The sequence below is a fragment of the Motacilla alba genome, chromosome 1, assembly GCF_015832195.1.
Source record: "Motacilla alba alba isolate MOTALB_02 chromosome 1, Motacilla_alba_V1.0_pri, whole genome shotgun sequence".
NCBI lineage: Eukaryota > Metazoa > Chordata > Aves > Passeriformes > Motacillidae > Motacilla > Motacilla alba.
The window spans coordinates 52,102,831-52,173,027 of record NC_052016.1 but is presented as its reverse complement, the minus strand read 5'-3'; the positions used below and the strand labels follow the sequence as shown (position 1 = coordinate 52,173,027).

General features: G+C 41.3%; 1 protein-coding gene across 3 annotated transcripts; it reads right to left on the bottom strand.

Annotated features, from left to right (window-relative positions):
* Window positions 1–16,192: 16,192 nt before the first annotated feature.
* ZC3H12C (zinc finger CCCH-type containing 12C) lies at window positions 16,193–58,470 on the bottom strand. 3 transcript variants are annotated; one of them, XM_038137257.1, is made up of 6 exons: window positions 58,344–58,470; window positions 37,427–38,193; window positions 25,932–26,071; window positions 22,943–23,177; window positions 21,960–22,066; window positions 16,194–21,203 (listed from the first exon to the last, which is right to left on the bottom strand). In XM_038137257.1, exons 2-6 carry the CDS (start codon window positions 38,119–38,121, stop codon window positions 19,807–19,809), a joined length of 2,574 nt encoding a protein of 857 aa, XP_037993185.1. In that variant the 5' UTR covers window positions 38,122–38,193; window positions 58,344–58,470; the 3' UTR covers window positions 16,194–19,806. The 3 variants fall into 3 exon arrangements, with proteins under 3 accessions (XP_037993196.1, XP_037993185.1, XP_037993177.1); XM_038137249.1 differs by lacking the exon at window positions 58,344–58,470 and adding an exon at window positions 57,490–57,837; XM_038137268.1 differs by lacking the exons at window positions 37,427–38,193; window positions 58,344–58,470 and adding an exon at window positions 57,490–57,841 and having other exon boundaries at window positions 16,193–21,203.
* Between the last annotated feature and the right edge of the window lie 11,727 nt (window positions 58,471–70,197).

Here is a 70,197-nt window from a genome sequence, read left to right as displayed (position 1 = left end):
GGCAGGGGAGTTCTGCCTGGCTGCTCCTTTTCCCAGTTTGGGCACCCAGTCAGCAGCAAGGGGCAACTGGAAGCTGAAGGGTTGGTGTGATGGTAGAGGGCTCAGAGAGGGGAGAAAACCCCAAATGCAAATGTACACTAGATTCCCTTACTGGCTCATTTATTTACTTGTGTGGAGGACTCCTTTTCAGTATGGTCCTGTGGCAGGTGTGTGACCAATAATCTGCTTAGCAAATTTAGCAGCCAGCATTCTGGAGCAAGTTGTACTTTTCATTTCACTGAGCTGAGTCTTGATCCATAGGCATAGGCCAGTTGCCTGGTTTTGTTTTGATTCATGGAGTTTGTCATTTGTGTTCGCTTTACTGTCTGAATTGATAAACTGCCAGTTTGGAGTGCTGTTAAAGAAGCTTTGCTTTGCTTTGCTTTTTTTTTTTTTTTTTGTTTTTTCCTTCCTTCCACCCAAGAGATCGCTGCCATATCAAATGTATATGTTTTGTTCAATGTGAATGAATGGACTCACCAAGCCCAAAAGAGTTTCTCACCAAGCTATCAAATTTCTTCAGAAGGTACCACGATACTTGCAGCAGTGCCTCTGGAAGAGACAGATTATGCCCACATAGCTCATACTTTAGGGAACCACAAAGTTAGCAGGAGGAAACAGAGCATTTTGAATTGCTGGTATTCCATGAGGTATTTATATTGGCTTTTGTAAATAATATGTCAAGAGTGTTTCTGTTCACAGCAGTAGGCTTTAGGCAGCAGAAGAAACAAGGGGAGATGGAAATGCACATCAAAGGAGGCGGCCTGCTTGGTGCAAATGTTCCTAATGCACGTGTGCATAAGAGTTAATGTTTCCTGTGCTCTGGATAAGTGGATCAGGTGAAAAGAAATCAAGCTCAGAGGTAGGACGATTGCACTGCTTTTTGTGCTTATTTGTTTTTCTTTTTTTTTTCTTTTTTTTTTTTTGTTTGTTTCTTGGTGTGCTTTTAAGGTACCTTATTTACAGAAGAGGAGTTGCCACTATTTGAAGGCTTTTAGAAAACCTGCTACCCAGCACCAAAAGGTCTTGGAGTTCTTAAGGCCATGTGCTCCCAGCCTGGCCTCTGTGTTATAACTATAACTTCCTCTGCAGTGTGGTAATTTTGCCTCAGCACATTTCTGCAGGGCCAGGAGCACATGCAGGGTTCTGCTGCCCCACTGCTTGTTCCAGCAACATGAAACCCACGTGTGGCCCTGTGAAACAGTAATCGCTCCACAGCCCTGCAGCTGCCTACGCTCGGCTCAGTGGGATCTTGTATCCACAGCTCCCTACAGCCTTAGCTTTCACACCTCTTATTCACCCTGGATTTCTTCTTTAAACTTGATACAGTATTTAACTTCTTAATCTGTGGCTTCAGTAACATTCTGCTAAACTAAGCTTATGGTGAATGGTTGACTACTGTGTCAAATGCTTTCTTAAAATATATCAATGAGCCACACTTTTATTCAAATAGCACTTCTGATTATTAATTAATCTCTGTGAATATGGTAATTGCAGTTGTTTTGCCAGAAGGCGATTCATTTGCATTGAGACCAAGGCGCAAAACATTTCTGCCAAGTGCATTTCAGTCTTCAGTGAAGTTGAGAAATAACATCCAGAACACACAGATGAGTGGGTCCTGATCCAAACTGCCTGTATTGCTGGGAACAAATTAATTTACATCCAAGTGAGCAGATTCAGTGTTTGAGAATCAGGTAACCTTGTTCACACATCAGAAAAAACTCTAAAAATTTTAAGAAATCTTCCCACCATTAGTCAGCACTCCACTGTTTGTTTCATGTCCTTGATAGCGTTTCTTCAGTTCAATTCACTTTTTGAGTTCTTGGATCTCTTCTCTTGTGAACAGTGTTTTGGGCATCTGTCTCACTGCTCAGTGCCAGTTGTACTTTTCCGCAGCATTTGGAAACACAGCTCTTTCTTCTCTTGCATTTGGGATCTTAGTCTTATTTTCGGCAAAGCCAATGAACTCATCATCTTCAAATTTAGAACTGTTACTGCTGCTTCTCAAAATAGTCTTTGGATTAATTTTGTGCGCATGTTCTCTTACCAGACATGCATGGTACATGCCACCTTATAGCATAAATAATTGTATTGACTAGTTAATAATTACTGGTAGCTTTCTGGAGAAAATTTCAGAAAACAAATATGTTAATGTAGAATCTGAATCATGGTGTTTATACTCATGAGGTTCAGCTTTGAGCCTATCTCTGCTCACATGCACAAGGGAGTATGTGGGAGAGAGAGAAATTCGGTTCTTTCATTGTGTAGCTCATCTGGCTGTCTGGACTAGGCAGGAGAAAGCACTGGAGCAGGATGGTTATTCCTGCTCAGACAGCAGAGTTGTCAGGCACAACTGCATGGTGCTGCAGCTTTGCTTTTCTGCACAACAGGTGTCCTGGATGTAAAAATAAAAATTAAAAAAAAAAACCAAAACAAACAAAAAAACCAACCAACCAAAAAAAAAAAAAACAACACCAAAAACCAGCCATGAAATAGTTGGCTTTTCCTGTGGAGTCCTAAATAAGGCTTATTTGTTGTTATATTCCTGTCTGGCTTGAACCTTCTCTGCAGGTCACTCTTGTAAAAGCTGAACTCCTCTATAGCATAAGCACAGATACCTGAGAGCAGGAGTCAGGTATCCCATGGTTCTTCAGCCTGCCCTGTTGTCCTGATTTAGGGCAAATTTGGGAGAAAACCTCCACAGGCGTTCCTCTAGAAAGCAAATTCAAGTGGCCCCTCCCCCAGCTGGTTTGGGAAAATTCCTTAGAGAAAAGTGGAAAAAACTGTTTATTTAACAGGCAACGCATTCACCAGCACAAAAAAAAATGAAGAGTATTAAACAATAAAACCTCTTGCCACTCCAAAGAGATGACAAACTCAGAAAGTCAGAAAGTCCCCTTCGTGGGCTGTAGCTCACTAGCTAAAACTAACTAAATAGCAAAGGGAGAGCTCTGTCCCTCTGTCTGTCCATCCATCCACAAACAACCCAGTCCAGGAACAGGAATGTGGAGTGAGTGCAGCTTCTGGAAACAAACTGCACACTTCTTCTCTCCCCCTGCTTTGCTCTCAGAACCAGTCTTAAAGGGGCACAACTTATTTCTGGGCTAAACAGACAAATGGGGATATGAGCATCATAAAGTCACCCCAGGACACCTGTCTGTAAAAACAGTGGCAGGTGTGGAGGAAAAATACCTGTCTCTGTTCCTTGTGATATGGGGCCATGAAAATAAATTCTGGAATTCTGCCTCTTTCTAGCAGTGGCTTCTGTATGTTTTGGGATGGTCCTTTCATATGTGCTTCTCCCAGTCTTCTTTGAACTGGTTCTTGCATCTCACTTCTCTTTGCTGCTTTACGGCTTGGTTTTGGTTTGGGCTTGTCTTTGTTTTGTTGTTTTCTTTTTTTTTTTTTTTTTTCTTCTTGCTAATGTGTCATGCCTTTTATTTCATCTGAAGAACAGATTTCAGTTTACATCACTGACAGTTTCAATGCAATTAAATAACTTTGTTTCAATATGAGAATGCAAATGAAGACAGGGAAGGAAGATGTTGCATAATTATTGGTTTAAAAACGTTGTGAGGGTAAGTTTAAGCCTGCAGTCCTAGAAAAAAAATATGGTGCACTTAGGTAATTAATTAGACCTTAGACTCAAGGTGAAAAATGGAGGCAGACAGCTAGGTATGACAAGGTGGTCTTCTCAGACTAAATTCATGATAGAAAAGTACTTTGGCAAAACTCACGTGGGTTTTTATTTATTTGCACTTGCTGGATTATTTTGAGAGCACTGGAGAAGAAAATATTGAATCATTCTTCAGTCATATTTCCCTTAATTACTTCAGTTGTGTCTTATTCCACCAATTTAAGAGTAAAAATGAGGGTTTTTTCCCTCTCCATCAATTTTGTAAAATTATGTTTTGCTTATGATGCTGAAATTATCTTTGCAATCTGGAGCTTAATGGAAGAAACTATTTTCTGAGGGAGAGGTATTATGATTTGTTTTGTGTTTAACTGAGCTTGATAGTTTATATGTATGTATATATTTGCACATATATATTAAAAATATATAGATAGCATGGTTAAACTGGAGATTTCTAATACAGCATGTGGCATCAGGCCTTGTAATGGCTTTATTAAAGTGGAATGTAGAAGTTGCTACTCATAGGAACTTCAGTCTTGAATAGTTTTAGAAATGAGACTTTTTAAAACTGTGTTTAAAATACAATTTAAAAATATCACAGCAGACAAAGTGAATATGGTTCAGTTTTGTTCTTGATGTCAGAATCAAATCTATTTATCTGCACGTTTGATTTTAGCCACCTGTGAAGGCCAGCTGTTCCTCGGGATCTCAGTACCAGGAAACATTCCACTGGTTTCAGTGGTGCCTTTCCAGCCTACGGTTTCACTCACTGACAGAAACCTGTTTCTTCTCCACGCCCATGTCCAGGAATTGCTGTCAGACTTTTAAAACACGAGTCTTAACCACATGCCTTATTTTCTTATGGTCAAGCCCTGGAAGTTCTTGCTGACTTTCTGTGCCAGAAAATGATCTGTGAGGGAAACAGGCTGTGGTATAAAATTTTGATGTTCCTACACATTACCGGCTGTTCCTGCATTCATAAATGAAAAAAAAAAAAAGCAATTGAAGGCTATTCATTTTGAATAGATGCTTATTCCCCATGCTTACTAATATCAAAGAGAATTTGGTTATTTACTGTTTTTCCTGATTAATTTTGAAGAGTATTATGATATATTGCTCCTTACAACTGAACTGTTTTTTTCTCCAAAAACAATTAGAATGAGGTGTTCACAACAAAGGAAGGTTCACATAGGAAGATTGAATATAAAATACTGGTTATTCTTTGCCTATTCATAATATATTTAAGGGAATCATTCTCTGAAAGGAAAACAATTTTCAAGCCACTTCAACAATGTTTTTCTCTACATGGAAAATACAAATTTTTAAAATGTATCTCCACTCAAGTAAATTTTGACTCATTGTAAAGATTTCCACCAGAGAGCTTTGAACTTTAGGAGAGAAATAAATTTGAGAGAGATTCTTCATGCTGTCCTCACCTTTTTCTCCAAAAGGCTCATGCAAAGGAAGAAACGGAATAAACCAAACGCCAGAGCTTACACAGAAAACAGCATGTGTGCTGTGCTAAAACAAAAATATGTCTGAAATCGTGCTGGCTGTGATTGAATGTTCTACAAATATGACCTATATGTGGTGTATTTGTGCACAAGGCATTTTATTTCAGCCATCTTTGGGAGCAGTTTTAACACAATCTGTGTTGCACTCACATTGTGTTGTTTGTGTTACCTGCAAGAGCAGATTGCTCCTTTAAAACTACCCCATGGGTGGATTTTCAGTTAGGTTCTTTGTAAAGCTAAAGTTTGATACCAAAACTGAACTGCTATATGCAAAAATTAGGCATAGAAGAGTACATAGGGAGTTGGACCTGCTCTTCAAGCTGAAAGCCTGTGAAGATTCTGGGTGTCTCTGGGTGCCTTGGCCACAAGAATCTTGTGTTTCTGAAATCACTGTGTTTCTGATGCTCCCTCGTTCTGCTGATACCTTGGGAAAAAAGTTTAGTCAGAAGTTAAATGTGGAATAGCTGCAGGAAGTGAAGAATGGCTCATATGATGTTGCTGCATATTTCTATCTCTTGTTTAGTATCCTTTTGCTAAATCTGTTTGATCTTTCTGTGTCTTTCTGTGCAGGTTACAAAAGTACGATCTCTTGCAACCCTTAGGATAGGAGCAAGGTAAAGATCTGCAGAAGACCTGGGGTCTGCCAAGGCCTGCTATTGCACTTCTGTAAATCTGGACAGTGTACAGTGCTTTAACTTAGGTGCCTGGTCTGTGAAGAGTTTTTGGAAGGACCAGGAAGTGCTGTTACAACATTTCATTAGTGTTTGATTCTCTCATGGTCTCTAAATCTTTCCTTTGTTGTCTCTTCCCAGGAGAAAATTAGCTATTTGAAGTATTTAAGCTGTTGTTCTTTCCAAGAAAACAGGAAATAATAATAATGTGTTAATCTTTAACTTGTAATGGGATGTGCTAGAGTAATGTGACCCTCCAGAGTGCTTGGGGCATCCTGTAGGCTTTGTCCACAAGTGATGTAGTGTGGGAAGCCTGACATATATCCAGCCTGGGTAAAGTGAAATGACAGTAGATACTTTCCAAGTTTTATTGGTTTTCTACACGATTTCTAATAGCCTTGATGATACCTGAACAGTGTCAGATAATTTTCTAATGTAAAAATCCCAGTTTAATATGTCTGTATATACATTCCCAGTGTAAGCACCCCATTGCTCCTTGCCTTTTTGTATGCTGTCAGGATGTGCATACTGTGTATACGTAATTGCTGGACTGTGCACCCTGCACAAAAACCTGAATAAATGGGTTTTAACATTCATCCAAGGAATCACTATTCATTTGATGATCAGTGGTGCTAATGGATTTTCTTTCACTTCTCTGAGAAGGTTTAATTCATTTTGTAGCACCAATCCAAAGTGGAGTTTCCAGGTAAATATCTTGGTGCTACGACCAGGTAAGCCAGTGAGAGACTTTACAAAGAATGGATTACTCTTGAAGGAAAAGACAGCTGGTAATAAGGAAGCTGTTAACTGAGTAGATAGACACCCAAATTATTCTCAAATCCAGCTAGCAGCCCCAGGAATACACCAAACTTTGGCATATTCCTCAGAGTGAACTTTGTGTTCCTTGCAGTGCCTTCTTGCGCAATGGCCTCCTGCATTGGGAACTGTGCACAATGGCCTCCTGCATTGGGAACTGTGCCAATAGGTCCCTTAGAGGACTTGGATCTGAAGCAGCAGCTGACAAAGCCTCCAGCATGTGCCCAAAATCATTGGGTGACAACTGCCCAAGGAGGAAGCTGTGCCGGGGCTCTGCAAGCATCCCATGGACCTGGGAGCTGCCTTGGAGCTGCTGCTGTGCCTCCTGTAGGCAGTGCCTCTGGCAGCAGCCCTCCAGCTTGGCTGAGGGAGGAGGGGCTGTGTACCCTGGACTCTCCATCCTGGCAGGGGTGGGAGCCACATCCCCCACACCTCCAGGCTGCAGGTGGGTAGGGTGAACAGTGGGTCGTGGCCAGGCTCCTGCTGAAACCCTTGCAGAGACAGAGGCTGTCGAGAAGGAAGCCTCCCCTGCCTCTGACGGGCACACCAGCACACCACCACCTGAAGCAAGGCCCTGGCTCAGCCCTTGGAAGACAAAGTTTGGGTTTAGGATGCCAAGAGGAACATAAATTCCAAAGCTGTGGAGTTTCAGGGTCTGATTTGCACACATAGGCCAGCACTGGGGTCTTGGGACTGGCTTGCTCACCACGTGAGTGATTATTTAAAATTGTTTCTGCAGCCTCCCTCTCCCTGCATGACCCCTCTCCCTGTGGGACCCATGTGGGGGCTTAGAGATGTTCCTGCTGCTCAAGGGACCAAGGCATAGTGGCCTCCATGAGTTTTATGTCTAGCAAGTGTTTCTGCAATAGCTGCTGCTTGGAGCAGCCTTCATATTAGGACTGTGCTTGCTTCAGGTACCAACAGTTAAAGGTAGTAAAACCCTTTTGTGCAAATATTTAGTATTCCCATGAAATGTTCCTGAGGATTTTGTCTAGTGCTGCCCTGGCTGCCTAGGATGCTTGTTAGCTTCTCTAGTCAGTGTTGAAGTTCTCTGGTGGATGTCCTGCGGAGGGGGAACTGGGCAAGATGAAGTGTACCTTAGCAGCCAGGTTTAAAACCAGAAGCATGAAAATAGAGTTTCTGATACGAGGAAAGCTCTGGGCTCTCTCTCACTGACGATTGTAGCGTTGCTCAAGCTGGCCTGGTCGGGCTCTGACAGGTCGGATTGGCAGCTCATTAGCTGGAACACGCAGGTTCGTGCCTGTTGCTAGTAGCCAGCAGGAGCTGCTCTGGGAAGGAGTGGCAGCTCGTGGCAGCAGCTCTCCCCTGGCAGCGGCTGGAGGACCCAGCCTGGGAACAGAGCTTGCCCTGCTGCGGCAGCTGCTTTGGATGAGCCTGAATGGCCAGAAATGGCCGCAGTCTGCCCTGCGAGGGGAGGGGATGGGGGCGCGGTCCTGCCTCTGGTCAGACGCTGGAGCTTTCTCAGTCACCTCCGTGGCAGTCGGGATTTTGCCCTGGTGAGGATGTTGTTGGAATTGCAGATTGGTATTTACCTGTAGGTAAAAGTGTGTCTGAAATGTTGTAGCAGAGTTGTACGATGAAAAATGCTATCCAGCAGGGCAGGAGAGAGTGAATTCAATCGTGCCTGTGAATGGCTGGCATCAAAGAGCAGTGCCTGGTCTGTAAGGCAGGAAGCAACTTGATTACCACTTGAAACAGTGGTGTCCTTCCTTGTCCCTCTCTCCTCTGTGCTATTTCCACACTTGATGGCTGGCCAGCAGCTTTGCCTCTCCTTGTAGTTCATCTTGGGTCTTTTCTCTAAATTCACCAGTGGTCTTTGCATCTGTGCCTGCTAGCAGGGAAGCAGCCGAGCTGCAGGTGGCCCTGGCCAGGTGGGCAAGCAATCGATGGAGTGCAGACACCCTGAGTCTCACGGCTCAGCCACCTCACTGCCCTGACTGCAGAGGGCAATGTTGTAAACCTGCAGCCATGTGGGGGTTTCTTCCCAGTTTTTGTCGTGGTCTGACTGAAGTTCTGCTGCCGCCTGGCTTTCCGTAGTTGATGTGCACTGAGTTAGAGAGTGGAAGCCTGCCTGCCTCCTACGGCAGCGCTTGCTGGCCCTCAGCTGGGGGTGGGTATTCCATTCAATTTGTTTTAAATGGTAAAAGGTGGAGTGAACAAGTTGACTGTCGTTAAAAGTCTGATCCAGGTTTAGAATAGGGTAGCAACCCCATTTCCTGGCAGCACATGGCACACTAACACTTTCCATTTTTATCATGCTGACGTTTTCCTTTTTCCGAAATCATTCTATAGATGTAGCCCATGCCAACCGTGAGCAGCTTTGCCGCATCCCATGTGCGCAGTTTCAGCATTAATTAAATCACTTTGTCGCAGAGGAACCATTTAATACCTCATTTAATCAGGTATTGAATAAACGAACAAACAAACATAACATCATCCCTCTCTGCAGTCCCTGGAGCATCTCGCCATCATGACCATGATGAGACCAGGGCAGAACACGGGGGGCAGCTCAGTACTGAGGATCACATGGTCTGCATCTCCCAAAAAACCCAAAATGATTAACTGGATTTGAGGCCCAGCAGCTCTGTGCTTATAGGCGCTCTGCAAACATGTGACTCATGCTAGAGTCCCCAACAACTGCTGGAGGTGGCTGCAGTGGGAGAGCAGATAGCAAAACACTGCCTGAGACAGGTAGTTCTGTCACTGAATTCAGTTCACTTTTTTTTCCCCCACTAGGGAAAATAGACTTTCTATTCCTGATATTGGTAAAACATAAGTTAAAACCCAGGTTTGTGCATGCCTGAAAGTTTTGTAGAGCTGGATGAAACCCAAAAATTCCTTCTCCCAGGCACCCTGGCCAGACCCCAATGCAATTTTCCCCCTTTCAGGCCACTTCCCAAGGGTTGCAATGTTGGCCATCCAAACCACCGCTGCAACTCTGCTTCCAGGGTGCAGTTGGGGATCTCTGTAAGGTGAGCCTGGCTGGCGTAAGGAACCTGCCTGGAGAACACTGCCAGCTCCTTATCCCCCACACTTCTCTTGCTTACGCTTCACCCAGCTCATGTAAATTAATAGCAGCGTTGAATTTCTGTCATATCTACCTGCTGCTCCTGGCAGTATAGCTGGGAAAGAAAAAGCCTGACTGTTGCTATAGAGACCATCAGATGGAGTGGCACCAGAACATCTTCTGCACCACTGCCACCGAGTGCTCACCTGTGTCCCAGCACCCGACTGGTGGCCATGCTGGGAGTGGGACATCCCTGCTCCTCGAGCCACCCCTGTCCTTTCCTGCAGAATCCCAGGGAGGACTGACCTCCTGAGTCTCCTACAAGCTGGATTTATGCCGGTCTTCCTCAGCCTGAAGCTTCTCCCAAGCTCTCCTTGAACAGGCTTGTGGGTTGGACATGTCCCCAGGGATAGGCAGGGAAATGCAGGGCAGCAGCTCCTTCCTGGTCCTGGTTGTAGGACTGTGGGAGCCTTCTGGGAAGGCTGAGGGAAACAGGGTGTGTGACAAAGCTGGTTGGGGTTGGTGGAGGCAACTTCAAGCACTTCCAACACTCGTGCTGCTGGCTCTGCCACATCAGGTGTCCCAGGAGTGGGTGCTGAGGTTACTGAGCACAGGTCCTCTGCTGTGACACTGAGGAGCAGGAGCATGGTGGTGTTTAGTGCATGTGCTCATAATGGGCCCAGTTCTGTGCCAGCTTTTTCTTTACAGTTACAGCAAAGGGGGCACTTCATGCACCGGGACACCCAATCTCTAAATGTCCCTTCCATTTCTTCAGCACAGAATGAGCTCAAAGATCCTGTGAGTCTGGAGGATGCTGCCCAGAGCAGCCCAAGTGGCACTTTGTCCTGCTTGCAAGTGGTCTCACAAGGAGCATCCCTGTGTGTTTGTACAGCAGCCTCTCCCTAGCTTCTCCAGACAAGGTCATGCAGGCTGTCAAGTTCAGGTTTCAGCTCCAGGATGAGTGACAGAGCCCTTTCATCTCCAGTGTCACAACATTTCAACCTGCATCAGGGGCTGCTGTGATGCCTGCCAGGCTCACAGGCATTTTCTTAAAGCTTTTGCAAGAGAAATTGGTAAAGTGTTGTGAGGGTCTCTAGGCCTGCCCTGCAGGTGATACAGGCAGATCTCATGGGATTTAGAGAATTGACTGAATTGGGGAAACTCATGGTCCTTGATCAGCCCAAGGGAGAAAGCAGAGCTACAGAGAAGCCTCAGGTGGTGGTAGGAGGACGATCCGAAGAGACCAAACCAGACTATACAAACACCAGCAGCTTGATGTTTTGAGGAGGAAAAAAAAAAAAAAAAGAAAAAGAAAAGGCTGTATTTGGCATTCTTGAAGCAATCTGAAAAACTGAATTCCAACCTGTGCCAGCAAATCACCTATGAAGAAACCAGCATGTTTAGGGACACGGCAAATCACAATGGTGGCTTTGTAACTCTTAATTATCCAGCACACCAATTTCTTCCAAAATGAGAAATGAGTGTAAGTGTGGTAGTGGCTGTGAAGTCTCACTGAAGGCAAGAGTTACAGCTGGAATACGGATGTTTAAAACAGTTCATCGGTCAGCCGCAGATCAGCCGCAGCACTTCTACTGCCCTTCCCTCAGGGTTTAACACTGCTGCTGCTGCTGCTGCTGCTGCTGCTGCTGAGCACCCTGTGTGGAACAGAGTGGTGGATCTTTACAACCACTTGTGGCTGGAAGCTGGGCTCTGGGGGTGCTTGGCCCCCTTGCAGGAGAGAGAAGCTTGATGGTCAGACAGCATCCCACAGCTCAAGAGCTGGAGCCTCCTACAGCTGAGAGTCAGGGAAGTGAGCAGCTCTTTTTTAGAAAATAACTTCAGTGTGCCAAACAACTTAGTAACAGAGAATATAACATCAGATGATAATCTGTTAATTCCATTTTGTACTGGTTTTAGAGTCCAGTCTTACTCTGGACATGCCCCCGGCCCTGCTACCTCTCACTCTTTGCAGGGACAATGAGCTGATGGCTGTTGTTGGTTATCCACCCAACCCCACCATCTGCTCCTGAGCTCTCAGGAGTTACAGCTCTGAGCTTTGGCACAGCACAGTGTCAGCAGCACTGTCAGTTTCTTCTGCATCTGAAACTGATGATGTGGTCTTTCCTTTTCTTTCGCCCTAAGCAATGCCTTTGAGAGAATAGGGACTTGCAAGGAAAGCAACACATCTTCTTAACTTGCTGGAGTGGAGGCTGCAGAGCAAGTGGAGCAGGACAGAGCATCATGAGACATGTAGGGCCCTGGGACAGCTCTGCTCAGCCTGGAAATGCAGCAGAAGTGATTCGTAGCCCTGAGCCCATAAAGTGAACCCTTCCTTTACTTGTGCTTTGAAGGATTTTTGCCCTCTGAAATTGCATTTTCTTGCCACGTGATTAATATGACTTTAAAAATAATAAAGAAAAGTACACAGGAGACATTATTTGATTTTCTCATCTACTGCAAATAGGTTTCTGGATCCATCATGCAGAGACACCACAAAAATACTTTGGAGACTTTAAGCACCTGGCCAAAGGAACCAGCAGCTCTGGGCTGTGCAGATCATCAGCCAAGGAAACCTCACCTTGGACCATTGATCCATCTCTTTCCACCAGAGATGTGATCATCCACTCAGATTCCTCTCTGCTGAAGCTCCAAGCACTGATTTAATGCAAAGTAGCTAGGACAGTTCAAACAGTGTAATTCAGAAAAAATTATGTATTTCCATGTGGATAATGCAAGGGCTCAGCTGAACTGGAGGCAATGGGAGCACCTGGGCCAGCACTGCCCCAGCCTGAATTCTAACAAGAAGGCAACAGAGGTACTCAGTGTCCAGCAGCAGATCAGAAAAATGCAATTTTTGCACTCACTAGAATACTTCTTAACCATTCTATTCTAAATTCTATTCTGTTCTATTTACCCCTGCAGTATCCAGAGCAAGGCCACACTAACAATTATGCAATGGAAGACAAATAAATATGGAGGAGTACCTAAGAGGAGACTAGGTCCACTGGCACAATGTCTAAGTCCAAAATTTGCTACTATAAATGAGTGATGTGTCTTAACCCCAGAGCCTTTTTTCTTGGTAAGCAAAAGGAAGGGAAAGAGCCTAGTAAGTACAAATTACTACATTAAAAACAAACTGATAATCTATAATCATACATGTTTATGTATGGTCCCACATGACACCCTTCTCTCTCAATTGGAGAGATGTGTATTTGATGGCTGGTCTGTTCAGGGGACAAGGAATTGGCTGGATTGGTGCAGCCAGAGGTTTGTGGTCAGTGCCTAATGTCCAGGTGGAGGCTGGTGGTGGGTGATGTCCCTGACAGCTCTGTCCTGGGACTGGTGCTCTTTAACATCTTGACAGCACCCTCAGCAAGTTGGCATGTTGCACCATGCTGGGTGGTTCAGCTGACATACCTGGAGGATAGCAGGCCATCCAGAGAGAAGTTCAACAAGTCCAGGTGCAAGGTAGGTCACAGCAATCTTAGACATGAGTACAGACCAGGAGAACTTATTGAAAGAAGCCCTAGGGAGATCTGGGGTTTCTTGTGGTTGAAAAGCTGGACACCAGTCAACAACGCGGCCTCATGGCCCAGAAAGCCACTTGTATCCTGCCTGTGGCCAGCAGGGCGAGGGAGGGGATCCTGCCCTTGTGAGACCCCCACCTGCAATGCTGCTGCATCCAGCTCAGGGCTCCTCAGCTCGAGAAAGATGTTGACCTGTATGAGCAGGTCCAGTGGGTCACAGAGATGATCAGAGGGCTGGAGCACCTCCCCTGTGAAGACAGCCTGAGAGAGTTGGGTTTGTTCAGCCTGGAGAAGAGAGGCTCCCAGGAGGCCTTACAGCACCTTCTAGGATCTTGGGGATTACAGAAAGGAGGGAATTGGACTCTTTGTATGGGCAGAAAGGACAAGGGGCAGTGTTTTGAACTAAAAGAAAATAGGTTTAGATTAGATGTTAGGAAGAAATTCTTCACTGTGACAGTGTGAGGCACCAGAACAGGTTGCCCAGGGAAGCTGTGGATACCCCATTCCTGGTGATGTCCAAGGCCAGGCTGACCAGGTCCCGTGAAAGGTGTCTCTGCCCATGGCACAGATGGGACTGGATGATCTCTGAGGTCCCTTCTAAACCAAACCTTTCTATGATTCTATTTTTGAACCTGTTCCAGTTTACTCAAAGTGAGCAGTTTTGTTGCAGGTTTTGTGCAGGTAGGAACACAAAGCTGTCTATAACTCACTACTAACTGCTCTAGAGATTTTTTTTTTATGAAACAAAACCAGCCCATCAATGAGGAAAATGAATCTTTATTTTTTTTTCTCTAAAAGCAGAATCCATGTACACGTGTTTTTTGTATGGTTTAGAGGTGGTTTTAAGATGTGAATTGTCACATCACAGAAACAATACAGAATAACCAGTGATGGAATGAAGAGCCAGTTTGACAATTGCTTTATCAAGTAGCCCAAACATTATTTTTAGTTAATGGTTTTGCCACAGTGGACTTCAGGACAATATTAAAATCTCACCTACTCAACACAAATACAGAGATAATGACTGGGAAAAGAGCTACAAAATAAAATTATTGCTGCTGTATCTGCATTGTTTCCTTGCAGAATACTCTACTGTATGCTGGGAAAGCAGTTCTTAAATTTCAGTTTCATTAAGAATGTCATTTAGATAAATAAAAAGTAATGAACCAGCCAATCTCACATGGTTAATTTATCTGAGACCAAAAGAAAATGGGTTGTTCTACAAAAAAAAAAGCAGAGAGGTTTTGTTTTATAAGGCAAAGAGTAGATTGTTATACTTTGAAAAAGAGAGGATGGATGTGCTTAAACATCTAAGTAAATTTGGTTTGTAGGTGTTCCCAAAGCCTGCAAAGGGCAATCCTGGCCGAATGACCTGTCAGCACCAGTGAGATCTCCCCTGTGCTTGGGAGGAGGCAGCTCTCCAGCTGCGCTCCTCAAGGTCCAGCCCAGCTGCTCTTACACACACGCCAGTCCGACTCAGGTCTTCTCTCACACCACTAAACCAGCCCACACCTCTGCTTCTGCTGAAGTCAGGTGTAGGTGTGGTGTTTGGGCCCTCCCATGGCTATTGAGTGTGAGAGGCAACGAGAACTATTGCAATCATTTGGCTTAAAGGGTAGACAGAGCCATAAACACTCAAGTTATGACAACCCTTTAAGACCTGAAAATGGAAGGTGGAAAATTATTTCAAGCACACTGATAACTATGAACCACACATGGTATTTGGTAGTGCCTCTATAAACATCTGTGAGAGACTCGATGTGCACCAGCACGTTTCCCTGTACTGCAGGGCAAGGAAAACCCAGCACTCTGCAGGATGCTTCCCATGCAAATGTACATTTCCCGTGTGATTGGGTGCCTAGGTCAGCAGCTTCTGATGAAACCTTGAGAAATGTATTCTAGAACATCTGAAGATGAAATTTGAACATCTCTCGTGTTACCAAGCAAAAGGTTAGCTGGAAAAACCATTTAATACAGGTGATTGTAGGTTCAGTTACATGATTAGTCTAAACAATGTGCCCAAACATATTTAATTTGAACAAAATTCTTAAACTATGCCTCTCTAAAATTTACAAAGTATATAAAACATGTGATTTGACATTTATAAAACCTCAGCCCTTTTACAGAAAACAAAACAAGGCCATAGAATTTTAAGTTTAAATCTATTGGTTTTTCTTCTCAGCAGTTTTAGTTCCTATGATAAAAAAACTTCAACAAACAGCATTCCACCATGGCCTTATAATGCAAGGAATAAATTAGCAAGTCACACTGTAAATAAAAATAAATAATTTCTAGGGTTTTTTTTTAATGGTCTTTTTAATTGCACAGTATTTTTAATTTTCAGTAGCAATAAAAAGTCAGTTGGGTATTTTTCTAAATGCTCCAGAGAGCAGGAAAGCATTGTGTCTCATTTTTCAAGCTCCACCCTTTGAAAATACCTTGGTCAAAGCATCAACTGATAAAGCTGGTAAATGTTTTGGTAGTCGCTTACTGTGGCAAGATGCTGCAGTATCTCTCCCCCAAGGCATTCAGTCCTCCAGCACGCACCCTGCTGGGGCAAACGCCCCCAGTGTCCCCTTCCAAGTGAGGTACTCTGGTTTACACTGGCAGCTTTGATGTTTTTGGGAAGGTGTTCACCATTAGCTACAATTTTCACAGCAGAAGTTCATCAACATCTCGGCTACAGTCCGCACCCGCTGAGGCTGCAGGAGTCTCCTTCGAGGGCTTCCCCAGCCCGGCACGCCTTCTCTTTTTGGGGCGTCACACGAACACATCAGGCTTTTGGCTCTCCCCAGAGCTACTCTGCAATGGAGGACCAAGCTACAATTCAGACATACCAAAGAAAATGGGACACCTGGAAAGGTATGATCTTACCTCAGACCATTAGCAGTATCTTAAACCCACTTGCCAAATATATGTGTGTATATATACAGATATATATATATATATACAGATATATATATATATATATATATTACACATATTTGAAAAAGTAAAAAACAACAAAGTGATTAATACTGTCATAGCCTGGGTATATTTAGCTCAAAGTTAGTTATCTACAGGACATACTTAAAAACTCTTAAATATTTGCAACATGTTGTTGTATTGAAAACAGTTGTGGGGAGATGCCTAATGTATGTGCATTAAAAATACTGTGTATCTATATACTGTTACTGATGCAGTTATAACAGCTTGGGATTTTATCTAAAAATACAGAGTTTCCGCTTAGTATAAAAACAACTCTCAAGTACTGAAGACAAAGGGAAGTTTTGCCCTCTTCTTAGCTGAGGGACAGCTCTAACTTGAGGGTACTAAATCCTTCATTGCATGTCTGGCACTCAGCTGGGGCCAAGACAGTATCACTGAATTACCTCTGCTGTTTAAGGATCATGGGAGGTTACAGCTCAGTTATTTGCATCAATGCAATTACACAGACAAAGGTAGTATTTGAACAGTATCACTGCATCCATGTTTGTTACTGGTGTACTCTGTAGAAGTTATTAAATGTACAGACTGATCTCATCGTGGAGATGTTCACACACAATTCCTCCATCTGTTACCACAGCAAAACAAAAGGAAGTATCAAGGCAAACATTTTGTCCACAGCAAATTTCCTTTACCCAACATAAGCGAGTCTAAGGGGAACTAGCACATCATTGCACAACGTTAAAATCCACCAAATTACTCCCGCTCTTGTATTTTTAAAGCATTTTCAGTGCTTGGGTGCAAAGCACAGAACCTATCACAAGAACTCCCTAGCGATCACCACCCTTTGAGGATTCAATTCTGCCCTGGCTGTGTGCAGAGGCAATGGACACTGATAACTCAGGCCTGGGCCGTGCAGCTCCTCACACAGATATCCCAGTGGCTAAGCCTGCTGAGCCCCTGCTCTAGGCCAGACTGTGACATGCGCGTGGCAGGAGCATCCTGGTGCCCACACCACAGGAAAAAACACAAAACACTTCTATTACATATGCACATTTCAGTTCAGGCTTAAAGGAATTGAACTTTTGGCAGAAGTCAATACCTACATAAAAAATAAACATAGAAACCCATTAAAACCACAAACACAATAACTGCATTATTAAAACAGCTGCACCTACACTATGGTGTAGTACTTCAGTGTAATTCAGTTTAACCAAATCTTAGCATACAACTAAGATGAGACCCATTTCCCAGTCCAAACCTCAGCGTCAGTGCTGCATCAATCTCTACATTAAAACATGCTCTACGGATGGCGACCAACCAAATCCAGGGAAAAACTGTTGCCACAGGTGAAGAGGTCTTCTCCCTGAACAGACAACGCAGGACAGATGGTGTAGATCCCCTCTGGCCTTGCCACGGGGACAGGCAATGGCAGAACCTGCAGCGCTCCAGCAGTGGAAGCTGCAGGAGCACCACGTCCTGAATTGGTTTGCTGAACATGGTTCAGATTATTGGATATGTCTATAGCACAATGCTCTTTAGAAGCATTTACTGTATACCCAAACCCTACTTGCTGCAACACATGGTGTCACACAAGTAGTGAAAATGTCTTCGTATTCAAAGGTGCTTGGACATCATTTTCAGGCAGCATTTTACCTTTATTTTAGTGAGTTCCCACTACAAAGATTTTAGAAGGAAGAAGATGCCAATAGTCTATTTTTTTTATTTTAGTATGTGAAATTGAGACAGACACCTAAATAAATACCTACTTTTACTTGCCTAGATCTATTCTATGTCTGAAATCTCTAATTTTTAAATAAGGGATAAAATGTTGCCCAAAACACTAGTTATAATTTTACATTTGTATTTCTAATCTACAAATCAAAATAGTTCTCAGTTAAAAAGATACAATTTGTATCAACAGTAAAAGGTACTTTCTGGTTCTTCAGGGCCTTACTTAAAACTCCAGCAAGTGTACCAAAATTATCAGCTGTAATAGTGTAAACGAGTGACATTTTTTTAACACTGAACATCATTGCAATGGATGGAAACCTAAAACTGTCGGCAACTGATCATGTCATGGAAGTACATCTGACATCAATTGCAAAAACTATTTCTATTTTTCATATATATATATATATATATATATATATATATATATATATATATATATATATATATATATATATAAAAGCTTAAGAGGTGCTAGTAAAACCCATGACTTTAAACCAGAAATGTCCCTTACTAATGCTAAAACAGACTTGGCTCGTCTAAGTCTGTTTCTAAAACTACACTATTTGTGGCAAGAATCAGGCCTACACAATGCAAAAAGCGAAAAACTAACTCCAGGAACACATATGGTATCTTCTCTCCCCATACCCCTCCCCTCTCCAGCCAAAAAAGAAAAAAAAAAAGTTTAAGTTATTATTTTGAGCTACAATATCATTACCATAGTGCAGATAATAAATGTTGCATATCCTGAACACACAAAACCTTTTCAGGCCAGCCTTGATAAATAGCAAGAAAAATCAAACAGTATCTTAAATACAAAACTTGCATTGAGATAATTAAATTCATTTAAAAACAGGTAAATACTTTATGAAAAGCATATTTTATCCAGTACAGTTGTGCAGCAATACAAAGGAAAAACATATAAAACAACTAAACAGGGCCCTGTGATTTCAGGTCCCCATCTACTGACCAGAGATACACAGAGCAGGGCAACAACACACGGGAACTGAAACAGGGCGGCCTGGCTTGGGGTGGCTCTGAGCATTTGCAGTTTCCCTTAGCTTCCAAGGGGGCTGCAAATTCTCAGTACCTCTGAAAATCAGGCAATAAGGCTTTTAACATATCCATAAATAAGTACAAAAAAAAAAATCTTTTCCTCCTCTGTTTGCATCTGATCTTACTAATTGACTTCATCAACAAAAATGTGTAACTATTTAAGCAAAACAAAGAAAGCAACGAAAAGTGCCATACTATAAATTACCAATATATTGTTACCCATTTCACTGTTAACTGGTAACTTAATTATTTGTTTCAAAAAATGAAGTCAGTGCTGTAGGAAATCTTTGTTTTCTACAAACAGGTGATTACAGCACAAAAAAGCTCACAAAAACAAACAAACATACAAGAGACATACTCGTGGCGGTTTAAAAAGTTCAGAAACTTGGCTTGAAAATTGGCTTGAAAATTGCCTGCCAGAAGTAGCAAAATCCTCATTCTGCAGGTTAATATCTCACAGCCCAAGGATAAGCATCCAGCAAGTTAAAAAACGAAACCAAAAATCCCAACAAAATGTAACAATGATAAGAAAGTGCTGCATATAAACCCCTGATGCACCAAAGATTATAACCAGAGACCACAGATTTTTTTTAATATATATATATATATATATTAATTTAAACTGGAACATCCTCCAGATGTGAAAATAGTCATTTAAAAAATTTCAAACTAGAACACAAAACTTATCTGGTACTTCCAATGCATGGGGCTATACATACAGACTCCATGATACAGTATTTCACACAAACGGATTACTATATAACCTCCCTGCTGAGAAGGAGATCCCAAATGCTATTGTAGCAAACCTCCCTCAGCCTTAGAGCTGAGCTGAAAACTACGAGACACCACAAAGATGCGTCATCTCTCAATAACCTAGCTGAGATTTCTCCACTAAGATGGCAGCAGCGAGCTGCTGAGCGTCCATCACGTGAGGGTTCTTCTTCATCACCATCCTCACGAGATCGGGGGGGAAGATGTTGCAGAGATTAATGTAAACCTTCTCCCGGGTGTCTTGGAGCCTTGGGGGGTCTTGCGGGATTCCACAGTAAGGTACGCGCCAGGGCTGGTCCTGCTGCTCGGGAAGGCTTTGGAAGGCGAACTGCTCGTAGCACGGCTGCGTGGGGTTGCTGGGCAGGGAGTAGGTCTGGCGGTAGCCGTAGGCATCCATCCCGTAACTCTGCCTATCCCAACCTCCCAGCCCTTCCTGGCCAGAGTAAGGCTTCCTGTGTCTTAACGGCGAGTTTTCGTACAAGCGCGAGTCTGAAACGCTGTCTATTCTCGTGGACACCAGGGCTCTCCCCAGATGCAGTGCCTTCGAATGAGACGAGCTCTGAGGTGCGGAGTAGTCGTTCGGACAACTGGAACGAGCACCGACTGCTGGATGCTGCAGATGCACAGCCATATACGGAATGGGAGATTTGTGGTGATGCTTTGGTTCTTCGTGACTATAGCTCTGCACTCGAGGGAGGGGCTCGTGGTAGCTCTGCAGGAAGGGCTGAGCGTTAAGGCGGCCGTGGGGGTGCATGTGCTGGCACTTCAAGTTCTCCTCCAGCTGTGGGTCAGGCGAACTCATGTAAGAGCGGTCGCTGTAACCCACGTAGGAGTCGCTGCTGCCACAGCTGACGCTCCCCTCGCTGCTGCAGTCGGAAGCTACAGAGCTTATCCGATAATCTGTGTCCAAGGAGAAGCGCCTCTCAGGACTACGCGGTCCAGATATGCTGAGATTTGAATACGCACTCAGCATAGAGTAATACCCTACATCCACCGGAGACTCACATTTTGGATACTGGTCATAAGGCATTGGTGTTCCAAGATTTTTGGTTGCCATCATCACTGTAGGATACTGTCCCTGTGGTCTTTGATCCTGAGGTGGGAAGTGAACTCCGGATGGAAGGCCGTTAGTTAAAGGTGCAGTACTTTGGGGTTTTCCAGCAGAGGAACTTGGTATGCTAACTAAAGAAGGTACAGACCTGGTTTCCAATTTGTTTTTGGTGGGAAGCTTTTCCTCCAAGTCTTGATAGACTTGAGTCCTTATACTAGGATCCGATTGCCTCTTTGGAGCAGCACGCTTCAGTTCTGAAGTGCCATCGCTTTTAGTGCTACAGGGAACGCTATTGCTTTTTACCAGTCCTCCTTCACTTGTAGTTTTGGCAGCTGTGCTTCTAGACATGGCACGAAGCTCATCAGCTACGGATCGCTGAGGCTGATTTCCTCTTTCTGGATGATAGTATTTGCATTTGTGTCCATAGGTACATTTCTTCCCTATTAATACAAATAGGGATTTATCAGATTTAACAAACTTCAAACAAAATCTGTTAGCCATCAGATAACAGAAATGCCCCTCATTTGAAGTTTTACTGTTGATTTGAAAGATCTTGCAAACAAGATTGGTTTCGTGCAACACAGGGTGTACTCTAAGAGCTCCTCTCCTGTTTTGTGGAGAAAAAAGAGGCAGTGGTAGAGCCCTGCAGCTGGTGCTCTGGGAATGCAGACCAACACTACCAGCCACATTTTGAGCTGGATGTGGCACTGCCAGGGAGGCTGTACACACCTGCTGTGTTGAGCCAAGGCAATATACAGGGAGAAAACTTAATTGGGAACTCCCACAGCCATAAGGCCAGCAGGTTTCAGCTCAGTCAAGATGCCTGTAGGAATGCTCAGTAGCTAAGCTTCAGATAGCTCAATTAATTCTCTGGAAGAAAGCCTCAATATCTCATGACATTAGAAAAGGGCTTCTGAAACCTGCAGAATTTAAGTGTTGATTTGGATTTATTCTAATGAATGATTAATTAGGTTGCTCCTTTAGTTCAACTAGTAGACAGAAATGTTTTTTAATTAGCACATGAAAAGATTGCTTTAGTTCCTGCCATCAGCTCAGCATTTCAAACCATCTCAGGCTAAGAAACAATGTTAAAACCAATGTTAAAGAGTTTTAAACAGTTTTGGCAGCGTTAAAAGAAAGCAGGATCTTGGTCCCCAGTCCCAGTACATAAAAATTGATGGGTTAAATCAAATTACCATATGGACAGGGTTGCTTCTTATGTTCCGGCACAATAGGCTTCTTCCTAAGAAAATTGTCCAGACTTGGACCATGGCGGCCAAGAGGATCATCAGGAGGCATAAATCTACAAAGAAAGAACAAAGTATTATGGAAGCAAACAAGCCCTTCATACTTGTCATGCAATGACCAAGAATCTCCTAACTATGCTACACCATAACCTGCCATCCAGTAGTTTTTAAATCCCGGAACCAGAAGAGCAGTTTTGGAAGGCCATCTTTCTGCAACAGGTACTGCCTTAGAGGTAGGTCACAGGAGCAGACTGTGTGGACACCTCTAGACTGCTACAGACACCTGTGGTCCAGCTCAGCTGATGTTTTGTGGCAAAGCAGGGCTGCAAATAACACATCCCAAATTCAATAGTAAGGGTGCAATACAGGCCATTCTTAAAACACCACTACTAGCTTTGCAAAACTGTGTTGATGGCCGAGGATTCTTGCATCAGCATTCAGGCACCTCAACACAAGTGCCTGCTTAGGGGAGCACGGAGTCCCTCCCACTACAGCACCAGCAGTAACTGCAGTGGATCTGTAGGGGTACAGTTACTATAGATGGATCTAATCAGACAGCTGAACTACAGACCCCCTGAAGTTCATTCCAGTTTGGGTTCTTCTATGACTCTAGGACTTAGGAGTCTAACCACAGGCACTCAGAAATGTTTGTTCAGTATATCAACAGAGCTGGAATATTACACCATAGCATATATCAAATATACACTGGCATGCACCAAAGAGGAAAAAATAGCATAAAAAGACATAAAAATATTGCTACAAAAACAGTTTCAAGTACTTCTAATCAGAAAACCAAATTTATGCTTGACTATTCCTCCTGTTTTCTTACATACACCTAATGATTTGGGTGTAAGATGAAAAATTTGTACAAATCTTCAAACTGTCCTTTCCTCAATTATTTCAGTGGCACATGTAAAGACAGAATGACTTACTTGTCATTAACAAAAGAATACATTAACAAGCGTTCATCTATGAACTTCTTCCATTCTGGCTTTTCATTAGCTAGATCCCTGTAGTTATCGTTAGAGACAATGATGCCATCTGACTCGAAGGCCAACTTCACTATAAATCGGTCATCGTAGCACACCACCCTTCTCCCTTGCACGCGCCGGGACGGTGTGAACACAAGAATCTTCTCCTTCTCTAATTTACGTAAGATTTCTTGATCTACAAGGAATAAGAATCAAAAGCCAAACAAGAAAGAAAAGAAAAAAGTTTGTTTAACCTCTAAAGATATCAGACTCGAGGAAGAAAATACAAGCATTTAGGACTAAAAATGTCTTATATGTTATAGTCCACATATGACACCTGAACTTATAGTCAGAAGTCAGCTGCCAATACTTTCAAAAAACCCTAAAAACAAATCAAAGCCTCCTGCTCCACACCATTTCTCTAAGACTAACACAGGGGACCTTATTCATTTTCCTGTGGCTCAAAAGAAGAACCATTTTATCAAAATGCCTGTGCAAAACTCCTCTGGCTGAAGGGGTAATTTTAAACACCACTGAATACGAAGGCTATACCCAAGTACAGCCACGATTTTCCCGTAACTGAGATCCTTGGTAGAACCCAGCAGGAAACATCTTTTGAAAGAATTCCAGTAGCTCATATTAATGGGACTGTCTCATCAAAGGCTCTGCCCATCAACAGAAGGGGTACCCACCACAAGGACTAGAAAACCCACATTCTGTCCTCAGGTTCTCCACAAGTATTAATGGCATTCCCCAGAAAGGCATCTGATGTAATTTTGTAACCAACAGCAAAAATGGTGGGGGTTTGTTTTGGTTTAGTTTTTTTGTTAACACTAGTAATAGTTTAGATTGTATCTTTCCTTGAACAGTTTACACATGTATATTTAAGTTCTTATCAAAGCCAGACAGATTTCTCTTCAATCCTTCTAAATAAGCATATTTAGCATTTTATGTAGTTCCTTCTTGTTCTACACAATCTGTCACTCGCATATCCTAAAAGTATTTTATTTTCCCTTTTTTTCTGTGTAGAACCTGGAGTTCCCCAGGAGCTTTGAAAGATGGACCTCAGGCTACAAAGGAAGTTGTATCTAATACTGGGGGACCTATCCCTTATATTGATTCTCCTACCTATCACTCTCCTTGGAGCAGACAAGCTATGAAAGAAAGAGACATGAATTAACTAGGCAACATCTAAAACAGCAGAAGATGTTTGCATAGTGAATATGAGTCACGGCTATTAGCAATGGTTAAGATCTCAACTCAACTGTTTTGTAGCATAAGAAACTTGACAGGGGACATGTTCCATCTGGGAAAAAAAAGATTCCAACATGGAGAAATACAGCATTAATATTACATATAAGCAATATATTTGATACAAGCATTTATTTGCTTAGTAGAAAAAGCAAAAGATTTTAAATGAAATACAACCTTTTTGAGTTCAAACCCCCCGCCCTCAATGAGTGAGAGTGAGATGGAAGGTGATTTTTTTTTTTCCCCTGCTAAGAAAGAATAAAAAAAAAAATCTGCCATGTGATTACTGGTGGGCTCTGGCAAGAAAGATGAGGCTGTTGTTTAGTCCAAGAGGCTTCTCATGAATGCTGACAATCTAGAACCATCCCCATGCTAGTCATCTAGGGCTTTTTCAAAACTCCAGCTGGCCATGTATTTCAGGTGCGTATCTCAGGAAACAGTGTCAGCACCAGGTATTTTACACGCCTGGTAGCACACAGGCTTCCTGCATCCTTAGAGGAAAACAGGAGATGCAATATTTTACAGAAGATACAATAACCTGCTCTGATCTTCCTCCCATTTTCAGGGTCTATGATGACACATGGAAAACTGATTTCTCAGTGCTAGACAATTGACCACTGCTAGACAATTGACCATTGCTAGGTCAATTCTAGCCTTGCTGCTTTCTTGAAACACCTTTTGGGGCATTTAGCCCTACACACACTTCAAGCAGATGTCACAATTAGAAGTGGTCAATTTTTCATTACTTAGCCAATGCTCTTCTCACACCCTAAACAACAGCACAGCAAAAGAGAATGGCTTCAAGAGGAAGGCTCCACACTGCCAGTGCCGACAGGGTAACAGCAGCTTTCCAAATGTTTCCTTGTGTTAACATGCTATATTCTAGTAGCAATCAAGCAAATGGAATGAAGTGTTGAGAGGATCTTTCCAGTTATTTGAAAATGCACATGGCAATCAAAACATGCTTCTTTATTCTTGTAGAAGCTACAGCTTTTAGTCTCAAAAGCTTCCCCTCCTTTAATGGTAGCTGTGCTCTCCTCCCTCCCCCACTGCCAAAAAATTAACAAACCCTTCCTCCTGTCTAAATTCTACGTTTTTTTTTAAACCCCCAATTCCTTTCCATTTCAACTTTTAAGGCAGCTGGAGGATGTCTTTCCAGTCTTCACAAAAAAAGCTATTAGTTTGATGAAGGAATAAATCTTCTACATCAATTTTTTTTTTCTAGATAAACACATTCAAAATTAAAATTTTCAAAAGTTGTCTATTTGCTGATAGTAATGACAAAGAGGGGAACCACTCCCTTTCTGTCTGGATAATTCCCACAACCCAAAGCATGGGCAGTGACAGGCCAGCCTGGCAGAATCTGCTCACCACAAGAAATAATACCCAGCAAATGACTACTTCAAACCTCTTTGCTACTAATGCTGCATGATTTAAAAAAAGGCAATTTACATTCGTCAAGAAGTAAGTAGCAATGGTATGGAAACTTAAGCAGACGATCAGAACAGAACAGGAGGACTTGATGAGAGCATTGCTTTGTCTTTTTCCTGCCTATAGACCACAATGAAATTACTGCACCAAAGATATTTTCTGTTACAGCCTTTCATTGCTGAAGGTTTGCTCATTTGAGCAGTAGCACTCCTGCCAGGCAAAGCACTGAACAAACAAGCAAAGATGGAGCAGCAAAGATGGAGCTTACCTGTTATAAGAGCATCTGGTCTCGACTGTTCTTTCCTCCATGCTGGCACAAACACAGTAACATCCTTGTGGCCTCTTTCCAAAAACCAATCTACTGCCAATTTGATTCCTCGACAAGAAAATACTTCTTTGTTCCCATGGCTGAAACACACACATTAAAATTCTTTATTAGATGACTTTTTCTATTACCATAAATGGAGCTCAGTAAAATGCAGATGTCATAGCTATGCTCTTCACGTGCTCCATGGTTTCTAAAGGCAGCTGGGAGTCTGTCTGAACCTTGCCCAAACACAGCCATCATTTCCAAAACGGTGTGAGAGGGCTGCTAAATCTTCCAAACATATTTATTACCTGTACACAGATTTGACAAGCAAAGAAAAACATAAGTAGGGTTTTTTAAAAATCCTCATAGCGCAACCAAAAGTATGGGGTGTAAGAGGCAGCTCAAAGACTTGGTGAGGGAAAGCAGGAGGTCCAAAATACCAACATGAGAGTGCACTGTGCTTAGGAAATGGTAGCAGAAGAGCATAGGTGTGCACAGCAGCAGGGGAAGGGACAGCAAAGCCAGCTGCTGCAGGAGCTCCACAAGGTCCTGTGTGAACAGGGAATGAGAGAGGAGAAGGCCTCCAAGCCCAAGGGGATGGCAGGCACTCAACAGGACAAATTAGGCAAACTGGAGAGACTGTCCAAAATCAACATGGCAAAACTAAGAATGTGCTTAGTATGTACTTCAGAAGGAGAAATTAACGTGTATTTAAAATGCTGCCTAGAGACAATTAATAGTGATCAGACAAAAGCAAAACAAAATATGTGTCTGTTGTGCAATAACTGTCTGGGGTAAGGCAAGAGACGCAATGATGTCATTTTCTAAAGGCAGACAAGTCCTTGCCCTACTTCCACATCCAGTTTCAGGCATGACATTATAAAAGACATAGATGAAATGGAAAGGATTCAAAAGAAAGTAAAAGGAGACCTATGGGGAAAGGCTGAAGGAAGCACATTTAGCTAATCTGGAAAAAAAAAGCAGCTTCTGGAAGAACAAACCAGTCTTCCATGTATAGGAAGTAACTGAAATGGAAGACAGCAATCAACCAATGGGTGTCCACAGAAAGGTTCTAGGAGCAGGGAGCTGCAGGGTGGTTGCTGTGAGAAAAATTTGGGATTGCCCCATGATGAGAACACCCAGCTCTAGCCAGCTCCACAGTGCAGTAGATGGGAATCAGGGAACACTATGGCATGAGGATGAGGAGCTGCTTCATAAGGAGCAGGTACACCCCCAGAGGGACTTGCACACTAGAGAACAGGAAAAGTGCAAGAAGGAAGGAGCAGCAGAGAAAAACCGTGACATTCTGACCCCAGTCCCCTGCACTGCTCACAGCTACCCTGAAAGGACTGACTGCCACCTGCAGCTGTGACAAGGTGTAAGAGTGATGCTGTGGTGAGGTAGTGAGGAGGACACATATTTGGAGTGAAACAAGACTGAAAAAGGGGAGACAGTCTTTCTCCTAAATATTCTAATGTTTGTCTTTTTTGTCTCCCAACACCTGATTTGGAATTAAATATTTATATTAACTAGCTATAAATTAAATTGAATTCCCCAAGCTGAGTCTGCCTGACATAAAAAATTACATGATGAGTGATCTCCCTGTCATTATTTTGAGCCATGGGTTTTCTTGCTTCTGCTCCTCCTGTTTTCTCTTCCATTCTTTTGGGAGGTGAGCCACAGCCAGCCCACTACAGTCCCACTGGATACGGACAGAAAAGTCCTTAACTAGAGCTAGGAATAGTTAGGTACTATGTTAGCAAAAGCTTTCTCCCTGATCTGTGGGACAGTCTGGCCATGGATTTTGGGATCTCCTCATTGGACACTTTGCAGAACAAGGTAGACAGCTCCTCTGAGGCCCGTCTAAGTTCTCCGTGCACAAGAGACAAGCAACTTTTGCGACATCCCTCCCAACCCTGCAGCTCTGTCTAGCAGGAGAAACACAAGGGCATGGAAAGAAGCCATCACCTTTCACTTGGCTGGCTTGTCATGTACAGCAGGGATGCCACAATCTGCTTTCCAGAAGGGTAAAAGACAATTCTTTGTCTGTGATTAGTGAAGGGGACAATACCATGACATATAGGCATAGGAATTTTAGAAGTCCCTTCCTTCTTGCATGTTTTGGGGTAAATAAAACACCAGAAAGTTATTTAAAAACTTTTTCTCCCTCAGTAGGAAAGTAAGTACCTACTTTTTCCACTTTTCTAAAACATAGCACTGCTGTGTCTTTCTTGACACTGTGGGACCTTGAGCAATTGTGCAATAGACAAAGTGCCAAAGAAAAAGTGAGAAAACTTTTGAAAAAATGTTCTGATTTCAGAAGCCTGTGAAGGAGGTGGCGTACACTTGCACCTGAGTCAAGAGAGAATGAGTCATGGCTAACACTTCTTACAAAGCATCATTCTCAGCAAAGGCTGGGTTGAACGTCACAGATCCCAAACAAAAAGAGAAAAAAAAAAAAGAAAAGGAAAAAGGAAAAGAAGAGCCCACTACCATTAACTGGATTTAAGTGTGTCCTACTTCCTCTTGTAATGAAACTGGAGACAATACCTGCAAACACGAGCACATACTCTGATATTGCAATTGTTGCCAGCCATAATGATCCAAGCTTGTAGATTTTAGCTGCCATGGGGTACTCAAAGGATAGTTTCAACCTATCTTCTGTGCCTTTAGAGCTACACTAGGAACACTGTCAGGAACAATATATCTATGTACCTCAATATCCTATTCAGCTATAGTTATAGGCCTCTGCAGTAATGCATTCCCTGTTTTCTATTATCATATCACACAATATTGTATTACATCGTAACACTGTAATAATAAAACACAGACCAGTATTTTTTTCTAAGCACTGTTTTATACTATACAACTATTCTCGTGCTTGTTTGGCTGCAAGAGTGGTATCTCTGTGTATTTCAAAACTTACCAGGAATTAGAAACCAAACCTCACACAGATGTCACACACTTAAACTGCACATGCACACAATGTGTAGCAAAAATGGCCAATAGTATTTAATCCATGGTCTCATTCCATCTTCCCTTGACAACACAAGACTGGGACACTTGGTGCACATTCAGTGCCCAGGGGGCAGCCATAAGGCCACCTTTGCAAAGCCTGAGACAAGAGGTTGCTGCTCATGCTATCAGCAGGCTGGGTGAAATCATAAACATATTGTAATCCATTTTAAAACAGTCAGGAAGATCTTGTTCCAGTTATTAAATTCCACTGGAATCACTGTACTGTGATTACTCTAAACAATCTCCATGGTTTCAAGTGGATAAACCCACTTTTTACCCCTGATAATGAAAAAGTGGTGTGTTGGACTACATTTTAGCAGCACTATGTTTCTTTCTGCAAATATGAGAAATAATTTCAGGAAAAAAATCCTGGACTCTTGGAAAACAAAGGACGTTCTTGCCTATTGCTTTCCATCAGGTTGTAGTTCAGGCCATGCTTTTAAAGGCAAAGGGAGGACCAGGCAGTTCAGCTCCTTAGTTTTCTATTGCATAGTGCAGACTATTAAAGTTCTTTCATCCAGAATAGAAATTTTAAATATCCTTAAACTGTATGAAACAGAAGTGGAGAATGCATTACAATGCGTATCAGCTATTCTGCACTGCTAAGCAAGTGAATTTATAACTTGTATAAATCTTCTCTCTTTTTTCTGCTCCTTTTCAGACATATGCTTAAGCTCGGATCTGAGTGGATACAAATTCCAAGGAATTGAAATCATTAGTGAGAAAGTCTGTGAAAGAGATGTGCAATTAAAATTTGTTCTTTTGTTTTGTTGTTAGGCAGATTTGATGCTCTTCATTTTGTGATCTTTGTGCTTCATCAGCTTTATGACACGTCATATGGTGAAAAGACTGAAATCATGCTGCTGCTTCTGATTTCTTTTTCTTCTTAGTTGTGAAAAAGATGAGAAATGTTTGTACTTCTTTGTCAAGAAATTTCCTTTTAAAAATCTCTTTCCAATCATTAGGAATATGAGAAAGCTCAGACCAGTCAGGTTGAAAGCTGTAGCCCTGGGTGAGACACTGGTTTATAGAACTTTGGTTCTGTTTGATGACTATGTTGCATCTACTACTCTCAGTTGCAAGATAAAGTATAGTCCTTTAGAAGTACCTATTTCTTTTTCATATCATGTGTGAACGATTCTTATTACCATCATGTTTATATTTGGTCTGCTGATAGTTGTAATTTTATTTTTAAATGAAAGAAAATAAAGTAGCATGTCTCCTGAGGGGAAAAAAAATCAATCAAGCATTTTCTAAGCTAGGAGAAGTAGTAAAAAGTTTAAAACTTCTGATGAGAACACTTCACTTTCATTTTCTCTGTTACCTTCCTAGACCCCAAATTAGATTTCCTAATGACTGTCATGGAAAGACTTGTGGTATACACACTTAAAAGACAATTTAGAATACTTGCAAACCTTCTGGAGTCCTCCAATACAACACCCAAACCAAAACTCAGGTTCTGAAAGCTACAGAAAACACGCACATTGAAGACAAGAGGCGAGGTCTACAATAACATCTGCTGCATACAGGTTTTTATACAACTGAAATCTGGACACATCCACACACCTACCATGTAAAAGCAGATTGACTAAATGCAAGAACAAAACTAAAACACATACGTGCCCATTACAGGTTATTACAGAGTTACCAAACTATTCTCTTCTATCAGATCATGGGAGGAAGAGTGTTCAGTCCATAGCACAGACAGAGAAGAATTTCCATCCTGTATCATATCGGTGACTCACAACCCTGGCAGCCTGGTTTTGTAACTAGCCTCATCCCCTTTTAATTACTTTTTTTTTTAAGCTCTACTAATTCCCTAATCACATGAATCATTTGTCCCAAACCATTTCTCATTAACCTGAGCCTTCTATCAGTCCTGCATTTGTTCCCTCTATATATGTATATTTTGGTGCTGACATGAAGCAGAACAGGTGCCAAATGTTGTTTCTTTTTGCATTAGCTCAAATTACTTTGAGGTGTTTTAAAGAAAAAAGCCTTGGAAGCTGTCACGTATTTCAAGATACCTTTTGCCTGTAGCACTTCCAATGCTGGAGCACTCTCTGAGAGCAGCAGGCACTGTCTCCAGCCAGAACTGCACGTGGGTCTCTGTCGGAGCACGAGCCACACACTCAGCACTCGAGGTCAAAACAGGCAAAGAGAAGCTACACTCAAAGCTGCCAGTGACAAGCTCCTATCCATGTGATTGTTACTTGCTGGAAAAATATTTTTATCTATTCTTTATAGTGACTTCTCAAAATAAACCAAAAAAAATAGATAGATAATGGTACTGAAAGATGAATGTCTGAATCAAGGTACCAAGATACAACCACATCAATCAAACTCAGCAACACAATCTGAGAAGAAGCAAATGCAGCTACACTGTTAGTTTGTTAAAATAAATTAGCAATTAAATGGTCCCATGAAAACTCCATGTGGCATAGATAAGACAACGGAGCCATCATCCTGACACAAAGGATGCAGTTGTGGAGAACCTTCTGTGTCAGTAGGGTATCAGTGAACCTTTTACTACAACCTCAGGGTTAACACCCAGGACCAAGGCTCAGTTGTCTGAACAGAGATGTCTAACACTGGTTAGACACCCCAGTGACACTTTCTCCAGTTGAATGCCACTCCTGAACGGCATTGAGGCTCTGCCCTTGACTGTCAGGCCTGGGTGTATGTTTCTGGTGCCACCAAGCACCTACAACATCCACAGCTGGCAGGATGGCTGGGCATGAAAGCTAGAAGAAAATCGTAAAATATCTGTCTTAATCCTGGGAATGTATTTACTAAAAACCAACTCCTAAATCAGTATTTTCCTCTTCCCAACAAAACAAAAATTAGTACACTATTTATCTCACGCTGTGTTTTCCCTTGCGCATTGATGCACAATGAAGGACCACTTAAATACACAGGCCAAGGTTTTCCAGAAAGGGAAGCTGAAGTGCATCACCTCCATGGCCTGAGAATCCCAAGGGTAAAGTTTTCAGAGGAATCTAATTGACCAAAACAAGATCAATTGATTTCAATCTGCAAATCAAAACAACATGATCAAAATACTTTGATTCATTTGCCCATAAACTTCTAAAGTTTTTGTCTAAAACTAATAATAAAGCAAGTAATCAAATAATTTTACATCAGTGTTATCTTCATGTTGCACTCTCTGTAGGCAAAGCAAACTTATTTTCTGCCAATAAGTTTTCAGCATAAATTTTTATATGTATTTGAAACATTCTTTTCATAGTCAGAAAAGAAAGTCAGAAGGCACCCAGGAGACCCAGTGAAAACTATCAAGGTCCACAATAGCTATAGGGGATTATCTAATTTGTTGTTCAGCTCTGATTTTAAGTTTAGATACACAGAAAAATCAGTCTCATCTATAAGAGCCTTCTAACAAAAAACCTTGATGTTTAAGGCTTGCTTAAACTGTGGGTATCTTTCCTCTTCTGAAAAAAAGATTAAGTCAACACCAAGAAAGGTAGAACAACAAAACAAGACCAGACTTGAAATATCCTATAGGAAGCTAAATAGCAATTCTTCAAGTCATAGCTTGCAAAAGCCTCCTTTCTGCTATTCAGTTGAAAGAGGGTGTTTTCTTTGTTTTTAAAACTTCAACCAATTCATATTATTTAGACCATATTGTAGCGTTAAACTTGATATACACAAGATGCATTTGATGACTCATTTACAGTTTAATGCACAAATGACAAGCAGTGTCATATGAAAGTTTAAGGAAAGCTTTCCAAATGTTTCCAAAAGGCAGAAAAAAAAGACTGTTGGTTTTTCTGAATCTACAGTTTGCTAAAACAGCTTGTCTGTAATAGGAGTAGTCACCAGACGACTGGCATACATGCAGGCTCTGGCTTGCCAGAATAAGTTGTTCTGACCCAAGCCTTTTTCTGTGCTGCTCAAAAGGAATTCATGAATCCATCAGTTCATTAGATGCAACCAGTTCCATAAATATGAACATCCAGTCACATAATCAGACATATCCTTCCTCCTTTGTGTCAGATCAAGTTGTTCTCCCAATGACAAAAACATTGGGTTATGTTAACATGTCTAATGGAAAAATAATCCTTTCTGATTCCCCCTGCTCTCCGAATTAGGAAGGTGAATCAACTCATTTTGCAGCCACCGAGTCACTAGATGAGATGCAGATATGAAAGCATCCCTGGCAGTGGGACAGAGGCAAGCCTAAAAGTAAATCACTCTGTGTCACTCACCGGACGTTTTGTGAAACTACAGCCTTAATTAGTCATGGAATGGAGGCACCAGGTAGCACAGTGTTTGATCCTTCCAGAAGAGGACAGCTGTCTCATCCTACTTGAATTATTGGACATCAGTCACCTCAACTTCTCTGTAAAACTTTCCCTTCCCGTCAAATACATCCTTTAAATGAAAATTAGTAGCTCTTATCTAGAATAATTCTAATAGTAAGTGTTATCATCAAGTATGTGCATTACAACAATATGGGAGTAAGAACACAGATCACAGTTTAACCATTCCTGTGAAAATGTGTGAGAAAGTCTTTTGAGAGGTGTTCTTGGAAGCTATCTACAGTCTTGCTTATGGCACACACCCATTTCCCTTTAGCAATTCCAGAGTGAACTCATTGGCCACAGCTTGGAAGAGTAAAGACAGAACTGTGACAATTTATAGCTACACATAACAGGACCCTGGACATTCACATACAGAAATCTGAAGATGACTGAACTACAAGTGAACTCCTGTCTCTCCTGCATGTAAAAGCTGAAATCTTTCCAGTGTTTGAAGTGCTTAGTTACTAGTACCTATTTTCTTGAAGGGGAAAGGACAGATCCTGTGGGCAAACAACTGGTTGCACAAGTGGCATCAGCAGCTTAGACTCATCTTTTACATACATGAGACTGGCTTTCCTAATCAAGGACTGATTTCTAGAAAAAGGTGGGATGCACTGGACCAACCGGCCAGTTGGCAAAGACGCTTTTGTTCTGACCAACACAGCAAGGCATCAGTAATCCAGGAAGTTTCTGGAGTGCTTTTGTGGTAACTTCTTAACATGGGTGACTGAGTACCTAACAAGTGCACCAGCTGGGCCTCATACCTAGAAACAAGGGAGAAGGAGACTGAGATGGGAAGGTGAGGGGCAGTCTTTGCTGCAGTGACCATGAGAGGCAGATCCTGTAAAGAAAGAGCAAGGCAAAAAGCAGGATTATGAGATCAGAATTCTGGAGAGCAGATTTGGGCCTACTGAGGAGAATCCTATGCAGAGAAGAGTGCACAGGAGAGATGGTGGATTTTTCAAGGATCACGCATCCAAGCTCAAGACTGGCCCACAGCAATGTGCAGGAAGCTGGGCAAAAGGAACAGGACAAGGCTTTCCCACAGCTGACTTTTGGGAACACTGAAATGGCATATTGCCAGGCTGCTGCACCCTGGCTGATGGGTGTTAAGGGAGCTGGCTAATGACATTGTATGGCCTCTCTTGGCAATTTTTCAAAGGTTGTGGTGATTTGGGATAATCCTAATGTGTAGAAAAGGGCAAATATCCCTTTCATTTTAAAGGGGGGAAAGAAGGGTAATTCAGGGACCTGCAAAGCTGGTCAACCTCACCCTGATCCTTGCAAAGGTGATGGAGCAAATTGTCCTGCAAACCATTTCTGTGTGTAGATTGGATGAAGGTGACTGAGAACAGTCAGCATGGATTTATGAAGAAGAAATATCCTTAAGCAGCCTCACAGCCTTTTATGGTGAGGTGACTTGTTCAGTGGATGAGGAGAGCAGTGGACACACTGTTTATTGTGACTTTAACAAAGCACACAATAATCAGGTAAATAATAAACTGGTCTTGTAGCAGCCTTCTCTCACCACAGCCTCACTGACAAATTAGGGAAGTAGGGGCAAGGTTAGAAGGCAGAGATGGACTGAAATTTGACTGAACTGCTGCACTCAAAGGTGATTAGTGGCATAAAGTCCAGTTGAATCAGTATCTGTGTACTCCAGGGACTGACACAGGGGAATGCATTGCTTAACATCTTCATAATGACCTAGATAATAGAGCAGTGTCCACCCTCAGAAAGTTTGCAGAGGATTTTCAGCTGGGAGGAGAACACCAGATGGGTGTACTCATTCAGAGGGACCCTGGTCAGGGTAGAGCAACAGGCCAACATGTACCTCAGCAAATCCAACTGAGGGAAATGTCAGTCCTCCAGATGCGGAGGTCTAACATTAATCATCACTACAGGCTGGGGGCTGATCACCTGGAAAGCAACTCTGAAGTGAAGGACATTGGGGTTCTGGTGAACGCCAAGCTGATCATGAGGAACCAATGTGGATTTCCAGCACAGAAGGCCAACAGCATCATGGGCTGCATTAGGAAAAGCACTGCCAGCAGGTCGAGGGAGGGGATCCTTCTCCACTCATGCATATGGAATGCTGGGCTCCCCCATACAAGACAGACATAGACAACACTGGAGAAAGGCCAGTGAAGCACAACAAAATTAATCAAGGGACTGGAGCACCTTTCATACAAGGAGGAGGGGCTGAGAGACTAGGACTGTGTAGCCTAGAGAGGAGAGGGCTTGGGAAGATCTTATCGATGTGTCTAAACACCTATGCGAACAAATAAAAGGAACAGAAACTGATTTCTCACTGGTGTCCTGTGGCAGAACAAGAGGCAATGGACACAAAATAGAATACAAGAAATGTTGCTTTAACATAAAATAAGGAAACTTTCTTACAATAAGGGCATTCAAACACTGGCCCAGAGAACACATCGAGTCTCCATCTCCTTAGAGACATTTAAAACCCAACTGGACATGGCCTTGAAATGACACAGCTCTGTGTATGGATCTCCAAAGGCCCTTTCAAATAGAATGATTCTGTGATTACATTTGGTAGAAAAGAAGTAAAGACCTGTTAATTTGATTCTTGGATACAGAACAACCATTCTATGAATAGAGTTAATCTATTTATTAAGATCCTGCAGCATGCATCACATACATTCATAGTTGATTCATTTGATGCAGGAGATCAAGAAAGTAAATTGAACATATGAAGGCAGATCCTAAATATTTATGCTAATAGCTGAATAAACAAAAAGGAAAAATTACAGATTTGGAGCTAATTCTGGAATGCGTTCAGTACAGTTTGTAGGAGAAGTTGAACGTAAGTTGAACCATGGCTCACCCACCAAGTCTGAGCCATGCTAACTAGCTAACACACAACCATTTTGGATTTATGTGAAGTACAATAAAAACCCATTTTAGAGGTCACTGGAAACCTTCCTGTTTGAGTGCCACAATCCTGTTTGTTAAACTGGACTTGCCTCCTCTACAGCTCAAGTTGAATCAAGAGATAAAGGAATGACATGTCCAGCAAAAAGAACTCACAAGAATATACCATATTAAAATAGTAATATCCTTGCCTTATGTGCTAACTCCTCTACTTAAAAAAACCAAAACCCATTGTATTGGCATAAATAAATGGTATATTTTAATTTCATTTTAAAAAGCTTCACTTAAAGGGAATTTACTTGATTAAAAGCTAAAAATAAGTCCCATGGAAATGCCACGGGTTTGCTTTAGCCCCGGAAAGTCTTGTATTAACTTTTATTTATTTATAAGGTAATGAAAACCACATCAAGTCACCAGAAAACCAAAACTGACTTCCTCAACCTTGCTGTTAGTAATCAGATAATCCTTACGATTTACTGAAACAGTTATGAATCAATTTATCATTTAATCATTTATATTGCCATAAAAACCTAATCTCTCAGCATGTCTCTCTGTCATTTCCTTCTCCCTTTAATCACCAATGAAGCATGAACCTCTTGCCTTCACAAGCAAGTTTGTTCTTATGCACCCAGATGCCTGTGTCAGTATCAGTGAACACTGCAGGTAAACGTGCTATCCGTGGGCATGTAAGCGAAAGTCATCTTTCACACACTAATCTCAACAATTAATGGCAATAAAACCTAACTCCAAGACTGACAACCAAGACCAATGTTATGGGCAGATAAATTCTCACAGATTAGCCGACTAAGAAGTATCCCTTAAGCTGCTTAATTCTACATAATTATTTTATAATCTTAAGGAATCTTACATTTGCTGTAACTTTCTGTACATAACTCCATCCAGCAATTGCCTGTAGCAATGGTGACTACCAAAAAATAAGGACTAGAGTGGTAGTGAGAAGGAGAGATTTGCTGTCTGCCTACAAAGGGACAATGGCATAAACCTCTGGTTGTTCTAACAGTGAGCAGTACACTACTGAAGTCCTACAGACCTGTAGCCTGATTACAGTATCAGCACACTGCGTGGTTGTCAAAGACACTTAAAGTAGACCCTGCATACAGTTTAAGGCAGTCACACCAAACATCAGCACTTGAACTGATGGGCAAGAATCTTCTGTTTCCATTTAAATAGAAAAGCAAAACCTTCATGGTCACATACCTCATTGCAACATTGCTGCCATCAATAACTATTGGCCTCAGGTTGTCTCCATCCTCTGTCACATCCTCCTGCAGTGGAGACTCTGACCTCTGAGACTCTATGGAAGACGCTTCACGCATTACACTAGTGTTAGCATTAGTTACAGTCTGATCAGTCTCAGTTTTATTCCCAAGTTTGACAAGTTCTCCCAAAATATCATTTATTAAAGCATCAGTACCAAGTTTATTTAGTACAAGCTGAACCTGCTCTTCAGAGTAACCCAACTTAAGTGCAAACTCCAGTTTGGTTTGATATTCTTTCACCACATCAGGAGGCTTTTTGACTTCCTTAGGTACTATCTGAGCCTCTTCTATCCTAAGGTCTTGCAAGATTTCATTTCTTTTTAGTATATGAGGCTCTAAGCAAGGAGATCGGCACAGCTGTCGATGAGTCTTAGGCAATAAATGTGACTCCGATGCAGAATTATTCAGTCTCTCTGAATCATTATCAGAATTTGTGCTTTCTTCGGAGTCACAGCTGGAGCTTCCAGAAGTCTCTTCAGATGTCTCCTTTTCTCTGTCTTCTTTCCTAGAATTAACCTTATCCATCGTTGGCTTCTCCGCCATCGACCAAGGTACAATTGCATTTATTTGTGTGCCAGTGCTCCCCACATAAAGGTGGCCTAAGTCATGCCCCAGATGATCCTTCAAGCCCATGAAGCTGCTGCATGCACTTGACTCCACTTTGCTGTTTTTCTTGTATTCCTGAATATAAAGTGTTCCGTATTCCTAAAGAGAAAACAAAAATGTTGCAACTGGTTACATGCATTACTTTTTTCTATTTTCTTGCTGCTTCCTCAGAACTGCATTTATTCTCTTGCAGCTGAGAAATAGAACTTCTTTCTTTTTTTAAACATGGAAGGCTTTTTGTGGAAAAAATTCTTCCTAAGGAATATCTATAGCTAAGTGGATAAATAACTAACCACCTGTCTTCTGAATGTATCAAATGTTTTTACTTATACATTTCTAGAAATGGATTTATGAAAGAATATGAAACCAAAGATTCCAAGTTTACCTACTGTAATGTAGAGACAGGAGTAAAGTAACTAAAAACAATGAGATACTGCTTCTAGCAAAAGACTATGCTGTAACAACAACAACAAAAAAACCCTATAAAATACACTAGAAAAGGTTTTCAAATGAAATACCTTACAGTATGTTGAACAGAAAGAAATTAGCACAGTGCTAGATTCTCTGGCTTATTAGTAACAGAAAACATGATTAAATAAAAACTTACTGGCCCTGAAAGACATTATCAGCTCAACTGAATATACTCAAACTATTTCTGAATTCCCTTACAAAGTGATAATTAAGTCAGGAAAGACTAATTGCTCTCAACAGTGTTGTACTACTAACGCATACAGCATTTAGGGACGTGGATTGATCTAATGGCCAATAAAGCCAATGGAAGTCTTTGCACTAATTCCAACAGACCATTCATCAAGCCAACAAGGCAACAAAATTAAAGCTGTTTTCAGCTCCTGTGTTAGATTTTTGCAAGCCTTTTGATAAATCAAAACTATACATTTATAGATATGAGTCATTTAGGAAGAATGGAAGAAAGAAGTTGCAGTTTTCTGGACTTCTTATACTCTCCATATCAGATTTTCTTGAGGAATTTTGCATAGCAGTACTTTTACAGAAGTTAGTTACCCATTTCATCACAAACATTACTTCAACAACCTACATTTAAAGGCAGATTGCTACCTCTTTCCCTTACTTTGTTCTTTGAAACAGCAATCTTTGCTAACTGCTTCAATAAAGAAAATAAAACATAAATTATTTCTCATAAATAAAAATGGACCATATGGACCAATTGTACTGCAAGGTTACCATGAAAAAGAAGAATTTAAATTAAGGAAAGACTATGAAACAAAGAGTTCTTTCACACTACCATCTTGTAAGGCAGAATATAAAGCAAGATATAGAGACAAAGGACTTAACTTGAACTTAAAATTTCTGTCAGCAAGTATACTAACTCTCCCATCTCCTGACAGGTGAGCATTTAATATTGACACAGTATTTTTAATATACAGTGTACTTCCCCCTTCTTGTGATAAAGATATGAGAGTGTGCACCAGAAAAATTAATCCAGGTTTAAGATTAGAGAGAATCAAACAAACAGTCCAATCCATGGCTCAGTAAAAATAGATTCTACATGCAGGGAGTGCCAAGACATCACCACTGTGGTAGAGGGTTCTGGTTATGGGGCACAAAAATCTCACTTTATCTGAACATTTCTAGTTAACATAAATAAATCCTATCTGTCATCAGTGCTTTCATCTCCAGCACCTTAATCCCAGCAACACCAATAAGGAAGAAAACAAAGTTTTACTTAGAGCTTATCTTGTTACAAGACAGTAGGGCTGTAATTCTTAGCCAGTGTATTAATGAGTATTGCCTTCTCTTAACGCAAAGCTTTAGGATTTCTAGCAACCCAGAGATTAAACACAACAAGAATTTAGGAAATGGACCTTTTCACACGGTGATTTATTAACTAAGATAATACACTTGATAGCACAGAGGTAGTAACAAATCATAATATTCCAGTAAAAAGATACAGTTAAAAAACCAGCACTGTGGCCTTCACAGGACTGACACACGCACACACAAAAATTAAAACAAATCGCAAACAAGCAGCCCCTATTGGAAGCCAGGCTGCCTAGCAACCAGCCTCTAGTTGCTAGGATGCACTCCTTTAACATACCATCATGAATACTAGCACAGCCAAAGAATAATTTGGTATGAACAAAAGCCCATGAAAGAGAGCGGGACTTAAGTGCGTCTGGTTTCCCCTCGGAGAACAATGCAGCTGCCAAACCAATCTGGAAGCCCCGACATCATTGTTCCACCAACCCCACAATCTGCTCTGACTCGAGGAAGTCTAGTTAATGGGCAATACTTTTAAGCTGGACTGAAAAGTTGAGCTGGCTCATGTACCGCTGCTGCAGAATACAGGGAGATAATGGGTCACTGCCTAAATCCGTGTACTGTGAAATGTCATTTTAGTATTGAACTAAAAGTGAAGGGAGGGTTTTTTTGGAAGGGGGGGAAGAAGAGTTTGCATATTAACAGCATCAAATACCAAACGCCTGAAGTGCATAGATTAGAAAGAGGATTTTTTTTTTTTTTTTTTTTAGTGTTAGTTAAAATAATACTTAAGTCATTCTCCATGCACTTCTTTCTTGAAGTTTAAGTGCTTTACAGCAACTACAATCATAACACCCTCCAGTGCGATTCAAAGAGGTCACTAGCATATGAATGTGTCTGAAGATCAGGCATTATATGAAACGTACTTTAGATGATTTGCACATCAACTGCATATGAAAAATGACTGTAGCCTGAGCTTGGTCCATTGTTAGGAATATATACATAATCAGCCTCACATCTATCTGCTTTAATTTTCCTGTCAATCTCCATCATGCTTCAATACATAATTGCTTGTTTTGCAAAGAACTCTACTGTTTTTCAGAAACTATTTAAAGAACAGAATAATAAAAGCAGCAGCTTTAACATCTCCCACAGATAATATATAGTCATTATACTATTGCTTTAAAAGCATAGTTAAAATTGTATTTGTACAGTAAATCCAAAGCTAAATATTTCTGAAATAGTTTTGCATAAGCAGTACACTATTTCTGGCATTTGGCCTAAACCCTGCATGCAAATTACATTTATTTTTACAAAGCCTGGAAACTTTGTATATTGTATTTGTGGTCAGTAGCATGTTTTAGAAACATTACACTTTGGAGCTCCCATCATGATGTCCTTTATGAGATTAACTGACTAGAACCATGAAAATCAGATGTCACTGTTGAATGCTGCTGATTATTTTGTCTTGGTTTGGTTAGTGAAGAGCAACATGCCAGGCAGTCAATTTGAATGAATTTGTATTCCAAATAAACACCAGTGTACCTATATACAGGACAACGAAGCTCATGAAAACCAGAAAAGGTCACATTTAACTAAGGAGCAACAGTAGCTAAAAATTCCTTTATTCACAAGGAGCTTTTATTACACACATATGGTTTTAAAGTACACTGACTGATACAATGCAATACAGCTAAGAAAAGCATCTCCCATGAATTCTGACTTAAATGAAAGATAAACAAACAAAAATCATCCAAAAAATTTCAGTCATGAAAGTCTTCCCCTTTTGGTTATGCTCACCACAGCTCAGTAAAAGAATATGTATTTATTAAAAGGTTAATAAAATGGGTAACTCCCAATTTAGACATACCTATGATAACATAAGTTTTAAACTGTAGCCTGTTTGAAACAACAGTATCTCACACTGTGTTCACTGTTAAAGGCTTTAAGTACTGCACATACATTTATCAGGTATAAATATAACAATCCAGATGAGCACTTCATTGTAGAAGTATAATATTTTACCATTTCTTAGAGGCTGACACTATTTTCCATTAACCAGTAACAACAATCAGCCCATTGGTTCCTCCACACAAAACAGAAATATTTCTCAAAGGGACATGGGCTAGTAGATCACCTAATCTTTTACTGTGTATTCAGAATACTTTCCACTTACTGTTGAGCATAAAAGAAGTCATTTAATGCAATATAGTTCACAGAGGAAAATAACAGAGTAAAGGAGTGTCATGTGGCACAGTGTAACAGAAAATGTGTATTCTCAAAAGACCATCAACAAGTTTCTGAAGACACGGTCTACAAGGAAAGAGTTCAACATGTTTTCACACAGGTAGAATTTTTCTAAGTCTTCTAAACACAAAATGTAAAATATTGAAATAATTTTGTTGAAACACTCACTGCTTGTCACAAACAGAAGTGCAGAGTTGATCAGAAAAGAGAAAAAAAAGAACGTATCCGTTATCCAAATGATAAAGATACTGCAACAATGCAAATAAAATAATGAATATGTAATAAATACCTACTGCTGTAGTTTCTATGTATTTAATTACCATTGTATTTGAGCGAGTGCTGTTGTCTGCATCATTCTATCCAACAAAGGAGGGATGTCCCATTGAACAGATTGGTTAATGCTCTGGGGCAACAGATGTCTACTGGAACTGCAGGAGACCAGCAACTGGTGGCCTGCCCATCTTCTGAAAACTTTCAATAGACTCATGCATATGTTCACACAATAGGGCATGTGGTAGAAATGCAAACCTCTTTTTAACCCTTTTATATGCTCTCTTTCCCTCTCAACTGATATATGAAGGTCTTTGTTTTGAACTTTTTTTTTTTACAGGATCCTTGGAACATAGGCTCATGGGCGAGCACATAGTGCTTGTTCTTCAGCCTAACATTTGAACTCAAAAATATAAAACAAAACAGATTAGAAACTTTATAAAAACAGACGGACTAGATCTGACACACTGGTAACTGGTTTTAAAAACTCAAAACCTTTGACTGTAACACATTCCTATCTGAGAGCACCCTCATGCTCAATCTTACATGTCAGTCTCTTCAGATAGCCTATAATGGAGTTCTTCCTACTTCCACAAACATGGCAAATTTCACCCAAGGTGTGATATAATGGAAAAGGTGTCTAATTCTGATTTTCTTTCTAAGAGCTTTTTCTACTAGTCACAATTTAAATCGCAGCTTATTTGCAAAAAAGGGTAAATACCTGTAACTTAGAAGCTGAAACCTCTCCTTCTCCTGATTGGGCTAGAGAATTCATTCTGTTGATGGCTACTCCTACCATCTTCAAATTCTGGGAAATGCACCATTACTGATGCTTTCAAAAATTCCTTAATAGAATGCAGTGTGAGTCAATGCTCTTTAATATACTTAATCTTAGCACGTAACTGTTTTTCTATCCCTCTTTTTCCAAGAGACACCCAAAGTGTGCAGATCTCAGCTGACACACAGGCTAGCTCGTTGTCCAAATGCAAACTGATAAGGCTGCAACACCAGAAAGGTGAACCATCCCGTTTGTGCAGAGAGAAGCCCCCATACTTACGTTGGCTGGAAAACACACAGACATTGGTTTCTCTTAGCTGTTCCAGAAGCAACTCCTTAACACGATTTCAGCTGCAGACTTCAGGCAAGCAAGCAGAACAATGAATGGACGAACAGATGGACCCGCGATGTCTTTGCTTAACCTACTACTGAGCGGCCGCGGAGCCAATCACGACCGGCAGAGCTCACAATTAGTTGGCTGGGCAGATGCAAGGCAACCTCCCCATCCTGCATCAGGTTCGGAGGTTTCTAAGATAAGCAAGTTGATGTCATTCTCAGGGTCTGCCCCGGGCAGCATGTGTATTAACGAGGGGTGTGCAGCAACAATAGGCCATACAAAAGAGACTAGCAGGCAGCTGCTGTATGAGAGCCAGAGTCATTAGGGAGCAGGCTGCCAACAAGAAACACCTGGCTTGGGCAGACTTCAGCTTCTCCTCATTGTTTCTAATTCATGAAACAAAGAAAAGAATTATTTTTTAAGTAGTAAAAATTGTGAGTTTCTATTAAAATGTATCAGTCTGAAGGAATATAACCCCTTCTATTATGGAAACAAAATGTTCTTTGTCAGGAAAAATATTAAAGAAAAATAAATCTATCAGGAGCTATTGTAGTCCCCTTTTCTTGTTAGCAAAATTAATCATAGTGGTATAAAGCACAATAAGGTATGAAAGGAGCCCACACTAAACACTGAAATGCATTCAGAAACTACTTTCTGAATTTTCTGACACTTTTCTACATTAGTCAATAATTGCAACAAACTTGCATTTACACACAACTCTAAGAGTACTTGTGAGTAATTTCAATGGAGGGGGTGAAAGCCTTTAAACTAAAACCACATAATATTAATATACGGAATAATGGATATTTTTAAGCAGTTGAAACATTAGAGCACTTGATAGAAAGGAACTACAAACCACTCTTTTGTTCTGGAGTCCCTTACATTTGTTTGCAACACAACTGCTTTCCTCTTTTATTTTTTTTCACAGATCTGTTCTAGATGCCAAGATCTTTCCATCTCTTCTCGATGACAGAATATTTGAACAGAAGTCTGGAGCTAGGCTATAGCCAACTCTTTATCATTTTTATTTTCAATTGAAGTAATCCACATAGGAACACAAACTCCAGTCCACATCTCCCCTCACTGCCCAACATTTACATTGCTCAACACAGACATTTAGCAACATAATTGTAGCAAGGTTTGATGCTTGATAAAAAAGGTGGCACACTGTGGACTTTCAAATAAGAATATGCCACTGCTGATAACTTCAGCTGAAGACAGGTCAACAAATAGAAGGAAGAGATTCTGCATTTGCAAATGTTCACCTGAATGACTACTAGAAAAGTGTATTTACTGAACTTCAGCATCATTACGTTACTAAAAGCAATAATGAGAAACACAGAGGCAGCTGTCCTCCTCTGCTTGTGAGGACAAGCAAACTGCTGGGAAATATCTACTGTGATTTAACAGAAGAAAAGAATGAGAGTAGGTTTGTTAGAACTGTTTCAAGTAACTTTCCAAGCTTTACGTGGATATTAAAGCAATTCAACACTGTAAATGAAATAACATACTGTCTTGCTATTACACTGATGCACCTATCAGGTGCCCAGATATTAAACTTCAAAGAAAAAACACCAACTATAGTTTCTCCACACTGTCCATTAAACACTCCTAAAAACAACTACTAACACCACAATTTTGGAGCTTTTAAGTCAGAGGCAGGAGGAGACTCCACACTAATTTCTGCCACTGTGAACACAAAGACTGAGAGAAAGCTACCCACGAGCACAGTGGGATGCCTGATCCCCAGCACTGGATTAAGCCTCTTTGCAAACAGCGAATAAAAGCAGTGATCTGAAAAAGCTAATCAGTCCCTGCTGTGGTATTTAGACTACCTCAGTTGCCGGTATTGGATAACGTTAAGCATATTAAAACTTCTGCAGACAAAACTGGAAGCCAGTCCAGTTTACCTATGTCCAAGAACTGCACTTAAATGCAAGCAGGATCACTTGGCTAGTCATTTGTTATCTCCCTGATTAAAGCCAGGTACTTCTTTTGCAATACAGAGATGCCTGCTTTGCAGAGACACATCATATACATTCATATACATCTATAACAGAGAACTCTGTGGCAGAGAAGTGCTGTACTTATGGCTCTACAACCACAACTACTGCAAGTGTATTACCTGGCTTAGAAAACTGCCTTAAAAATAATGCTGTAAGAAGTTCACTTGCAAAGACCTGCCCCCTCTATGTCTTCTACAGTAACAATAAGAATACCACCCTGCTTCATGTACCCCCAAACTCTCCACATACCAAGAGCACGTCTTCAGGGAACCAGGGATAAACTTTAGTTGCAGATTAAAGTTCATGCAAACACCATGCTGCACCATTATGACCAAAATGAGAATGGATGCAACCTGAAGACTTACATTATGTTGTTAAATTTACAGAACACATTCTAGCAAGCTATAATTGAGTGAATTAAGAAGACTAATTTCTAATTAAACTTCTAAATTTGAGAAGAATTTTCTAATTCTATCTTGTGCACAACATCAGTTATTTAAACCAGCTGTCTCTTCTGGAAGGATCTTCTCAGCATTTCCCTTAAAGAAGTTGGGTAGTTGAAGGTTTACAAGGTGTCACATCATCCTATTAAATCATGCTGGTGATGACAGAAAAGCATTCATATTAAGGCTTATCAAGTACATGAGACTTCCTTGTGGGAATGATGAGCTCACCTGTATGAAAGACACTATATGAAACAATGGGTCTCTGCCATCACATCTGTGTAAGGCTGTAAGAGCATCACCAAGAGGCACAAAGCAAGCACAAGGTACATAGCACAAAAGGACAAAGCAAGTTCTACTTCTTGTGCTAAAACCTCCAAATCAAATAATGAGTTCAACAGCTTCCTATTGCAATACTCAAAATACAAAGAGGTAATAAATTAAATCCAGACACAGCAAATGTAACAGCTCCTTCAAATTTCTGGTCTTGCAAGATGAGTAAGCTATAAAAACCTGTATTTGTGGCTGCTAGGTATGGGACATTTTGTACAGTGCTTATCAGGTCCTTAGTGCCACTTGATTAAACAGCAGGCCAGCACAAAATCCTGAATTGCCTGGAGGTGACGGGCTTGGAGACTCCATGGTGGAAGGAGATTTCAGAATGGCACAGCAGAAGTGGATGGGATGAGGCACAGAGACACAGACCAGGGTGTCTCTTGGTTTGGGCAAGGGGTGGGAAGGAGAGCATCCCCTTTATCCTCCCCCCTCACTGCCCAGTGTTGTGTGAAAAGAACACATGGAAGGGCCAGAGAGACCAAAGGGGGGAGAGCTGGAGCAGCTGGGAAATTCAGACGGCAGAGGCTGAAGATATTAGGGAAGCAATACTCTTTGTAAGACAGAAAAAACCCTCTAAAAACCCTCCAAAAAAGCTGCTAGCTCCAGCCAAATCTTGTTGTTTCAAACACATTGAAAGCAAAGCCTTATTTAAAAAGAAATTATTTTATGCAAGCATACAAAATGGTCATACTGTCATTCTGTAACTCCAGTGGTATTATTGCAGCAATTAGAAAGACAATTTGTCCCATTAACATATTTAATTATCTTTTCTTTTACAACTTTGTGCTAAGCCTCCTGTAATAAATGATGTCCTTTGCAAGAACACACTGCACAAGTTAAATCAATCATGTACCACTGCATTTATGAAATAGAAATTAAGGTTATAGGCTACAGACAAAACTCAGCCCAAAAAAGGTGAAAAACTTATGTTTACTGTTGAACTTGGGAGCTGCAAGGGAGATGCTTATCTTTAAAATTACAAGATGGCAAAACAAAAAAATATTCTTTTCAAGTTATACAAAGAGATAGACTATCTTAAGTAGAACACTTGAAAGAAGTTCACCTAGTTTTGAGGAGTGGCAAGTGGTGCTCTAGACTGGATCTACTCACAGTCAAAACCAGACAAAAAAAAAAAATCACTACAGCCGTACAAAGGACTGAATTAAATGACCTGTAAAGAGTTCCTAGAATTCAGAAAAAGAACTGATATTATGATAAAGATGAGTAATGTTTTGCCTAGAGAATGACTAACCTTTCAAAACCACATTTTAAAATAAGATTCAACTGTATTTTCAAATGCAGTGCAATTGCTCCGTAGAAAAATATGCACTTTCAAATGCATTGAAACAAAGTGGTGAAGAGTTCTTTCACTCTTTGAAAAAAGACTCATCTCTCTCTAGTTAACCTTAAAATTAAAAAAGCAGAGATGCATTTTCCAGCAGGACATCATCTTAAAAAATGGTCAGAATGTCTACAGTTTCTGGCATAATCCCATTATATAATCAGTATATTAGCTGCATGCAATACCTGAGCAAACCATTGCAACATTTATCAGGATGTCCTCTGAGGTTTTGAAGAGAAGCAGAAAACCCCAAGTGTTAACACACGTAGCAATTACTTTTTTGCTAACCACGGGTAAAACAGATCCAGTCTTCATTTTTCTGTTGGTAGACAACACCAGTGACCATGAGCTATTCATCACAACATGACAAGGCACCAGCCTGCAGCTGCACAGTTTGCCTACATGAGGAGCCCAAGAGGCTTGAGCCATACCTGCAGCCAGCTACACAGAAAGCATAAAGTAGCACTCTGCAACACCAAAAACCACTGGCATCACCCTCACTACCACACTAAGATGTAGCACCTGAAATAAAATACATTTTCTGAAATGAAATACATCTTCTGAAGCAGATTTTAATTCTAAAATTAAATTGTTTCGATCATGTGACAAAAAAAATCCCTCCACTGTTTACCTAAGAGGATGATGATTTCCTCAGTACTGTAACTTACGATATTCTCTGTAGGCATGGATTCCTAAGATCTACTCCTTTCACAGAGTCACAGAATCGCTGAAGTTGGAACAGACTCTGTAGGACATTAGGTCCAACTCCTCTGCTCCAGCAGGGCTACCAAGAGCCAGGTGCTAGACCCTGTCCAGATAGCATTTGGACACCTCCAAGAATGGACACTCCACAACTGCCCTGGGCAGCTGCCATTGCTTGGTCATCCTCACAGAAAAAGTGCATTTCCTAATGTTCAGAAGGAATAGCCTGTGCCCACTGCTTCTGGTCCTGTCCATGGGCACCACTGAGAAGAGGCTGGCTCTGTCTGCTTTGCACCTACACCCTTCAGGTATTTATATGCATTGACAAGAAATCCATAAGTCTCTTTTCCAGGCAGAACAGTCCCAGCTCTCTCAGCCTTCCCTCGTAGAGGAGATGCTCCACTCCATCATCTTTCTGGCCCTTCATTAGACTCGCTCCATAACTCCATGTCTCTCTTCCACTGGAGGGCTCAGATTTATCACACCAGTGCCAAGCAGAGAGGAAGGATCACCTCCCCTGCCCTGCTACACAACCCCTCCTAATACAACCAGGCCACTGCTGGCTGCCTCCAGCACAATGACATACAGCAGGCTCAAGGATTTCCCATCTTTAAGTGGATGTTCCAACTCCAATGTGGTTAAACTCCAGCACAAACATACAAGCCTCAGCAACCACACCTGCACAAGCACACCAGGGCATGCACACAGATGGACAATCCCAGAAGTCTTGTTTCCAAGTCACATGGGCAGAAATTCTTGAGGTTTTTTTGGGAATAGACACAAAGCTCTGCTGGAAAGTGGGTTTGCCAGCCAGAAAGCACTGAAACCCCCTTCTACACACTAAGGTGGCTGTTGGGCAACTGATCTCATCAACACCATCTCATAAACTTCAAGTGTGAAATGCACTGTCTATTTCTGCAACAAATGGGGGAGCAATGCTTACTTTAAGATTGCAACAGTTTATTTTATTTTTGTTTTATTACTTATGAATTGAAGGAGACACTGAGCTACAAAGTGTTCAAAGGGAAAAAAAATTTCCACCAATACAAACACGTTAGATTTGATCTCCTCCCACTTCCAGAAAGAGGCACATTGTCTGGATGCTTTCTGAGCATGAAAACTTGAACTGTCTAATTAACTTTCCCTGTAACAATACTGGGTGGCCAGACAATTTCTACAACTGTACAAAGTGTATACCATCATGCTTAGCAAAGTACTTTTAGTCAAATTTGTTCTGTCAGAAGAAAATCCTCTTACAAAACTAACATGGTTATGTGAAAAAAGAAAGTATTTTCTTCATTTAAATACACTTAGCTAGTCAACTTAATATCTTTTTATCTGTGCTGCAGACTATTGTTAAGAATTTGAAAGGTTTGTCACAGGAAAATAGGCTTCTCAAACTGTCTAGAGACATGGCCAGGTTGTGTTTCAGGCCATGTTGCTGGCAATAGAGCCCCATAATCTCCAGGGTTCCTGGACACAGTTCAAGGTGTTGGTTGGACTCTGTGTCGCCCTAAACGGCTTCACAGTGTTATGCTTATTTGAGACACAATTCCTATGCCTGTACCACACGGCTGCAGTTGTCTTTTTGGCCTGGAGCCTTCTGCGAGAGAGCTGCCAGCAGTGGATTTTCTGCACGACTTTCAGCCTTGCCATTTACTCTCTGCTGGGATGAAAGAGGCAGAGAACATGTTAAGGTTCAATTTTTTACCCGGATTTAGTAAGCTGAGAATCAGAAAAGACAGAGATGATCATGTGGTTTGTCGAGACACACTTAGCACATAACTGTTTCTTACTTTCTGAGGAAGCTTTTAATAGACCTCACAAGTGGCAACAATAGCCAGATCTTACACAAAGTGGGTTACTGTAGCTGCAAATCAAAGTTCAAAATGAACTCGGATTCTTGGAACGAAAGAAAATAGCTGCACAGAGGTCTATTTTATTACCTGTCATTTAAGTATGGCTTTTCTTCAGATTTACTGTATTCCTGAACTCAGGAAAGACCATCAGAAAGTCTCCACACTGAGCTACATACAGGCTTTGAAAGTCTAGTATTTTACATGTTAATAAACAGCTTGCTCATGTTTAATAACCTACTACATCAGAAAGAGACAAACTGTGTTAGTGATTTCACATCATTTTTCCAGCTATTTGCAGTCTCAGAGTCATTCTGGGCTCAGAAGTTAGCGGCTTTTAAAGTAGTAATTAATACTGCTGACCAAATTTTCTTGTACTTAGTTGAAAAGCCAGCTAGATTTTAGACCTGTGAACTCATGCACACATTTCTTCAATTAGGCTAACATTTTGAGCCCTTCTGAGGCCCCAGTGCTCATACTTCACTTTTCCGAGTCCTTGTCATGAAGTTAGATCTGATAAAGACATGCAAATGGGAATACTTTATTCAGAACTGGTGATGCTTTAACATTTAGTATTAAATAATTTAGTTTGGAAGGAATCTCTGGAGGTCAACTAGTCCAACAAACCCCCACTTAGTACAGGGTCAGCTACAGTAGGTTGCTCTGTGTCTTTTCCTTTTGAGCATTTTCCAGGCTGGAGACTCCACAACTTCCCCAAACACCTGCCTCAGTGTGTAAGTATTCTCACGGTGACATTTTTCTTCATCTTCAGCCAGAATTTCTCACTATACCTTGCCAACTGCTGCCTCTTGTCCTTTTGTTACATGCCTCCAAATAGAGTACTTTGCATTCTCCAAACAAGTTACAGAGCTGAAGACAGCAATAAGATCCCCCTTTGTCTTTTCTCAAATAAGGCTGAACAAACTCAGCTCTCTCGGTGTCTTTTCTTGTTACACAATGTACTCCAGCCCCCTAATGAACCTGGTTGCCGTCCACTAGACTGGTCCCTGTAAGGCAGTGTTTTCTCTTGTCCTTTAGAGACCAAAACTGGACTCAGTGCTCCAAATACAATCTCACCAGTGCCAAAAAGAGGTAAATGATCACCCCACTTGGCCTGATGCTGATCCTCTTGCTAATATGCCCTATTTAGCCTTATTATCTATTTCTGCAACATCATCTTACACTCATCAAGGGATGAGGCTTTATGGTCCACAAAAGGATCCCATGTCAGCAGATGAACTAAACCCTGTTTACAATGCTCACTGGAGGCATCTGTTTTCAGTCTGCCCACTACAAACACTTTCCCATCAGAGATCTTAAAGGCATAACGATGAGTGCATTTAAGCTGCAGATGAACAATTCAAACTGCTCACAGAAGTAGTAACAAAGATCAAATTTAAGATGATGATGTTTATTTCACACTAATGAGTTTGCTTATCTGAGGTCTCTCTTGCAACATATGTATATATCAAAACCAAATGGATTTGTAACATACTAACGTCCAAAATTTATCAAGGCATTACATATGAATTATAGTCCTACCACAGCTTTATAAAACTTTGGAGCAGCCAGTTTTATGAACTAATCAGATGGCAGACTACCACCAAATACTGTGCAAAACCTTAGGGAGAGACCATGCACACCACCAACACCATTAAAACTTATCAAACAACAATTTTTCTCACTGAAAAAAACTGTCTGCATAATTTCACAATGCAAAGACACACTAAATCTCTGTGAGATCTGTAGTTTAGCTTCTCCTAAATGATCAGGCAAGGGTGGTTTCCCAAGTTTCACTTATAAGCAATGCTCAATTCAGAGAAGACGGCAAAGAGCTCACACAAAACTCATGACTTTGAATGAGTCCTGGCAGTAAGGTCAAGCTCCAGGAAGTGAGCACTACCTGAACACATTTAGCCACACAGTGTTTTGCTAGAACCAGATGGAAATCCCATCAAGGTATGCATGATACCAGAGGCTATTTTCTTCCACAGAACAGCTACAGAAAAAAGCTATGAAAAGAGAAGTGAACAAGTGGCTGGGGAAACAGTAGCTAAAGCAGAAAACTCTGACTTTATTCTTTCACCAGAAAGCATGGCTGTAGCTCAACAACTTCAAGAAACCCAGACTCTAATTCCAACAGTGACAGTTCCAGTAACTCTAATGAGTCCAACTCCCAGCTTGGCAAGGATGGCAAAAGCCTAGCTGGCAACCCAGCAAGAATGGCAGTACAAACCCCAGAAGCAGCTGCTACAGTCTTGCAAACCCAGCTGCACAGCCCTGGGCACTTGTACATCACAGTCCTTCCCTAGCCAGAAAAAAACCAATTCCAGAGGTGTATCTGGCTTTACAAATAGCATGTACTGGAAATATTGCTGAAGGAAAAATCATCTGAGGTTTCCAAATTAGTGGAATGTTTTAAGGTGGAAAAGCCTTAGGGGATGTTGCTGCAAGCTATGAGGCTCTAAGGCTCCCCACTAAGATAAAGTTGAGATCTCCATGTAAATGTTTATGGCACTTCTTATAAGAGAAATGTCTCTCATCAATGATGAAGCCATGCATCGAATCTGGAAAGACAGATACCTCAGACAAAGGATTGAAGAGACACGTTGAGAGTCAAGTCACCAACTATAATGGTAACTGTGAGAGCAGAGAGATGAAGAATGAGATACCAGCTACTTATGTTAACAGTTTAAAGAACAAAAGTAGACTAGGAAAGTAGCTTCTGCCAAAAGAAAGGCAATCTGTCCCTTTTCCAGAAAACCTCTGCCAAACCACCAAATTTCATTATTCCTAAGATAAAAGGTCTAAGTCATAGCAACACTGAAATTTTCAGTTCATCACAAAACTTCAAAGCTTCATGGGACTGATTCATTGATTTCACAACTTAGCACATTACTTTTTACAGCTCATAGGGGAACACAGCTCACACAAATGGTCATTTAGGAATTATCATATGAGTTTCTGTCAAGCAGTAAAGGGCTCAAGAATGTTACTCTTTAAGATGCTTCCCAGACTCTGAACTTTACCTACTCAGAGCAAGCAAAATGCTTTTCAGGTATTTGCAATAACCTGTGTCACATTTACTGAACACCTCCAGCTTCACTGATTCTCCAATCTCTGGCACTCCTCTGCAACTTTCAACCACCTCCCAAGACATTCCTTTCATACCAAAAGAAGCTACTCTATTTCTTCCATTGGGAGGATTAATAACATCCATTAAACTTTTATGCACTCCCATCCACTGAATGTCTTGCCCTTCCCTCCTCTCTACCCACTCTTTTCTCAAAATACCAACCTCTCATAAAATAAAATCCCTCCTTCTTAACAAAGCTTTAGTTTCCTCATTATCCACCCTGAAGAAAACTGTAATTTTAAGCAAGAATACATTTTAAATACTTTGTATAATACTGCAGAAATTTTATGCAAAGAACATCTTTATCCTGAAAGAATTTAGAACCAAATCACTTAGGTCTAAAACAAAGGTATTAGGGGCTATATTTATGAGCACATAGAAGGTTTCCACATTTAAAGGACAGCAGAACCTGGGATGGTCTAGCATTCTATTCTGTATCCATCTACATGTACACACACACATGTACATATAAATATATATCAGACATCCACACTTCCAGGGAGGAGGATGAAATACGTCAAATTTTGAAGTGTTACACTGGTATCATAAATCAAGCAAATATTACCTTAAAATGGTCAAGCCATCAGGAGAGGTAATCTGGTGCTCACTATGACATAAGCCTGGAAGAATGATGAATCTCACAGTTGCAGAGGGTGACCTACGTTATTCCCCAGGGGAAACTTTGAAAACATCTTGTCTGGGCCTTTTGAGTCAGGAGAGTAGAGGTGCAAGTCTTAAAACTGAGGTATGCTCTCAAAGCATTCTCATTCTGCAGATATAACTCAAGAATGAATGGAGCTTGAGTTTACCAAAGCCCTAAAATAATTCTTTAATGGGCAGTACAACACCCTAGCAGAATGTGAAAATTCAGTGTCAAATGTCAAGCCCAGCACTTCATGCTATGGAAAAAGCAATTTGGATTTTTGGCAGGGCAAGCTAAGCTTTTTACATAAGACATGTGATCTAACCTGAAGTAATCAATCCTGATAGGTAAAAGAGAAATGCCTGGTTCATCTAAGCAGAAAGCCCCAAGGTTATGAAAACCCCTGTCAATTTCTACTCACCGCTAAACAACTTGGTAAGGAACATGCTTTTTGACAGAGCCTCAAGCTGTTACACAAAAACACTTAAACATGAAGACCTTTTCAATGAAAAATCTCCTCTAGCTCTGGAGATCTGCCTATTCCACAAGACATGCAGAGGAAAAAATACAGACAATGAGAAAAAAAAAAAAGAAAAAGAAAAAAGAAAAAAAAGAAGTGGGGAAGAAGGGAAGAAGAGGGAGTGAAATGCCTCATAACTCTACCAGGAAGGCAATTATGAGCAGATTACAATTGATTTTCTATCTATTTTCTAACTGAAAATAACTACAGTTTGAGGCCAGGAAGTAAGAAAAATGACTCTGATTCTTATTACACCATTTCACCTTTGCTTTTTTTGTAGTCTACTTTTAACATATAATTTAGCAATTAAAACCAAGTGTCAGTTCTTTCAAGCATAAAAATATGGGCTTGTTCAATTAATGGGTTTCTTGATTCAAACATATGGTAGAAGTAGTACGTTTATTGTAAATATTTAGCAAGCTTGGAGACATGAGGCATTTTACACATAACTATACACGATAAGAGATATAAAGCATCACTCTACAACTTCAGTCTGAGGACAGAAACGGTTCAGTCTCTTCATAGAAACTCACAGTAGTTATTGTACAACATTTGTTTCTTACAGTTGCTCAGAGACAGTTTTCAGTACCCCAAGTGAAAAAACAAGGTGTAATCACCTCGATCACTAACAAGGCTGCTGGCTAGCTCCCATGGCAACAAACACTATGGAGATGACTGAGTGATGAAATATCTCTTGAATAAGTTAGAAAAACTCTTATCTATAACTACCTAGCTACATGTGAGACATTGCTTCAGAGAACAGCAAAAGCAGCAGAATAATATTTACAGAAGAGGAAAAGCAGGAGTTTTACATCACACATTTTCTACCCTTCCTCCTAGATACTATAAATCTCTCTCCCCATTAATTACTACTGTTACTCCCTCTGAAGCATTTCAGTTTTTAAGAATTATTCAAAATACAGATTATTAAGAGATTGATCATTGGAGGCTGAGGCTACCAAAATCCAGATTATGATCTGTTTTAATTAAAAAATAAATAAAGGACAATTGGGGGGGGGGGGGGGGGAAGTAACAGACTCTTTAATTCTCAAGGGCAGAAACTTTTCAATAACTGGTTCAAGATAGAAGTTAGGGAGATGATGCAGAAAATATTAAATAAGATTTTATGACTCCTGCAATGAAAGAATTCAAACTAAATCACACATCTCTTTTCTACCAAATGGAGTTGCTTAGCTGTAGTCATTTCTGAGTACAACAAAAACTAATCTGAGCCAAAGAAGTTCCTCATTTTACTTCACACTGACTTTGAACTGCTTTTTCTCCAGCTTGCTTAAAGAGTACTTTCAACTGCATGCAGCGTGTATAAAATCTCATAAAATAAAATTTCATAAGGTTTTTGATTTACCTATTTAAAACTGAGCAGTAAATATCTAGTCAATAGGTTTCATCAAATATCTAACTGCGCCTCCAATCTTTTCAAGTCTCACCAACTACAAGCCTAGTTTTCAACAAAGTATTACAAGTATCAACAGCTCTGGAACACCAACAGTGTTTTTAAAGGTTGCTACAACCCAGAGAAGCAGTAAGTGAAATCACTGCAGCAGAGTGTTGTCCAGCACAGCAGTCAGCATGAAATGCACAATCTGCACAGATGAGTCAAGTCTGGATAATCCCCTCATGCTCTGTCAGGTTGAGAGTATGAGGTTTGTTTTTAAATTGCATACCTTCAATAAACTCCACTTCTCTGCATTCACATTTTAAGACAGTATTTTTTAATGCATGTTTTGATTTGTAGATGTGTAAAAACACTGTTAGTGGAGTTCTGTCTATCAGGATCTTATAAATAATAACTGCCTTTTTAAAAGGATTGCAAATGGTAATGGTAATTGCAGCTCCCCTGGGTGACTGCTGCCCAGAAGTCTGGTGTAGTAATAAAGGTGTAATAACCATGGTAAGATTCGTAGAGAGATGAAATACTTCTAATTGGTTCAACTACATCCATTAGGGAAAAAAAAAAAGTAAGTTTTCAAATTTTCAATAGTAAGTGGTCTAACTAATAAAGAAATAAGAGGGAGCAGGGAGAGAGAAAACAGAAGAATTTTCCCCTAATTCCCTAAAATAGTTGCAAATGTGTTTTACACTGACATAACAAATTCTCTTTAAAATGCCAGCATGCTTGAGTTCAGATTCATTAATGACAGATTACACTCTGTTGAAGTATAGTATCACCCTGGAGCATTGCCAGTCAGAAAATTCAGTTCACTAAGATATATCTAATATAATCCTTGAAGAAGTCTTATTGTCAGCTCACTGGTATATAGGCAAATGCTACATGGTAAGGAGACAGTGGAAGAGGAAGTACCCTGCCAGTTTGAAAACCCAGACATACTTGAATGGTTTATTTTCCTTCCAGATCAAAAGACCGTGCTACTGCTATCTTAAGTATGTTGTTAATTGCATAACCCTAAGAGCTGCAACTATGAGTTATGTCTCCGCTTTGCAAACACGGATCAAGAGGACAAGACACAGTAAACGCGACATTTCAATACATCTGTTGTTCGAGAAATGTAGCCCGCCGTTCAGCGGGATGCATTTACTTAACCTAACTTTTGGCAACACCATCATCGCTTATTTCGCCCTATCAGATACACCAAACCAGAGCCAGGCACGGGAGCGTGAGACGGGGCCAGGTCCGGCTGCAGAAGGTGCTGCACAAGCACAGCCCGGCGGAGTTTCCTCCCCCGGGGGCATTATAAAATAGCGTCACCGCTCCACAAATACAACCCTACACGCCCGGCGCTACTCAGACATGCCTGCAGAATTACGCCCAAAACACACAGGTGACTGAAAATTAATTCTTACGAGAAATTACGGCTTAGAAGCCACAGCCAGATCTGAGAGTGGTGAAACCAACACATATTGCGGCTCGGTTAGAGCAAGCCAAATTATGCAGCTTGTCCTCTCACACAAAGCGGAGGGAATAAATCTACACCCTCCTCACAGAATTATTAAAAACAAAACAACCACAGAAACAACCTCAAAAGTTAGAAGCAGGGGAACGGCAGGGTAGGAAGAGTACCTGGAACAAGTTTTAAATTCCTTGTCAGGCTCCCGGTGCGCGCGGGTATGCGTGTCCCCCGGGCCGGCCGCAGCTCCGGCACGGCCGCGGGCGGGGCGCGGCGCAGCGGGCGGGCCAGCCCGGCGCTGGCAACGGGGCACGGCCGCCCCCGCCGCCTCGGCCAGCGGCTCCCGCCGGGGTCGGCAGCGAACAGGTCGGGGAAAACTTTCCGGAGGGACGGGGCCTGCCGAGGCGCGGGGCGACCCCGCCGGCCCCTCGGGGCAGAGGGCCGGGGCTGTCTCCTCCCTCACCGGGAAGCGCCGCGCGCTGCGGCCTCCGCCGCCCGGGCGACCTCCACCGGGCGACCTCGGGGAGGCGCCGGGGGCAGGGCCGGCGCGTGTGTCAACACGGGGCCGCGACGCCGGCCCGGCCCCGGCGCTGGGCGGCGCCGGGGCGGGAGCGCGGCAGCCTCGGCCCGGCGTTCCCCCGCCGCCATCGCCGGGGCCCGCCCGCGGCCGCCGAGCCCCGCGGCCCCGCAGCCACCCACCTGCGGCCCGCCGGCAGCCGCCGCTGCGGGCGGGAGGAGCGGCCGCAAGGTCGCCTTCACCTCGCCCGGCGCGGCGCCGCCGCCCGCATCCCCGCGGTGCTGCGGGCGGCGCTCCGCGGGGCCCCGCCGAGCCGCCCCGAGCCGCCTCTCGCCGGGCACGGCCGGGGCGGACGGTCGGGGGGCACCCGGTGCCGGTGCGCCACGAAACCCGGCGGGGGAACCGCCCGGCCCGGCCTCGGCGGGTGGCGGGCAGGCGACAGACACGGCTCACCCCCCGCACCGTGGGTTCCCGCCGTGAATCCCCCCTCCCTAAATGCCGCTACGTTACCGGCTGGGGCCAGCGGGGAGGGCCTGGGCGGCGCGGCCTGGGCAGCTGGTCCTCCGGCCCGGCAAAGGTCCTGCCGCCATCGGAGAAAACCTCCGGGTGCTCTCGGGCGCTCGCTGTGCAAGTGTCCCTTTGCCCCACCGCCCCGGCTGTGCAGGTGGAAAGAGGGCGGTCGGAAAGCTTCTCGCCAAGGATCACGAACTCCCTTTGTGACAGAGTTGGTAGAGACCTTAATTTCCGTCCCGTGTTCTAATTACGAGATGTTTCCTCCCACCCCGCACTTACTTTTATGCTGTTGAAGTAATCTACCTCTCACCATCCCACCCAGCCTTCTGTGCTTCTGCCGAGGCGGCTGAGCGCCAGGAGCTGCTTAGAAGATATGAATGAAAGTCTGGTGTTGTGGTTACGGCTTGTAGCTGATGGAGTATATCGTATACAAGATAAGACACAGCCATTCCTATTCAGAGGCTGCAAATGTGTCCGTGTGTGTGTATGTATATATATATATATATAAAATGTTTATACATATATAAAATTTATATATATAAATATATATTTTTATATTATTTATATTTTTAATATATGAATATATATATATATATAATTGTTACCTACTGCTGTTTTACTGTTACTAACCTCTTCTGGTACCCACCAGAAAATGGGCTAATTTAAAAAAAAAAAAATTGCATCCCGTTTACACAAATTCTGCACAGAAATGTGAGCCCAACGTGCCACTTTGAAGGGATTGTTTTTTCAATAAAATGTGATAGATTTGCTTTAACAAAAGACTGTGGAGGCGCAGGGCTATGCTGCTTTCCTGTATGTTTCCACAAACCCTCCTTCTTAGAGCTGACATAGCCTGTGGAATGATGTCATGATTTTGTTTGTTTGACTCATTCATTACAAAGTCTGTTGAATTTTTCAGTGGATCTCATCCCCATCCTAGGCACGAGTTTGGTGATGCAAAAGGCCACCTCTCTCCCCTGGTTAGTTTACTTAGCTGTATGGAAGGAATTTGAGGCCTCTACTTAAGAAATGAAAATGCATGTTCCCTCAGTCCCATATGCTGATGCTGTTTCAGAGCCAGAGTGGTGTCCAAATGTGACTATGAATATTAATTTAATAGGGGAAATTGGTGAAAGCAAGACGAAAGAATGAGACACTTGTAGTGCTACTTTGCTGCTTATTATGGAAGCCTTTGCCGGTGATTGAGGAGCATATGAGTCAGTTAAAAGCACTGCAGTGCTGGAGAAAATGATTCTCAATTATCAGAACAAGAGAGAACAGAGCAATATGGAATTGATTTTGGAACTACTTAAGATCACGAGAATTTCACATTAACTTCTTTTTCTTAGTATACTTTAGCTCCTCCTGAGTTTGTCTAAAGAGTCTTTTTTACCTTGTCTCCTGTTTAGAAGATCTTGGGATTCTGTAAACCTACAGTACATTGTGAGTGATTAAAACATGCCACTCACAGGCATGAGTTATGTCTGCTCAAATGGGAGGGCTACTCAAAGCTGCTTGATGTCACTGCACTGCTTGTTGGTAAAACCTCATTTCCTCCTTATTGCCTTAGGAAACAACTTGCTTCTCAATTAAAATAGAAACAGGATTCTGACTTGGGAATCAGAAAGCAGTATTTTTCTGTTCTGTGACCACACACCCATGATATGGTAATAGTTCTTTTGAAGGGGGGATTGTAAGTGTTAAAAGACTTTCTCGGGGTAGGACAGTCAGAGGATGGGGATTTATATGCCTTCAGAACTTCCCACATCTCTTTCTTCCTTCCCCATTTTATGTCCCCAGTCATTCCTACATCACTGTTCTTCAGGTTTTGCTGAAACTCAGGATTTCCATGGTTTCTTTGGGACTTTCACAACACTTTCCTGGTCAGCTAATGACATAAAAACTTGTTAATAAATGAGAACATATTTTCAGGATTAGTCAGTACTTAAAAGTGAGAAAAGAGAAAGCGGGACCAGCTGCCCTCTTTGGAAACCAGAACCTCCTATGTTTCCAGCATCTGTATTGGCATAACTACAATGTAATATGGAATAGCAAAAGTTTATAAACAATACTTTTTGTGTAAAACTGACCTCCTCTATGTTCCATTTACAGCTCTACATCAGTTATCTCTCTTTTTAGTATAAGAAATGCACATTCATCTTTTAAAAATTTCTTAACCTTCTCAGTTGTTCTGCACTTCATCTGTTTTCCATTATTTGAATATCTTCTGCCTCAGACAGGGAATGGCTCTTTTATTCCTTCAGTTGTCCAATGCACTGGCCAGGCCTTCTAATTGAACCTACTCCTCACTGTCTCAGGTTGGGAAACCTGTGTTTTGTGCTTCTGTCCACAACAACCTGCTTCTAAGGTAACCCTCGAAACTCTCTTGATCCACATTGTGCTTGAGACTATCAGATACGCCAGAGCAGATAACTGATTTCAACATAATGTCATCGGTATCAGTGCCTGTTGCTTTTGTCGTCTGAAATAACTGCTGCTTTACTTGAAGATCTGAACATTAAGTGTATTTTTTGTTGGCTTTCTGCATTGGTTGTTTGAATACCTTTGGTAGGTAGACACTTATCCTTTCCTTCTACTGAACTACCATTATGGTCCCTGATTCCAAACAGACATCCTTGAAATATCCAGATGGTTTGTCAGCTCTTTGTTTAGCCTTCACCTGGCATTTTTTACCTTTTGTAGCTGTCACATTTTGTCCAGATATTTTTTCATCTGAGAATCTTGTGCTGCTTCTGCCATTATTTGTGTGGAAAAGCCTACGTACTTATATGACAAAGCTGCTACAGCAATGTACATTTTGTTAATTTATGTTACCACAGCAACTGAGTCATGCAAAAATGTAGCGTTTCATTGTTTGGTATTGCACTTTGGCATTCTGATAAAAAAGCTAGGGGAACGTAGTCTGTGTGCAGCTCCTATGGCACTGGGTCTTAACTAGGTAGACAACTATCCCTATCGAGTAGGTATCAATAGCTGCTGTCAAAATGGGCTTACCAGGTAGGATCCTGTAGGAATCTAAAGTCAGTTCTGTTCAGTTTTGTGAGAAATTGCAGGCATGCTGGAAGAGGGGATTAGGATTTTGACATGTAGAAAACTGGTCTAGAAAACCTAAGACATGGGTTGGGGGAACAAAAGCAGTGAGCATAGATAGGTATAAAAAATTGGACAAATTCAGGAAATGAACAAGAATTGAAAAAGCAATCTTCCAGAAAGGAATCTGGAGTTTACGATAAGCCACAAGCTGAGTATGAGTCAGCGATGTGTTTTCCTGGCAAAAATGGTAAACATTCCAGAAAGATACAGCTGTGGGGAGAAATCTGTGGGCTCTATGCAGTATTGGTAGGACATGAGTGGAAGGGCCAATTTTGTGCACCACAGCTCAAGAACGATGTGAGCCAACAGGAGTCAGTGCAGGGTGGACCGAGGACTGGGAAGACTGAGGAAGCTGGAGTTGTTGAGGCTAGGGAAAAGAAGGCAGAAGACAGACATGCTAAGACACTTCATAGACTTAAAAGGCCATTGCAAAGAGAAGGGGAATCATCTATTCTTGGTAGGTAGGGTAAGATGTAATGGACTTAAATTGCATCAAGGAGGAAAAGCTTTTCTAATAGTAACATTAGTGAGGCACAGCTTTATATCACAGGGGGTAATGGTGTCTCTGTTACCGGATGTCTTTAAGTACGTACTGGACAAATATTAAGTTCTATTGATCTGGCACTGGAGTTGGAGGATGGACTAAGTGACTAATCAAGATCTGTTACAGACCTATTTTTCTGTGATTACATATAATCTGAGGCTTCTCATTAATCATTGTTTCTTTATCCAGTCTATTGTACATTCTGTTTTCTTTTCAAGTCAGATCCCTGGTCATCTCTCTGTTCTCTGAAGGACAAAAGAATATTTTGTCCCTTTTTTCTTTCCATGTTGTTAAAGGCCAAAGCTTTTCTTATTTTTTTGGTAGCCCACAATAGACACAAACTGATGAGTTACATTGCATTTTACTGCTGTATAACTATTATAATTACACATGAGTCAAACATGCAATAAAAATTATTTAGATGAATGTTGTTAGTCTGTTCAGACATGTTCTACGTAAACTGTACAAAATGTTAACATAAATCTGAGATTCTCTAGTCATATTCTAGAAAATAATTACTTAATTAATAAAAAAATGTTACTGTGTTCCAGACTGATCTAATGCACTTAAACCCAAATTCGTGGATCTGCACTGACAGGAGCCCATAAAAAAAGTTTTTAATGTAAACTGTACTGTGTTACTGATTTTTAGGCATGATTCAGTTTTGAAAAGTCTTGTATATTTAAAAAAACTCCATTAATTCTACATTTCAGTTTAAAATAAATAGCTTATACCAAGAATAATTGGCATTTGTTTACTTGGCAGATCTGTTCAACAGACAACATGCCTGATAGGTTTTCTGGTTTGTTTTTTTTTTTTTTTTTTTTTTTTCTGATCATGTTTTCTAAGTAGGTATTACTTTTTTTCTAAAAACTTTTGTATTTATAGCCTTAAATCAGCATCTCTGTCAGAGCAGACCCATGTGTGTTTTGGGCATAAAAAAAGCTATTGCAATAAATGCCAATGCTAAATACGTTATTTGCTGAGCTTTTAAAGAGAGTGTCCATCAGAAGTTTAAACCTACTCTTTTTCACCTTAAGGACAACTTCTCAACTGTACAGTCATTTTATCCTGTCAGAGAATGAGAATTTTCTTTCTGTAATGATTTTTTTTCTGAAAGATTAATAGTGTGCTTTTCTACACAGAACATGTATTGCCCATGCACCTGTGCTGATGCACATATTCATGGGTGATGGGGAAGAAATAGGTGGGGAAAAAGGTGACGAATTTTTTCTATAATACCGGATTTCTCAAGGTCATAAAAACTAAATTCTAAAATGAAGAACCATTGACTTCATGTAAGGCCAAGGATATTGGAATTGAAATGAAAATGTCAGTGTGGCTGAAAGAAATACATATTAATAAAAGAATAGGAAATATACAGTACCATTATGCCCCTATTTATGGTGCTCCAGTTTTTTAATGCTGCAAGCAGTTCTTGCCTTCACATCTAAGAAGAGATACAGTAGAAGCAGAAAAAAGTAATATGGATAATCAGGGATTTGGGACATCTTTTCTGTGAAGTGTGGCTGGACAGACAAATTCTTTAGCCTGAAAAGGACACAGCCAAGAGAGGGTATGAAACAGATCTCTAAACCATGGATGCCACAAACCCCATGAATGAGTATTTGTCACAACACAAGACTGCCATAACATGGCTCCCTCCACACCTTTCTGCTTGACACCCAGCCCAAGGCTGCTTTTACAGCTCTGCCTGGGGTTAGGGTTCAGAAAACCACAAAGGCTAGAGCACCAGGCATGCTTCACCTGCAAAAGTCATGCCAACAGGAACACAGGTCTGCTACAGATCTCTAAACCATGGATGGCACAAACCCCATGAATGAGTATTTGTCACAACACAAGACTGCCACAACACGGCTCCCTCCACACCTTTCTGCTTGGAACCAGCCTCTGCCAAAACTGTTTTTACTGCTCCTCCTAGGTTGGGGTTATGCCTAGGGTTAGGATTCTACAAACCAAAAATGTCAGCGCTCCAAGCACAGTGCAGCTGCAAAATCATGAGAAGGGGACCACAGCTCCGCCACAATATGGCTCCCTCTACACACGTTTTTTCTTGGAACCAGCTTCAAGCCATGGCTGCTTTTACTGCTCTGCATAGTGTTAGAGTTACGCCTAGGGTTAGGGCTCAGAAAAGCACAAAGCCCAGTGCTCCAGGGACTCTGCAGCTGCCAAAGTCATGCCAAGTGGAACACAGGTCTTTCATGACATATTTCTTCTGTCTTTATATTGGAGCTTTGGAGCATAAAAGAAAATTGTCAGATGCAGTTTTCACTGATAGAAAAGGAGAAATTCTCCAAAACTCTTATTTTTTGGAAAGCAAGTGTATATGCCCATGGAATAAAAATCCAGCTAGATCTGTTAAAAGCTAAGGTGTAGAGATCTGTGTTTCAGTATGTCCCTAAGGCAGCCCCAACTTCCAGCCTTGCTTGAGCCTTTACACATTTGTTTAATTCCTGTGTTTGGCAAAAGGCATCTTCATCTGGCCACTGTCAGAGAGAGAGTGTGGGCTGGACTTAGACACGTGCCCCAGTGTGAGCATTCTTACTTTGTTGTTAATTTCCCTGCTGACTGAGAAATCTCTGACACCCTTTGAATTTTGTGGGTCTGTGCTTCTACAACCTTACAGCACTGCAGGAGACACAGCCTGGGAAGTAATCAAAAGAATAAGCAGGAGGCAGGAATCTGCCTTTGATGTGTAATTTTTTTTTAAAGTAAACTAAAAAAAGAAAAAAAAAAGAGAGATTGCTTCTTGCTTCCATGGACACAGTCAAGCATGGACAGATGCCTGACTCCACTATCACCTTCTGCATCCTGATAAAGCCAGGCAAACTCTTAAGACACTTTAAGGCCACAAAAAGGGTTAATAATGCTGGGGGTGGGACAAAGAGTGAAGAAATTCCCTTGCTGTGTCTTCTAGAGAGTGAATCAGGCAGATGCAAAACTACTTTCTGCAACTGGGAGACATCACAGGGCATCCCTTTAGTGGGTCAGGGAAGAGGTCATGCTCCCTGTTATCAAAATTTTTAGAGCGTCAGCAAGAAGGAGAAGTATCCATTGTCATCATATCTAGCAGTAGGCTTGAAAACAAGCATGGGAGTCTTCTTCACTGCAGAACACAGGAAAGTACCAATTTGATGCTTGAAAGAGTCTGACTGACAGGAGTATTAAACAGGCTTTCAATTAGCAGAGTGCGTACATGATGGTTTCTGGAGACCAGGAAGGGTGTAAGTCACCTCAAGCAGCAGCTTACTGGGAAACTGAGACTGTACAGGCAGAGGGAGCATGCCAGTGCTGAAGCATTCTTTGTACCTGTGGAGAACACTGGTAGAGGGTGATGGAGTAACCCAGCAGTAAAAAAACAGTTTAAGGAGGTCTTTATTTACCCCATATATTTAATCTGTTGTGACTGTCATGCTGTGGTTTAGTGAATAAGGAGAGAAGGATATGGGAGTGTAAGATGACCTCATACCATGTATTTAATATTGGTTACTTGTATTTTGAAGCAATGAAGAAAATTCAAGCAAAAGTAGTTGCTACAGCATTTCAAATTTTGAAACAAAAACCTTAAAATATTTAGCAGTTTTGTATTCATATGTTTTACAGAATTTTTGTTAACTAAAAAAATTTGTGCTTCCATCTTTATTTGGGGTTTTGACTCCTTGATTAGAAAGAAATTTTCACTAAAATTGTCTATAGTTTATCTGAAAATATTTTAAATAATAACGATTCAAATGAAAGAGCACTTGGGAGATAATTTTCGGATACGCAAATGTTTTATTTTCTTCACAGCTGGCAAAAATCGGCAGAGAATTACAGGGGAACAAGTTCTTTTCTGTTCTTCTGCAACCAATATGGCTCTTAGTCACATTCTGTTGTTTTACCAGATAGTATTTTTATTATAAGTTTTATACCTCAGTATTGTGAGAAGTTGGTGTTTCTTTAAGGTGAAGTGATACCATTTTGTTTCCTTCATTCTCATGAAATCTGATCTTATGATGCAAAAAAACCTCCCAAACACCAATGCTTGTGCTTTTTTTTCTTCCTGGAGGGGGGTTAGTGTTATTTCCTATAGAGTTCTCTTTCATAATGGCTCAGAAATGAACATAACAGTTACCACAAATGGACAAAATGGCTTTTGGTTGCAGTGAAAATATGCTTTTTTCAGGAACTGTGCAATTTGCTCAAAAGCTGCTAACAACATGCTACCATTTTCTTAGTGGTCTTGCATATCATTAATGAGAAAGCAGTAATATCTTCTCTCCTAATGATTGCTGTTCTTTATACCTCATCTCCTTGGAGATGAGAATCTCTACTTTCTTTATTCTCTCCATTTATATAATTTTCTGCCCTCTTGTTTTGAACGAAAACCTGAAAGCAAGCAAATTCAAAACAATTGAATTGTCTCAATATTTATTAATTCATTATATTTGAGATAGAAATGCTATGATAGTTGGGACAGGGCATCCATGTTGTCAGACTTTGTTTCACTTTGATTTCTTTAACAATTTTTGAACCAACAGAAGAGTTTACAGTGTCTGTATTTTAGTTGAGGGGCAATATTGACTTTAGACACTTTCACTCTACTCCAGTCTTTGAGTCTTTGAGTCTCTTTTGGAGCCTTTTCCCCCCATTCCTGGCCACCTTTGTATGTTCTTTACTGTGACAGTGGTGAGGCACTGGCACATGTTGCCCAGAGAAGCTGTGGATGCCCCATCCTTGGAAGCGTTCCAAGTGAGGTTTGATGGAACCTGGTCTGGTGGAAGGTGTCCCTCCCACAGCAGAGGGATTTGAAGTAGATGGTGTTTAAGGTCCCTTCCTACCCAAACTGTTCTATGATTTTGTGATTATAAGCAGAATTGTAGAAATCATAGAAAGTAGTATGAGAAGAGATGTTATTTGGCCCATCATTATACTCCACAGCAGGATCATCTCCATGTAAATTAGCGATGAAGGTGTTTGTCCTACTTCTAGATAATGTGTGTTGATGGAGACACCATATACTCTGTAAGAAAAATTCTCTAGTACTGACTGGTCTGCATTGTTTTCATAGTTTCCCCGGGAAATGGCTTTCAAATAATCATCCTGGAATTAATTATCTAATTGTATGTGTCTATAGGTATATATCTACAAACACTGTAGGCTTTTCAGTTTCTGCTAGAAGAAGTGGAGATTGTTCTTTGTTTGTCTACATATGGGCCTTTAAACCTGTCTGAGATGGAAAGAACACTCCTAATGTCTCATCTATATTGAAAACCATTTCACTTTGTCTCATCTGTAGGACAAGGATGGAGTGCAATTTATTTCTTTCCTCTTTGTTGTGCCCTTTACCCTTATTTTTTCATGTTGCTTCTCATCTTCTAAAGGCTAAACCAGTTGCTATTTCTTTAAAGACTGTTTATTTCCAACTCATCCTTTTTGTTCCTCTTTTGATCCTTTCAGCTGGTTCAAACAGTTCTCATAATAAGGAACTTGAAACTAAGCACGTGGCGGATGAGAGACTGCATGACATGAAACATCCTCTGTGAGAACCTCAGCTTATCTTTTAGGAGAGCGGGTGAGGAACTTGATCAGAGGAAAAGCCCTCTCCAATTACATCACTACTGAAGCAAAAGCAGTACAGGCAGCTCTGCATTGCTTACTTCAGGCTGTGAAGCTGAGCCCTGCATACCAGTGAGCCACACAGACTGGTAGGAGAGTATCAAAATCAGCAGGCGCCACAGCAGCAAAAAGGTGCTGACTCTTTCTTGGTGTTTTATGTCTACAATGCTTTAAAAAAGATGCATGCAAAAGCAAGATGCCAGAAGAGCTCTTTTATTGTATTTATTGCAGGTTTAAGAAGGTATCACCTTCATTCTTGAAGTTGTGGAGTAAATATTCAAATTAACATGTGAGGGAGGAATACTGAGAGGATTTTTTTTCATCTATCTGAAAAGCAAGTTGATCTAAAAATATGGTCCATTAAGTGTTCAGAAATATTACTCTTTTCAGTTCTATTTTTATAAACAGCTTAAATAATAGTTCCTTAAAAAACATCCTTATTACTATAGTACATCCTATGATGGAGGATAATTGCTTCTGAATCTTCTACTTGTTCATCTGTCAATCAATCTATATGAAACTCAGAACAGTTTTGTGAGAATTACAGAACAAACTTTAAGTAGAGTGAATTGTTTGAAGTAAAATGAAATACAAAGGAAAATGAAATACAAATTACCAGACTGATGTTAGGACTGTGAAAGAATGCATGAGTATCTGCAAAGAGCATTTGGGATAAATTCATGCTACTTTGATCATACCCTAAGTTTAATAGCATTATGATACTAATAATAAACATAAGGCATATGTAACCTGGGATTCTTAATTTCACATGATTATTAATGATTTAGAGAAATCATCAAAATTTCAAAGATAGTAACTAAGACTGAAGAGAGAAATTTATTTAATGTGCTGTTTCCAATGTTTGTTCATCTAGAAACATCATATTTAGCTCCTGCTACTATAATATTCTGGGTTCAAAGTCATCTGAGAGGAAAGATAGGACATACTTGTCTTAGTGAAGACAGAGATGAATTAATTTTTCACCTCCAGATCTTCAGGGCAGAGCCTACTGGAATAAGTTTTTTTGATCAGTTGTTTTGATGTAGGCCCTGGATGGGTCACAGCTATGGGACCTGACAGATGGACTGAAGGCTCTTATATAAAAAACCTGAGAATTCTTTGGTTTTGTGATTCTGAAAATAAAGATGAATCAACATCTTGATAGAATACTTTCTCCTTAGTGGTATTATCTGATAATATTCAAGATTTTCCACTGTCACCATAGTGCTTTGAATTCATATTGCTATTCATTAACAAATCTCTTCTGCAGTGTTCTCTTATTATTGTAACTGCTACTTGATATAATTTAAAAATTAAGTTATCAGCAAATCAGAATCAGTTTATTCACAGAAACACAGATTCACAGAATATTCTAAGTTGGAAGGGACCAAAGAGGATTATTGAGTCCAACTCCTGGCCCTGCACAGAACCATCCTCAAGAGTCACACCATGTGCCTGAGAGCATTGTCCAAATGCTCCTTGAACTCTGTCAGGCTGGTGCTGTGACCACTTCCCTGGGGAGCCTGTTCCAGTGCCCAACTATCTAATGACAGGTGAAAAACCTTTTCCTAGTATTCAGCCTACACCTCCCCTGACACAGCTTCAGGCCATTCCCTCAGGTCTGTCACTGGTCCTCACAGAGAAGAGATCAGTGCCTGCCCCCGCTCTTCCCTTCAAGAAGAAGCTGCAGACTGCAATGAAGTCTCTCCTCAGTCTCCTCTTCTCGAGGTTGAACACACTGAGTGACCTCAGACGTGAGGGGGAGCTTTCCCTCAAAGGCCCTTTACCCATCATCATTGCCCTCCTTTGGATACTCTCCTACAGTTTAATGTCTTTTTTATGTTGTGGCACCCAGAGCTGCCCCCAGCACTGGAGGTGAGTCCACCCCAGAGCAGAGCAGAGCAGGACAATCCCCTCCCTTGCCCAGCTGGCCATGCTGTGCCTGATGCCCCCAGGACAGGGCTGGCCCTGCTGGCTGCCAGGGCACTGCTGGATCATTGTAATCTACAACTGCTTCTACGTTTCTCTCTGGCCTTTGGGGTAAGGGTTTTGTCTTTGTAAGGCTTTACATTCATCATGACTTGCTGACATAAAGGACAGCATGTTTCTTCCAGTTATTCGGTTATTATCTATTGTCTGTTTTATTGCTACGCTTGTTAATAGTAGTACATCAAGAACTTGTTCTGGATGTTGTACGGGGAATGAAAAGAGGATCTCTGTCCCCTCCATAGCACACCTAACTTAGAACAAGAGAGGGTAGTGCCACAGTCAGAGGCATGTGATCTGAACAATCATTGGTTTTGGAGATATGAAATGAGAGATTTCAAGACTTACATGTAGACAGTTCCATTTTTCTCATTTGAAAATGACTTTTCTATTGAAACTGATGATGAAAAACCCCAAATCATCAAAACTGAACTGAAATCTATTTTAAACTCTGGTGGTTTGTCTTTTTTTTTTCTCCCAATTGATACAAAAACTGCTTATTCTGATTACGGGTGGAGAATTTTTCTCAGTTCCTAAAAATTATTTTCAAGTGGGAAAATCATTTGCAATTTGCTTCTTCCCCAGAGG

Coding starts and splice junctions, on each gene's coding strand:
- ZC3H12C (XM_038137257.1), bottom strand. CDS start 38,121: ATGGGCTTGAAGGATCATCTGGGGCATGACTTAGGCCACCTTTATGTG. Junction 23,178..25,931: donor ACCAGATGCTCTTATAACAG/GTAAGCTCCATC, acceptor TATTCCTTGTAG/ATCAAGAAATCTTACGTAAA. Junction 22,067..22,942: donor TATTCTTTTGTTAATGACAA/GTAAGTCATTCT, acceptor CTTTCTTTGTAG/ATTTATGCCTCCTGATGATC.